Source organism: Canis aureus, chromosome 36 (genome assembly GCF_053574225.1).
Source record: "Canis aureus isolate CA01 chromosome 36, VMU_Caureus_v.1.0, whole genome shotgun sequence".
NCBI lineage: Eukaryota > Metazoa > Chordata > Mammalia > Carnivora > Canidae > Canis > Canis aureus.
In genome coordinates, this window is record NC_135646.1 from 28,590,659 (window position 1) to 28,648,822 (window position 58,164).

General features: G+C 45.5%; 1 protein-coding gene and 1 long non-coding RNA gene across 3 annotated transcripts; both read right to left on the bottom strand.

Annotated features, from left to right (window-relative positions):
* Positions 1-15,308: 15,308 nt before the first annotated feature.
* LOC144305985 (uncharacterized) lies at positions 15,309-19,874 on the bottom strand. Of its 2 annotated transcripts, none has more exons than XR_013373021.1 (3): positions 19,307-19,874; positions 18,019-18,268; positions 15,309-15,597 (listed from the first exon to the last, which is right to left on the bottom strand). It is a non-coding gene; the product is annotated as an uncharacterized LOC144305985 (long non-coding RNA). The 2 variants fall into 2 exon arrangements; XR_013373020.1 differs by lacking the exon at positions 15,309-15,597 and adding an exon at positions 16,079-17,441.
* Positions 19,875-22,074: 2,200 nt separating this feature from the next.
* LOC144305991 (uncharacterized) lies at positions 22,075-28,380 on the bottom strand. Its single transcript, XM_077885222.1, has 2 exons — positions 26,355-28,380; positions 22,075-23,008 (listed from the first exon to the last, which is right to left on the bottom strand). Exons 1-2 carry the CDS (start codon positions 26,681-26,683, stop codon positions 22,966-22,968), a joined length of 372 nt encoding a protein of 123 aa, XP_077741348.1. The 5' UTR covers positions 26,684-28,380; the 3' UTR covers positions 22,075-22,965.
* Positions 28,381-58,164: the final 29,784 nt, after the last annotated feature.

The window sequence follows — 58,164 nt, forward strand, 5'->3', positions numbered from 1 at the left end:
CCTAATATGAAGCTCCTCTTCGGCTGAAGCAATGAAAAATCCTCATACTGAATGGATTTTAGAAACTTCCAGCATCTCTGGTTTTGTGTCTTTCTACATCTTGGACAGCGGGGCCTCTGTGATGCCCCCAGAGAGAACCCGTTCACGGGAAGGCCCAGCGCTAAGGATTTGTGAAGTTTCGGATTCTTTTTATGTCCCGTAGGCTATAGCAGTACAATGTTTAGAACTGAGTCAAATTTGTATTTCCAATCCCTTCTTCCTTTTTTTTTTTTTTTTTTTTATAAAATGGTCATCAAAAATAAAATATGTTGTCTTGCTTGGATATCCCTTTATTGGGGCCGACGTATTAAATTTCATTCAGAATCAAGGGCTAAAACTATCTCTTTTGAAGAATTGATGCGCTCGCTCCTCCCTTCCTGATGACAAAAATCATGCAATTTCCCCGGCAGGTGTCCTTCTCTGATGTGGCTATAGGGACCCCCGTGGCGGCGTCAGAGCACCTGTGTTCACCCCTGTAGTTAGCATGCACCGACCTCCTTCCCGGTTCTTCTGGTCTGTTAGCCCCAGCTGATGTGTTCTTACTGGACACAAACTTTTGGGATGTGCCGTACAAATCAATTCATTAAAAAACCGGCTCGATCTCGTGGATAATTGAGAACAACTCCATTTCTCCATGAACAGTTCTCCAGGTGTTTACCTGGTCTTTGTGGCACGTGATAAGTCTGTTAAAAATCAAATACTCAGTTTTTGCTCTAAAATCCTGAGCCTACGCCAGAAAAAAAAAAAATCTTGAAAAATTGTAATAATCGAATGTGTCCAAATCGACTGAGTGGGTTTCCAACCTCGTGTTAAGCCACGGGACAAGGTACACAGAAAATAGGCAAAAGTATAATTCATCAGTGGTCAGAAACATGCTTTTGGATCCAGGATTTTACCAGATATCTCGTTGCCCATTCCACCTGGCTGTCTTCCAGAAAGGGGCATTCTAATTTTTTTTTTCTGAGGATAATTGTAGCTCTGCTTACTCGGTGGTTTTTATTCTTCTGAGTGATTTGTTTTACTCAGTTGATACCATCCGCACGCCTCGTGCTGTTTTCCAGGAGCCAGCCCATGATATCGAGAGATGATTCACATCTGGTACCTTTAAAACCAGCATCTGCATCGCCTGCAATAATTAGCATTTTGCTTTATGGTGTATCCTGCTTTGCATTTATACTGCACCCGGAATCAAATGACTTTAAGACCCTGAATCGGTTAATCTATACAACACTGCTATCTTGCCCAGTATCTCAGAAAGATCTGAAGAAATTTCATTCAAATTTAACCTAGAAAATGGGTGAAGAGGAAATTAGGCAAGCAAACCAATAAAGCAGGGAGCCTAAAATAAGAACACCTGGAGATGAAAAACCTAGAGCTGCATCTCTAAGCCAAGCTACTTCCCTAAGAATTCCTGAGCACTAACAAGAGCGATGAACACTGCGCACGGCTTGCCTCCCCCCGGCCCCACCTCACCCCACCCCCCTTGGGCTGCCTGCTGGTGACTCTCGGTGACTTGCAGGTCTTCTCCAAGAAAGCATTGCAGTAGAGCAAAAATCATTTGTGCAACAATTAAGGGCAGCTATCCTGTTGTCCTACAGGGTCTCCTCTACACGGCGCGAAACAGGTATTTGGAAATTGTTCCAGAACACCACCTTGTCTCCCCAGGAAGCGGTGGGCTGTTTAAAAGCAATTTTTACAAAAGATTCCTATGGCTGTATTGTAAGCACTCTGTGTTGCTTTTATAAGAAGTCTAATTCCCCTCCCCTTCCGTCTACCTATACATGGAGCATTGAGGGGAAAAAAAAAAAAAAAAAAAAAAAAAAACTCTTGCCCTGCTCTCTGTAGATGGAATTTGACAACACGCTTTATTTTGGCATAGAAACAAGTCATTTCTTTGCTGAACTTGTGAGTTTATTCGGAACCCAAAGTGCATCTTCCATCTCATTAGCTTTTCTAGGATGCAGGGCTGTTGTGATGCGTTTCGGAATTTTTACTGGTTTGTAGGATGATTCACAGCTTGCAGTTTAAGAAAAACGGGTTGTTCCAACATCACCTTTCCCCTACTAGGTTAAGACAGCACCCTTATCATGGACAAGACTCCCATGATTTGTTGGAGTCTATTTCTGCACTTCCTGTTCCTTCCTCCGGTCTGTCTATGCATTTAAGCGTGTTGCATTGAGTTCTGAGGCTCCACAGCAGATTTAACATCTGGTAATACTGGTCCCTGTCCGTGTTCTTTCTCAGAAATTCATTAGCTATTTCTATTTATTTTTCCACATATCCTTTTGCATCAACATGTATATTTTTAAAATGCTATTGATTATTTCATTGGCATTCCAATTCATAAGTTAGCTTAGTAAGAATGATATTTTTTATTAACTATTACTATCCAAAATAAGATATAGCTTTAAATTTATTCAGCAGTTTTTTGGTGTCTCTTAACAGTGTTCTAAACTTTATATAGGTCCCGCGTATACTTTATTAAACGTATTCCTAGGTATTTTATTTTTTGTGCCGCTAATATACATAGGATTTTTAAAAATTATGTTAGCTTTTAAAACTGTTATTTGTAAATTGAAATTCTTGGTGTATATGTGTAAAATGTTTACCACGTTCTTATTTTTTAGCACTTCCTTTTGAGTTTATTCTCGGGTTTTCCGGGTATGCAATCATTATCACCAAATAATAGTGATTTTTTTAGACATCCTTAAAATTTCTGTGAATGTATTATCTTTCTTTCGTTTAATTGCACAGAATATTACGTCCAGTACAAGGGTGAATAAAAGTGTGAGCGTGAGAATAGATACCTTATTCCTGTTTAGGGTGAGCAGCCAACTAGAAAAAACTATATCCGCAACTTACACTTTATACATTATACCAGAACAAATTCCAAGTCAACCAAAAGTGTACACGTGCACAATTAAATCATAAGGTAAAATATGGGAGAATTTCTTCATAAACCTTGTTTCAAGGATTTCTTTTAAAATATTCTTTGAAACCCAGAAGCCTTTAAAAGACTGATATTTTTTTTTTTTTTTTTTACATTAAAAGGATTCCTACCGGGCCAAATAAAATAAAAACAAAGCCAACAGACAAAAATAAACTGGCAACCAAAAAAGCATTTACAATTCGTATAACAGAGAAATAACAACCTACATTAGTGTATAAAGTGCTGCTTCCCAAAATTGATTTAAATAACTAAAAAACAATAACCCAAGAGGAAAAGGATATAAAAGAGCTCACAGAAAGTGAAATACCAATGGTGCATAGTCTAACGAAAAGATACTCAGACTCAATCTCACAGTAAGACAAATGCAGATTAAATCGACACTAATACGGTCTCACCTATCATGTGTCATGAATACAGTCTAAAAGCTTGATGGTACACTACTCTAGCAAGTCTGTGGGGAAACATTCTCAGACTTTATTGGTAGAAATATAAACTGCTGAAGCCTTATGGATGGTAATTTGGCAATATCCCTAAATATTATAAACTCAAATACCATTTGACTCAGCTCTTCTGCTTCTGGGTATTTATCTTACCAACATGTTTTCCCATGTGTAAAATGAATAATGTACAAGATGATTCATTATATAAAGAAGACGTGGCATGGATACACAATGGAATAGTACTCGGCCGTAAAAAATGATATCTTGCCATTTGCCACAACATGGGAGGATGTAGAAAGTGTAACCGTAAGTGAAAAAAACTAGTCAGAGAAAGACAAATACCATATAATTTCACTCCTATGTGGAATTTAAGAAACAAAAGAAACAAAGGGAAACCAAAGAAACAAACTAAAAGTCAGACTCTTAGTTACAGAAAACAGATGGTTGCGAGAGGGGAGGTGGGTGGGAGGATGGGCGAAATAGGTGACGATGAGCACTGAGTAATCACATATGGAACTGTGGAGTCACTACTTTGTGCACCTGAACTGAATATAACATTGTATGTTAACTGCACTGGAATTAAAAAAAAAAAGATTATTCATTATAGCATCATTCATAAGAACAGATGACAGCAACATCCCTGATGTTTACCTAGAAAAGACTGGTTAGATGATTCTCCATGCCATGGAATATTACGCAGCTAGATAAAAGAGTGAGGAACTTCAGTGTATGCATTTGAAAAGTTTTTGAAGATATTTGTTAGACAAAAACAAAAATTCTAATGTAGCCCTTATGGTATACCCTTTCTACTTAAAAGAGTAATGAGGAAATAAGAAAGAATTTGTATCTGCATTTGCTTGTGTAGACGTAACCAAATTATAGAGGGGAGCACAAAAAACTACTAACCATGGTTACCTATGGCAGTGGAGTGAGAACTAATTGGAGATAGAGATGGAAAAAAGGTATTCCACTATGCATTCTTTCTTTCCTCCTTTCCTTCCTCTTTTCTTTCTTTTTCTTTCTTTCTTCCTTCATTCACTTATTCATTCATTCATTCATTCATTCATTCAAGTTCTACAACCAATTAATTTTTTTTTACATAAAGCAGTGACTTGTCAGAGAATGAGAACAAAAAAGTAAGTCAAAATTCCCCTTCCATATCAGCTAAAAGCAAGCAAAGTATGTCAAGAGATGGCCTAGATAAAAGAAGACTGAATCCGAGTTCTTAAGAGCTAATTAGTAATCTTCTTTCCAAGAAAGCACAGCCCACAAATTCACCTCCTGTTGCAAGGGCCACTAATAGCCCAGGCTAAACTTTGGTGCAAACTAAAAATAAGCACCCCGCCCCCTTCCACAGAGACTGGGGTATCCCAGCCTGGGCAAGTAACAACATAATCATGATAATTTTTAGATAATGCCTTTTACTTTGAATGGAAGCAGTCTTGCTCAAGGTCACACAGTTCAGTCAGTGAGAATCTAGATTCCAGCCCTCACTTAGCCAAGTGCCCTCACCCAGCCTCTAAGAGTTGTAGGAAGGTGAGGCAAGAAGCAGAAAGGGACAACTTGACATGGACCCCCTTAGAGAGAAGTAGGGATTTTTGCTGGCCAGGGTTTCCTGTTAGGCATTCCCTAGTCCCATTGTGATGAAATAGCTTTCTAAATTAATGGAGAATTTTTCCCAAAAAGAGAGAAGGAAGGAAGCGGGGGATGGGGAGGAATTATAGAAAAAATAGGAACTCCTTGCTTTAGAGTCCGTTCAGTGTTTCATGAAAACACTCTAAGGCAGAAAGTACTGAGCTAAAGAAATGCATCAAGCCACCCAGAAGGGAGCACAGACAGGCCACTTCTCACCAACTGACAAATTCATCCTGACCCTGAGGCATTTCCCTAAAGCAAAAGGACATTTGCCCAGATTGGCAGGAAGATAACAGGATATGATATCATGTGCCTAAAAGCTATCACTGGGTTAAAGGGAAAATCAGATACGGAAGCCAGGACACTGGGTTCAGCAAGTAGAGAAACTGCTGTTCTGCTTTGGGGACTGCCCATGCCCTGATTTTCCCTCCCTGTCTTTCTGCCTAATAACGAGACTATTCATATGAATCTGTATTATCTCTTTTTTTTTTTTAATCTTAAGATAGGAAAGTAGGAGTGAACAGTGAGTTGACCCAAAGAGAATGTGCCTCTTAATTTTTGTTCAAATAACAGATCAAAATAGAGCTGCCTTCTATCAAAGATAAGCATACGAAAAATAAAGTGTTTAGTCCTTTGAAAAATTTTGGCAAGAAAATAAAGATAACACGATAATGCTGGAAGAGTGTATTTTTACAACATCTGTTCCAAGAAACAAATGTTTTAGAATATTGTTTTTATAATACTTAAAAGATAAGATATAGGAAGATATTTTTAAAAGGAAGACAACTGCATTTGGGAGAAAATGTAAAGAATATAAGGTAACCAATCATGTCATGGCAGTGTTTAAAATAAAACTTACTGCCATAAAGAACCAAAATGACCTTGCAGAACATTAAATCTTCTGGGTATGCATCCAAAGGAAACAGAGTCACTGTCACAGGCATTTCCGCACTCCCAAGTTCACTGCCATATTGTTTACAATAGCTGAGACGTGAAACAACCTAAATACCCGTCAACAGGTGAATGGATAAAAGAAAAAAATTGATGTGTATAAAATACATAATATATGATATATTATTATATAATACTATATATCATATTATATATTATATATTTGTATATTATATATTTATATATTATATTATTATATATTTATATATTATTATATATTTATATATAAATATAAATATAATATATAATATATAAATAATATAAAATATATATATTATATATTATATATCATATTTTATATATTATATATTTATATATGAATATAATATATAAATTATTTATATATATATAAAATTCAGCCATAAAAGGAAGGAAAGGAAGCCCTGCCACTTGCAACAACATAGATGGATCTTGAGGACATGCTCAGTGAGATGAGTCAGGCAAAGGAAAAAGAAAAGAAAGAAAACAAATACTATATGATCTCACTTATATGTGGAATCTAAAAAACACACAAACCAGCAACAGCTAGAAAAAGAGATCAAGTTTGTGGTTATAGGTGGGGCAGGAGGGGGAAGTGGAGGAAGGTGGTCAAAAGACACAAAATTCAAGTTGCTAGATACAAAGCCCTGGGGATGGAATGTACAACATGATGATGATAGCTAACACTGCCCTCTGGGATATTTGAAAGGTCCTTAGAGAGTAGATCCTAAAATTCTCATCATTAAAAGGTAAAAAGTAAAGTAAAAATTATTTTTTTTCTTTTGATAACTATATGAGGAGATGGATATTTACTAAACTTATTGTGGTAATTGCTTCAGAATACATGTAATTTATGTAAGTATGATGTATGCCATTAGCTTGCACAGTGCTGAATGTCAGTTAGATGTCAATTACACTAGAAGAAAAAATATCCGGGATTTGGAGAAAGATTTAACGTGTTCTCTCAGAAAGTAAAGGTAAAGGAAAAAGGAACAAAAAAGTCAGAGGAAAAGGATAAAATAAAAGAGCAAGCAGCAGAAATCTGACATCTAGATAATTGATCTTCCTGGAGGGGAAAATAGAATACCTCAGTCCAAAGTCATTTAAGAAATAGGGCTTTAAGCTTCCAGCATTCTCCTCCAGTTTATTCTTGCTAAAAAACGAATGCTGGCTCCAATGCCCAGTTCGTTGATCCTCTTGGCCAGATTGTGGGTTGTTTTCCTCAGGAGCCAAATAGGAGAGTAGAAATCCCCCCCCCCCTTTTTTTTATCTTCAAATAAGTGTGCTTATTAGATAAAAATAAGAAAGATGCAGTAGTAAAATATGTGATACTGATTAGGTATTGACTAGTGAAAAATCAAAATGGTGATAACAACTTTGGTATATTGAATATTTTCTATGTATCAGAGACCAAACAAACATTATTTGACTTAATAATCACCACAACCCTATGAGGAGAGTATTGTTACCGTCGTGCTTTTACCGATTAGGGACCTAAAGTTTGGCAGGAGTCATTGATTGGTCAAAGATCACCCAGTCAGGAGAAGGGAGAAGAGAGACCTGAGCCTCGTTCATCTCTTTTTTGGAGTCTACGGTCTTACCTACCATGTCGCTGCTCCGTGACAAGTGCAGGTTGTCCTGGATTGTGATGTTGGTTCCCAAGACGTGTCTTGTGGGGTGGCTCTCCGGCCTGGACTTCAGGGGCGGCCAGGGAAGAGTCGGGACCAACTGGGCCTTCGGTGCAGAAATCAACACCTTGGAGTCTTTGCCCCATCAAGTTTTGATTATTTTTCCAATATGTACAGATATTTATGGCTCATAATTGGCCACAGCCCAGAACCATGTTCATCACTGAATAATGCCTCATAGTGGGTGTAAGTGAAACCCTTGGCTGCTCCAAATGGAGACAGGACAGGAGAAGGCCGAGGACAGATGATCACCTGGGGGAGCAGAAGGAGCTTTCCAACCAACCGCACGGCCAGCAGCAGGATGACACGGTCCTGGTCGGCCATGTAGACACGGTCTACACAGGTAGGCCATTAACTATCCAGAGAACAATAAAACCACCTTCAGAGGTGGCCTTGCTGATGGGCTGTTCCATAATCATCAGCTTGGCCATACGGGCCACTGCTTTTCATGTCAAATGAACAGACTGAGTCAATTTATAAATTGAAAGGAGAATGTTGACTTCCCCTAGACCAATGTGACAGGATAGAACATTGTGTCAATGAAATAATAGGGGGAAAAAAACCCTACCAAAAGCAAAAAAATAAATAAATAAACCCGCAAAATGATAGGACGTAGCTGGATGTCAATCAAAACAGAAAGTGACCAGCATCTTGACGTATCCCCCCTACGTCATCAAATTTCTAGGATGAGAAAGAAGCCCACAAGAACTCCGGCGGAAACAGAAGGTAACCCAGAATAAGTAACAAAAAATCAGGCTGCCTTCAGACTTTTCCCCCTCAAACAGTAGATTCTGCTTGAAAATGAAGCAGCACCTAGCCTTATTTGCAGGATTCTTCTCCGGAGGGCTCAGAGAGCATGTCAGCCCAGGAAAGCTCCACCAAGTCCTGCTCTTTATGGGAGAAAATATATCAAACGTGAAGTCGTCTACACGTATTAACCTATTGACTTCTCATAGCTTCCACGAGGGCGATGTTTTTATTATTTTACGAAAGAGGACACTGAAGCACAGGGAACTCAGTAACATGCCTGAGGTCACCTCTCCAGGAAGTAGCAGATGCTGTGATTTGCACTCAAGCACTCAGCCTCCAAAATCTGTACTTAGCCCCTGTGCTGTTTGAAAACTAACAAATCACCTGAAATAAAAGATAATGTACAAGGACGGTGCCAACCGCCGCACTACAATCAGCCCATTTTGGACAGTTCCCTCTCGTCCCTTAGATTTTAGCTGAACTGTCACTCCCTTAGGGAAATCTCTGTGACCTCTTCAGGCTACGCCCGCCAGTCAGGGCATCACTAGGAAATAAGTCAGGGCTCCCTAGGTATTTCAAACAAAGCGGTTGTGATGCAAAGAACCAGTTGCAAAGGTGGGAAAAACCTGAGAGGCCAAATAGGGAAGAGTGAGGCAAGAGATGAGCAACAGAAGTCAGAGCAGTGGGAAGCTGCTGTGGTCTCCGTGGAGTAGCGGGACCGTGAGAACAAGCAGCATCCCAGGGACCGTGGCTGTTCGGAGGAAGCTGGGGCAAAAAAATAAAACCCGAGGCGCATTAAGCCTGTCGATTTACTTGCCTATTTACAAGAAATTCAAGTCAAAGGGAACGGTTGTGCTTAAAACTTGTTTTATGTAATTAATTTTGGAAACGTAACAGACACTGGAACAGTGAATGAATGCATATCCATTGTGCAAAGTAAGCCTAGACTTCTGCAGAAATTCCACACAGAAGCACAAAAATGTTCGCCTGGTTCAAAATTTTTTTTTTTTTTTTTTTTTATCTTAGGAAGGGGTTAATCTTAGTGGCAAAGGGAGACTTTTTAAAAAGTCTTTCTGAAAGGAGCAGATCACCCAGAGGAGAGACCAGGAGAGGCACATAGAGAAGGAGAGAAGCCCCTGTGCTCACCGGCCTCGCCGGTGCCTACCACCTGCTAAGCCAGTCGGAAAGGACCAGACGAGGAGGCTGGGTGACCTCTCCTCCCTGGGACACAGAGCGGGGGAAGGTTAGCGACTGCCGATAGATTTCCCCTTTACACCACCAAATGCCCCCCACGGTATCCCTGTAGCAATAGGCCTCATCCTCCTGCCCATGTGTCCAGGGATGGCCTTCACCGTGGCGACAGCACCCATTAGATCGGCCTTCAGGAAAGAACTTGCCCAGTCAGCTGGCAGCCTGTAGCCCCCATACCTATTGGATCCACACTGGCACTCACACCAAGGCCATACTTTGCCAGGGTTGCTCTAAGCCAACGCTCGAACACAGCAGCGGGATCACAGCTGGGCCACCCTTGGCCAATGTGACTCCTTTGACAAGTAAGCTTTGCTCAGTGCTCCCCATCAGCCTAGCTGAGATTTTTTAAGAGCCACGCTGTAGGTTGAGGTTCTTCCCACCTTGTCCCCTCTTCCTGCAACATTGTCAGACCCGCTCACGTCCTGAGGCTGCCCTCCTCGACTCCCACGCCTCCTCCATGACCCGTGACAAGTGCTTTCAACAATCCCTTCCCCTTCTACATCCATCTCGGCGTGTGCTTCCTTGGAAAACCCACTAAACTATAAGTTTCTAGAGAGAAGAAAATGTGTACGTCTTGTTCACTGCTAAAGTCCCATGACCTGGTGTAGTTCCTGGTACATCGTTGGCACTCAACACTTCTTTAATGGATAACTGTTAAATGTTTGAAAGACCGAAAGGACAGCACACGGTCCATCTTTAGCAATAAGTATTAATCACGAATAGATTTGAAACAGGCAGTAAATAACTCACCTTCAAATGAGGATTCATTATAAGTCATCATGCCTTTTGCAGCTTGCTCCCATACAAAAAAAAAAAAAGGATTCTGTATCAATCATTAAAGCCAATAATATCCAAATATTCCTGGACTTGACATAGGGGATAACTCTTACAATCCATTCTTGGTTTCTAAGTAAAGCAAATCACTTTTAAGTTGGCATTTCAAAATTCTCAGATTTTCACTGTTCCCTGAAAGATGTGTGTATTCAACAGATAGAGAACAAAGGATCCAGACTATATAAGGTCAGAAGACAAGATTATTAATAGGATTATTCCTGTAGTCAGGGAACTGAACACTATAGGATCCAATTTAACTGCCCCTCACACCATTGGCCCCTTATTTGAGTCTCAGACCTTTTTCACGGAGGAAAACATTTAAAATATCAGAATCAAAGCTGAGATTACTAAAACCAGGCACACAGTGCTGTAGAGCACTAGCAATTTTCTTTCATCTTATTCCACAAAACCAAGAGCAAGATAAGAAGATAGGATGTCAAGAGAAATAATAGGCATCATGTTAAGTGCCAGCGTTTTTTTTTTAAAAAGTCTCCTTTGCCACTAAGATTAACCCCTTCCTAAGATTAAAAAAAAAAAAATTGAACCAGGCGAACATTTTTGTGCTTCTGTGTGGAATTTCTGCAGAAGTCTAGGCTTACTTTGCACAATGGATATGCATTCGTTCACAGTTCCAGTGTCTGTTATGTTTCCAAAATTAATTACATAAAACAAGTTTTAAGCACAACTGTTCCCTTTGACTTGAATTTCTTGTAAATTGGCAAGTAAATCGACAGGCTTAATGAGCCTCGGGTTTTATTTTTTTTGGCAAGAATATTTCAAACGTGATGCCGTGAACTTCCACTGGGAGGCACGTAAATGTCTGGTCGCTGTCCACTTTATGATGGTAGCAGACGATGATGCCCAATGCCCCGCTCCATCAGGGCAGGAGGAGTTGCAAAATGTTCCTCTAGTCTTATTTTTTGTCTTTATTTATTAACTGGAATACTTTGTAAAGAGAAACCATCTCGTTAATAATTTAGTTACCTCAGTTAGTATAGGAAAATCAGAACAAAAGCTGGATTCTATTAATTTACTTACCAGCTTTCAAAATAATGATACCATCCTCAAAGAAGACTGATGGATTTTTCTTTCTTTTTTATTTTACTGTCATTATGAAATCATTTCTTTAAATATATTTGATATGTTTTAATTCATCACAACTGTTATCTTTATTCATGCACAAATTAGTCCAAATTTAGCCAGTGACAACCCACTCAAGTTGATTGAGTCAAGTTCCTGAGTCTTTTTAAAACAACCCTTCCATTATAAATCAGCAGTATAGGCATGCAGTTAAAAAAAAAAAAAAACCCTGGTTATGGAAATACTGTACCATCTTATTTCTTTAAAAAAAAATGAGAAGATGACAGCTAGAGACAGAGAGATGGAAAAGAAATGGGTTGATTAGAAGAGAATTAAAACAAACCCGTTAAGATGGCTATTACAACACACACACACATACACTTTGGTATAGACATCGATGCCGCCCAGCAGACCTGACCCCCTCTGTTCCCACGAGCTCTTGGAACCCAGTATTTCAAATGTCCTGATCTTGTGCGATTTTTCATTTCGGATTTTAAAAATAAAATTGTATTGATTATCTTAAAAAAAAAACAGGAAATAACATACATTGGTGAGGATATGAAGAAATTGGAACTCTTGTGCGTTGTTGATGGGAATATAAAATGGAATTACCATATTATCCAGTAATTCCATTTTCTGGTATGTAACTAAGGGAACTGAAGGCAAGATCTTTAATAAATACTTGTACACCGTATTCACAGCGGCATTATCCATTATAGCCAATCGAAGTGGCAATTCAAGTTTCCATCAATTAGTGGATGGATAAATAAAATGCAACATATACGCGCAATGGAATGGTATTCACCTTTTAAAAAGGAAGAAGGTCCTGACACATGTTATAAGGTGAATGAAACTTGAGGACATTATGCTAAGTGAAATAAGCCAATTACAAAAAAATAAAAGCAAACATGATCTACCTATGTGGGGTACCCAGGGTAGTCAAACTCATAGAGACATAGAGTAGAATGGGGTTGCCAGGACCAGCGAGGAGGGAGGAATGGGGAATTGGTGTTTAATGAGTATAGAGTCTCAGTTATGCAAGATGAGATGAGTTTTGGAGAAGGATGGTGGTGATGGTTGCATACTTTGAATGTCCTTAACACCACTAAACTGTACACTTAAAAATGGCTAAGGTGGGATCCCTGGGTGGCGCAGCGGTTTGGCGCCTGCCTTTGGCCCAGGGCCCAATCCTGGGGACCCGGGATCGAATCCCACGTCGGGCTCCGGTGCATGGAGCCTGCATCTCCCTCTGCCTGTGTCTCTGCCTCTCTCTCTCTCTCTCTGTGACTATCATAAATAAATAAAAATTTTTAAAAAATGGCTAAGGTGGGTCCTCTGGGTGGCTCAGTCAATCATAGGACTCTTGGTTTCACCTCCGGTTGTGATCTCATGGGTGGTGGGATGAAGCCCCGCATCTGTCTCTGTGCTCCTCCAGGAGTTTGGTTGAAGATTCTCGCTCTCTGCTCCTCCCCCCACTTGTGAGCCCTGGAGCACGAGTGCATGCTCTCTTTCTATAGTTAAGATGGTAAACTTTATGTTATGTATATCTTACCACAATTTTTAAAAAAGAGAATTATGAGACATAACCAAATGCAATGTTATTTGGATCTGGATTGAAGCTATGCTTAAAAAAAAAAAAAAAAGGATGGGATAACATAGTTTGCATTCCCCAAGGGCTTGAGATGTCACTCCAGAAAACAGAATCGTGGGAACAGGGAAGCATTACTGGGAAGGAAGAAAAGCTGATAGGAAGGTACATTAGGGGGGTGGCCTACACGTGGGGGCTGATTCCCGCCAGGGCCTCTGAGAAGCACATGGCAGGTCGCCGAGAATCGTTTTCTTGTAGGACGAGAGGTTGAATCCTAAGGCCACAGACTCCTGCTCCTGTACTGACTCTTGGTGTGTGTCATCCCGGGGTTGTTATGACCCGCACCCTGGGGCTGCATTATGCATCCTGTGGTGTGTTGGCCCCTTTGGTGGAGAAGGACATGGAACTCGGGCTTAGAGGAAGACTGCCAGGGGGCAGGAGTCTGAGCTCCGGTGCAACCCTGAGGCTGAAATCGGAGGAAGCTGAGACGGTGTGACTTAGATGGGAAGGCATTTCCCTTGGAAGACCAGGCAGGACGGAAGGATATAGAGGGCAGATCGATGATGCAGAGGGATGGTCATTGACCATTCTTAGATTTGATCATTACCTGTGGTGTGTTTAAGAGAGAGAAAGAAAATTCTTGTTTTATGGATACGTTTTGAAATATGTAGAGATGAATTAATAAAATATATTGGATTTGCTCCAAAATAAATGGAGAAGGGCACTTCCCTACTTCAATGGGGAAAACAGAACTAAAATTGGCCGTGAGTTAATACTTGTCAAAGCAAACTAGTAAGTACATAGGAGTTTACTGTACTATTCTTTCTATTTATCCGTGTATTTAGATGTTTCCATAGTAAAAAACTTTAATGTAATTGTTTGGCAACATTCATAAAGAGTGTTGTCCTAAATTCACTGAGATCAAAAAGTACATCTTCCGGGGTGGCCCGTTTTTGTTGTCTAGTCATGAAAATTAGCTTCCATTCTCAAATCCGTAAGCGCTTCTGAAAAAGATTATTTCCATCTACAAAGTTTGAAAATGTTTGAGATTGAATTCACGACTAGAGAGACTTCAAAACGTTGATTGTTCCTGCAGTGTAATTATTTACTCCCTATACTTCTTTTGTTTCCTGCTGCCACAAACCACTGTGAGATTTAAGGTTCCCCCTTACAACGCCCTACTGCGCCCTATGGATGGATATAACAAATCCCAAAATAAGAAAGGCAACAAGCAAGTCTTTGTTGCACCGTGGCCGCAAGTAACAAAAACTAAGTCTTCTGTGAGCGGAAACCCGAACCTACCCGAACAACAACTGCACGTGCTGTTTCTCCAGAAAACTGTCCTAAGAGTCAAAGAGATGTTTTGCATTTTCTAGACAACCGACCGGTCCGAATTATGGCATTTCACCAATTTTTACACTGTTGAATAGCTCTCTGGTGATACAGCAGCAAGGGCCAACCACTGCCCACCGAATCTAGAAGGGAAATGATTAGGAGGAGGCAGGGGAACTCGCAGTGTAAGGAGAGGCTGGCCATCCAGCTGACACAGGGCACAGCCCTGAGCCACACAGCTACTGTGGTACCGGGACCCAACGGAGGCTATCTCGGGGCACCAGAACCAGGAGGAACGGCCTACAACCATCTCCAAGTCTTTAGTCCCTCTGCTCAGGATTCCTTGCCTCCCGGAGTCTTAGGTCGGTTATAAGTTGGATGGAGGCCTCTCCCTTGGTCTTGACGGACAATCCTAGTTTGGCTGCATCTACAAGGAGGAGTTGTTCCCCAAAGCAAAACAGGGCCAAAAAAATAGATTTGAGGGTATGGGCTGGGCAGGCAAGAGCAACAGAGGCCTTCTCCTGTCTCCCTCGCTGACCTGCAAGAGGCTCCTTCATCTGGGCATCCCCAGGGCACAGCTCAGAGCCTGGTTGTGGAAGGGGCCCCAGCTGCCTGGACGCGGGAAGGTGGCGGCGCCCTCCAATACGCCTTGACGAAGCTGGACGTGTTGGAAGGACAGATAAGCCCAAGCAGCTTAGAGCCAAACCGAAATGGGGCGGACGAAAAGGGAGAAGCACATTTCCCGTAGGCCGCGTGACGCCTAAGCAATCGGGAGGCAGCACACATCCGTTTAAACAAAGTTTTGATGAAATGAGAAGCCAAGGTGCTGTATGTACACACACATCTCAAGTAGACAATTCCTCAGTCCGCCACTGGAGGCCAGATGCTTGAGCCCCCAACTCGGAGACGAAATTACAACGCGAGACTCTGCAGTAGGGACTTCAGTATCTCCCGTTCCGCGTGCAGCGAACTATTGATCACGTATCGATCTGGTGAGTACGATCCTACGCAGCCTCGCCAGTATTGTCATTTCCGACCGTGAAGGGCAGCCGTGTTTTGCCGTGAATGTGGAGGACTCCCCTATATTGCGGAAGCACAATTAGACAAGAGGCACTCTCTATTGAAACTGAGAATGTCATATGAACAATTACATAAAACATGTCAGGGCCTCGCCATGTCTAAATCAATATTGTAGTCCATTAATATTAATAGGCAATTTAGGAAAGGCTGTGAGTACAAAGGTCTTTTTAAATGCAGGTAACTGTAATAGCAACATGCATGCAGGAGTCAATATTGTCGCACACTCCATTCATGCAAATGTGATTATATGCAACGCACTAAAATGATTTTGTACCGGAATATACATGGAAAGCGAGTCGCTGAAATAATGTTCTGATTCTAAGGAAAGCCTCGATAAAAATGCTGGCTGGTTCTAAAACAACCAAAATGTGCTTTCCCTGTACAGACACAGAACCACCCGAACACGGAGGAGAAAGATTATATTTTAATATAAATAAATACTTTTAAATACTCCCACACTTTTCTAATTATTTTTTTTAAGATTTTATTTATTTATTCATGAGAGACCCAGAGAGAGAGGCAGAGACCCAGGCAGAGGGAGAAGCAGGCTCCATGCAGGGAGCCTGATGCGGGACTCGATCCCGGGACCCCGGGGTCATGCCCTGAGCCAAGGGCAGATGCTCAACCGCTGAGCCTCCCAGGCGTCCCTAATTATTTCTGTTTCTCTACAAAGATGCCGGATCAGCTGGTTAAATCAAAGTTGTTCGATAACCGCCTTCTTGTATATAAATATGCTGGCAGGACAAGCCCGTATTCCAAAAGCACATCCCTTCTCTACTAATTGTGTTTTATTTGAAAATGGCTTCATGGTCTCGGTTCAGAAGAGCCCTAAATGTCAATTCTTCCATTTGAGCCAATCTTCCAAAGGAAAAAAAAAATCTCTTTAGAGAAGAATAAAGGAGAACGAAGATCTTTCCCACGTAAAAATATGCTCCAAAAGTGTTTGTTGAAGGAGCAGTGTCAGGGATCCCAACGTAAGCCTACGTGGCTACGGCATTTCAGGAAAGTCTGCCGGCCATCCCAGGGACGCTGGTAAGGAGGACCTGGCAGAAATCTATTCACTCCAGGGGATGAAGAACTTTCCAGAGAAAGCCATCCTAAGAGAATCAAAGTTGCCCCCAAACAATGACTCAGTTGCTGACGAGAGGCCCCACGTGGTGGCCCCGGCCTCTTCCCATTGCCGCCCGACACCCTGGAGGAGGGAGGACTCCCGGGAAAACCCAATGTCCCATTTCATGGAACTCCATTTAAATAAAGATAGCAGCAGCCGCCCTTCATACAAAACTAAGCGACTGGGAGGGGGGTCCCATCCCCGCTTGCCTCCGACTGCCTTGCGGTTGGGCCACCAGCTGCTGGAGAGCCAGCACCCGGGGCCTGTCGCCCGGCAGGTGGAAAGCCCTGCGACTGCCATTCCAGAGCAGCGCAGCCTGCGGCGTGAGCAGGTGCTAGTGAGAGCCCACGAAATCCAGGATCTTAATGATTACGTGACTCCGTTGCACCTAGAGATCAGCAGGCCTGCGTCAACTCGGGGCGGAAACCATCGAATGAGCCCTAGTCGCTGTAGAGCGCTTTTCCCTTCATGAGATTCGACTCCAAATCAGGAGACTGTGATGTCACAGAAGACTGTGATGTATCAGCTTCAAAGACAACCATGGGCAGTATCTGGGTTTATCCTGGTCAACTGTCTGTGGCAATTACCTTTTTTTTTTGTTAAATCCCATGGTTGCAGTAAATCAATCTAAGCAACTCCTAAGCTCCTTAAAGATTGGCTTGATTTTTATTGCTAAATATGCAACCTGGATCGTTGCTTTCCATCGTGTTAATGTCATCTTGTCCCATCATATCTGATAAGCAAAAAAAAAAAAAAAAGAACTCAGGTTGACGGTTTGACGGTTGACATCCTCCCTACCGGGGGTGCCGAGCTGTTGAATTAGCTGAAGACGGTTCTAAACACGGCCTTTAAGGGAGAGCTGAGCGGCAGGAGGCGCGCTGTGTCCGCCGGGCCCGGCCCGGCTCCGGCTCCCCGCCGGCGTGGTGTTCCCCCTGCGACGTCCGCTGCCGCGAGGGCAGCCCAATCGAATGGAGCCAGTGTGGAGGCCGGGCCTCCATTCCGTGGCCTCCATCACAGCAATACAAGGGCACGGAATGAAAGGTCATTTCCAGAAGCCATCGTTTAAAATGAGCTCTGCTTCCGTGAACACTCACGGGGGCTGCATCTCCCTTCTCGGTGTCTTCACTCCGTCGTTTATTATCGCGAAAGCCAATGCAGAAGATAAATCCTACACCATTTCCCTAATCAGCTGGCACTTACCCACGCCGTCACCCCCGCCCCATACTAGAGTTTCTGGCTTGCAATCACGGGCCTTTTAAAATTCTGGAGTCGGAAACGACCGGGAAGATAAGGAGGGTCAACCCATTTACCGTGCTGATGAGGAGACGGAGCCAGGGTGCACGATCTGTCCACAGTCACATCGCTGACCAGTGGCCAAGCTCCTGCCGGACCCTGCGTCCCCTCAGGGCGCCGCGTGGGGCTCGAGCTGCTGGGACGACAGCGGCGTTGGCGGTTAGGCCTGAGGGTCCCTGGTGGGCGCTCCGTTTGCTTTCCTCTCTCGCCGCATCGCTGCTCTTTACGTCGAGTGGTCAAGAACCCCCGGGAATCCGCGAGGACGGGCTACGTAATCAGCCAGAGATGAGATGAAGGGAAAGCCCAAGGAAAGACCAAAGGAAACAAGGGAGAGGCCAGGACACCCGCAACGGAAGGGGCGCTGGTGGCCCCAGGCATTGTCCCCATTTCTGAGATGAGGAAAGCAAGGCCCCGGGGGACTGGGAAGCAAACCCTTCTCAGGTCTCCTCTCTGCCAGCAGCTGGACCTCTCACCACTTCTTCCCGCGGCCTTTCCAATCCCGGGAACCTCCCGCCAGAGTCGTCACTTCAGGTTAGGTGGTGAGGAATGACATTGGGGGGGGACAAAGGGCAGGGTCAGGGCCAGGTCAGTGCTCCCGGGGGCCGGCGGTCACCAGGGCTCGGATGGACCCCAGGGAGGGGTGGGAAGCACCCGAACCTCCTGCCCCTGCCGCCAAGGCTTGAAGCCAAGGCTCTGTGTCACACATTTGTGCCCCTTGGCAGATGGGCCAGCCGGCTTGGGCCTGACGCCTGGGCTTGGGCCTGACACCCGCGCTTGGGCCTGATACCTGGGCCTGGGCCTGATACCTGGGCCTGGGCCTGACACCCAAGCTTCGGCCTGATACCCGGGCTTGGGCCTGACGCCTGGGCTTGGGCCTGATACTGGGCTTGGGCCTGACACCCGGGCTTGGGCCTGATACCTGGGCCTGCGCCTGACACCCGAGCTTTGGCCTGATACCTGGGCTTGGGCCTGATACCTGGGCTTGGGCCTGACACCTGGGCTTGGGCCTGACACCTGAGCTTGGGCCTGATACCTGGGCTTGGGCCTGACACCTGGGCTTGGGCCTGATGCCTGGGTTTGGGCCTGATGCCTGGGCTTGGGCCTGATACTGGGCCTGGGCCTGACACCCGGGCTTGGGCCTGACTCCCGCGCTTGGGCCTGATACCAGGTCTGGGCCTGACGCCTGGGCTTGGGCCTGACACCCGGGCTTGGGCCTGACACCCGGGCTTGGGCCTGATACCTGGGCCTGGGCCTGACACCCGGGCTTGGGCCTGGGTGTATCCCTGTTTAGACCAGGACACTTACTCGTCCTCCCCTTCCTCAAGCACCTCTAAACCTGAGACACCCTGAGCAGTTGGCCCTCGGCCCGCCGTGCAGCCTCCCCGGCTGGCCACACCCCTCCCGAGGCCAGGGATCTTTCCTTCAGATGTCTACTTTCCGGAGTAACCTTCAGATGTCTCCTTCTTTTCCTGAGTTCCCTTTCCCAGCCCCCAACACCCCCCAGAGTCTGGGCAGTGCAGAGTCTGGAGGCAGAGGGACCCACGAGGTGAGACCCGAGCCGCTAGGGTATGGGCTCAGGATCCTGGCATCTTTAACTGTCAGCCTTCCGACATTAGCCCTAATAATGGCTCAAATGACATCATGTCCTCTCCCTTCCTCTGCGAACACCTAGGGGCCACTTCGCTGGAAGTGGAGGGAAGAAGAGAGAGGCCGCAGGGCCCTTGGGGACCCCTAGGGATCGTCCACCTGGTAAGAGCCGTGGCCAGGGAGACTGAAGGCTGAAGCGGGACTTGATGGGCTCTTCGGGGGCGAGAGTGTCTAGGGACCCCTCTGTCACCACCGGTGGACCTACCTGTCCCGAAGGCTGAGTTCTCACGTCCCAGGAAGGGAGTGCAGCTCCTGGGGTAAGGGGAGTGCACCTGGGTTTGCGCTCCTGCCACCCCGCCCGGCCCCGTGTGCAAGCCCAAGCCCCATCAGATGCCGAGACGTGGCAAGTGAGCGACAGCCACCGAGGACCCCCCTGCCCCACCGTGAGTCCTACCTGCTGGCACCGGGCGTCCCGCGGCCTCTGTTCAGCGGCCCCCACTGCCACGGCGGAGCTGCCAGCAGACACAGGTGTTCCTGCCACCTCTTTCGACGCCTCAATGCCCCCAGACGGCTGTCACCGAGGAAGGACCGCAGGCCTTGGGCCTCCACCGTCACCCCCCCGGAGCCCGCGTCCTTGCAGTACACGTGGAGGGCTCTGCAAACGCTCCGGAGGGTGCTCACACCTCAGTAGAGACCACTCCAGCGAAGCAGCCGGGCCCCTCGGGGGGGTGGGAGGGAGCAAACTGCAGTGGGTCCCGGGACCCAACACGGGAGAGCGACCCGGGCACATGGTCTCCAAGGTCGTCAGAATTTCCCATCACCTGCCAACGAGTGCTTTTGCCATATTCGTGATCCCAGTCGCTGGAGGGGGAGGCCCGTGCTGGTCTGCATGGCTGCTTTGTAGAGATGAGCCCCAAAAGGCGTACGCACGCTCCCACGTGGCTGCAAGTTGGGCCGCTCAGAGAAGGCAGCAAGACGAACGGCCGCGCCGGGAGGAATCGCAGCATCACGGACGGCCATGAACGTGACAAACGGCAGGCCACATGGTCACCGGTCGGAACGGCTGGCAGGCCTGACCCTCAGTGGCTCCAGAGCTCCGCCTCTGTCTGCGGCCACCCCTGACCTTTAAGGGCCGGGACGAGCCTGCAAAACCCCTGACTTGATCGGGGCTTAATCAAGAAATACGGGCACCGGGGATCCCTGGGTGGCGCAGCGGTTTGGCGCCTGCCTTTGGCCCAGGGCGTGATCCTGGAGACCCAGGATCGAGTCCCATGTCGGGCTCCCAGCATGGAACCTGCTTCTCTCTCTGCCTGTGTCTCTGCCTCTCTCTCTCTCTCTCTGTGACTATCATAAATAAATTTTAAAAAAATTTAAAAAAAAAAAAAAGAAAGAAATACGGGCACCGCCACAGGAGAGAGAACCTCTCCACGTGTGTGACAAAGCACGACCAGAGAGCTCACGTCCCCTTAGCGCGGAGAGGAACTTCCAAAGAACCTGAAGGCGGGAGAGGCAAGCCTAAGGGTAATTAAGAAAAACGATGGTGTTTGTTGCCGCAGAAGAAATAAATCCCGCGTGTCTCTCGTGTATTTATTGATCACACGGGGAACCGTACGGCGGATGGAAGCTCCTGCTTTTGTCACTGGAAAGGTAACCCTGAAGTCCGTCACTGCATCGTGTGAAAGGCTGATCTATATTTCTCATTTAGGATCCAGGTGCTCCGCTTGGTGGACATCTCCGCCTACACCACCGATAAGACAGAGCCTAATGAGCCCTAATGTCGCCGCAGCAAAACTTGCCCAATTAGACCAGCTGCTCCATTAAAAAAAAGAAGAAGGAAAAAAAGGACGCTGTGAACTTCTAATGCAGTCTTGAGGGAAAATCCAGAAGTGCAGAGTCGGAAAATCCGTGCTACGAGAAACCAGATTCTGAGACGGGTCTTTGCAGATGCGACCTCCCGCCCCGACCCTCCGTCCTTGGTCCTGCGGGAGGAGGGGTTCCCGCCGAGAGGCGGCCGGGAGGGCGTGGGCAGCTCTCCGGCCCAGGCCCGTCCTCCCCGGCTGCCCCCGCCCCGAGCCCTCGGCCCCGCAGGACCGCGGCCGTCCTGATCCACACGCATCTTGTCTTTGGTCAGATGGACGGTTCCCGTCCCGCACTGTCATTGAACCAAAGCGGAATGACGGCACCCAAGGGCAAAGCCCTTCCACCTTCCTTGCACACGACGCACCAAACCCGAGAGTCCTCAGGGGCGGATCTGGGGGGAAGCACCCTGCACGGGCTCGAGAGCCGTCTGCTCCCACTTCTCATCCAGGTAGCGCCCCGTCCAGTCGACCTGCCCCGGTCACGTCTATTTGGTGATCCTTATTGACCGAACCCTGAGCACCTTCTGGGCTCACGTAGGGCCGGGGGCCTACGGGGGCACGGGTGACACTGCAGCAGACACGGCCCACTCTTCAAGGCTGCCAGTCCAGGAAGACGTCACTTTTTTTTTTAAAGATTTTATTTATTTATTCATGAGACACAGAGAAGGAGGGACACAGGGAGAGGGAGAAGCAGGTTCCACGCAGGGAGCCCGACACGGGACTCGATCCCAGGACCCCAGGGTCACAACCTGAGCCGAAGACAGGTGCTCAACCACTGAGCCACCCGGGCATCTCATCATTCCTCTTTATTTCTCATCAGCATTCCACGTGTACAGTTACTTGGTTTTCATTTATTTATTTCCATTTACTTGGTTTTTATTCTATTTGTTTATTTTTAAAGATTTTATTTATGCATGAGAGGCAGAGACACAGGCAGAGGGAGAAGCAAGCTCCCTATGGGGAGCCCGATGCAGGACTCGATCCCGGGACCCCAAGGCAGAGGCTCAGCCCTGAGCCCCGGGCAGCCCCAAGGCAGCGCGCTGGCTGCAGGGCCCAGAGGCCCGTGTCCACTTGAGGGCCTCGGACAGCCCCGGGGGGGCAGAGGACAGACAGGGACAGACAGACGACAGGACAGGCACGTCAAGGAAGGGGCCACTCCGACACGGCGACGGGGGCATTGAAGGCCCCCAGACGGAGGAAGAAACACGGAAACATAAAGGCAGGAAGGTACCAAAGTGCTTCGGAGCCAAGTCGACGAGAAGACGAGCCGCGTGCCAGGCACGCAGGCAGGCGCTGGGAGCGGCTGGCGACGCGGACTCAGGGGCCGCCTCTCCGAGTGCACTGTGACCCGCCAGGAGGACAGCGCGGGAGCACCCCTGCTCGCACAGTTAGTTCCCAGCCGGGAGGAGCTGCACAAGCATCGGGCGCTTCCCTCAAGGTACCTGAGCTCCGAATGTTCTCACGTTCGGAGTGGTGGGAGCCAGAGGGTCAGACACGGCGTGCAGGACACGCTCTCCGCTAAGGCAGCCCTGGAGCATCAACCTCCAGCCAAGGGTCCGCCCTGGAAAACAGAAGCCCCGGCTCTAGGACCAGGCCGCCCACGCCCGGCGAGGAGTGGATTGCAACGGGCTTCCAGCTAAGGCCGCGGAGAGCACCGAGCCGGTCGCAGTGGACCTTCCTCGCTGCCGGGCGGCGGCTTTCCTTATTCGCAGCTAAAAAGCTTCAGGGTTAAAAAGCCAACTGTGCTCCCCTAATTCCCTGGCCAACGTGAGCGATAAACAGTAGTAATGTGGGGATCCCGGGGTGGCGCAGCGGTTTAGCACCTGCCTTTGGCCCAGGGCATGAGCCCGGAGACCCGGGATCGAGTCCCACGTCGGGCTCCCTGCGTGGAGCCTGCTTCTCCCTCTGCCTGTGTCTCTGCCTCTCTTTCTCTCTCTCTCTCTATCATGAATAAATAAATAAATCTTAAAAAAAAAAAGTAGTAGTGTGGTGTTTGGGTCTAAAAGCCCCATCTTCTTTGTCCTAGGAGACTCAGCATATAACTTCTCCAAGGTGGTGGGTCCAGGAAAGTGTGACAGCAGGTGTGTGGGCGCTGCCAGGCAGCCGAGGAGGAGCAGGGAGTGACCGGTGGCCATTCGCTCTGCATCATTCCTGAGACTTAGGGACGCGCCCCCCTGGGTTGGTCCCGGCATCCTCACCCTCCCCACTCCCTGCTCTCGACATCATTCTGACTTCCATTTTTCCTACAACTCTGAGCACAGCTTTCTCAAGTTATGAGTCATAGGGGAGGTGCTTGTCTTTTCTTTTTTAAAGATTTATTTATTTGAGAGAGAGGAATAGCAGTTGAGGCAGAGGGAGCAGGAGAAGTGGAAGCGGATCCCCACCTCCGCTGAGCGAGGAGCCCAACGCAGGGCTCGATCCCAGGACCCGAACCAAACGCAGACGCCTAACTGACTGAGCCACCTGGGAGCCCCGACAGGTGCTTTTCCTGATGGTGCAGGTACCTCAACAGGTCACAATTGTTAAGCTCTTAAAATCACCCTGGTATGCAGCACAGCCTCGGATCAAGCTGAACAGACAAGAAAGACTGTATTTCCAAATGCCTGCAGCAGCCTCCAGGTCAGTTGCCATCTCTGACCCAAAAATAAAAAAGGAAGGAAGAGCATCCACCAGCATAATGGGAAGAGAAATGCAAGGTGATGTGTCAGAAATAACAGCGCGGGTCAAGCCGGCATTTGTTGTTACTGAAAATGATGAGCCATATGCCTTCCCCCATAACTGCCTTTGCTCCTCCAGGAAAAATAATTCAGTGTCAGTCATTATCTTGGCAGAGCAGTAGAATATGAAGATTTTCTTTTCCTATTATGAAATGATGGCCCCATCGTGAAATAAGGCTGAGGAATTTCTCTTGCGATGTGGCATTGTTTTTTTTTTAAGAATTTTTAAATTTATTTTTATTTTTTATTTATTTTTATTTTAAAGATTTTATTTCTTTATTCATGAGAGACAGGGAGAGAGAGAGAGAGAGGCAGAGACACAGGCAGGGGGAGAAGCAGGCTCGATGCAGGGAGCCCGACGTGGGACTCGATCCCGGGTCTCCAGGATCACGCCCTCCTGGGCTGAAGGCGGCGCTAAACCGCTGAGCCACCAGGTCTGCCCTTAAGAATTAAAAAAAAAAAAAAATTCATATAACTCCATCCTCAAAAAACACTTCGTATAGTTTTCAAGCTTTGATGCATGCATCAATCGCCTGAATCTCGCCAAAAATGAGATTCCAATTCAGAGAGCCCGGGGTGTGGCCTGCCCTACTGAGTCACTCCTGGGCCGGCGTCTCCCGGTCGGCCAGCCACCTTCGTGCAGCGAGACATTACAGAGCGTCTTCGGAGCGATAGTTTTGAGTCCTTTGAGTATTTCCTTTTGTTTCATAGAACATGCCAGTTCCGGCTAGATTTGGATCTTGATCAGGACCCTCGCTCTCCCGGTGTTTGCAAGTCCCCCGATGACAGCATTTGAATATCTTCATTTTTTCACCATTACGGTTGGTCCCGTATTACTGTTCCAGCGTTAGCTGGATTCTTTACAGTTCACGCTCCGCATTTCATTAATGTGTAAGTCACTACGCTGACGGGTTGAAGCGCAGAAATTTTCTTTCTTAATTTTTTGAGCATTTAGTAACTAAAGCCTTTAGAAATCCAGTAACCGAGAGTCTATTTGTTTAAGAAATACTGTGTTTCTTTGGAAAACATTAAAGGCATATCCCCTTTCTAGAGGCAAAAAAAAAAAAAAAAGAAAAAAGAAAAAAAGCTATTTTACTTATTCCTTGGTAGAGGGAGAGCTAAGAAAAATCATGGAAGGGAACTTAGAATAAAAATAATTTTAGTTTACATTTCGATTCAGATCCTGTAATTTCAAAGAAAGCCGTTGAAGACAGATTGATTTTGATAATTTCCTGCATTCCACTTAACATCACCTGGAGCCAATCAAGAGAAATCAGAATATCTTGCTCTGACATTTGGGTGTGAAGGAAAAACAACACCTTTATATTTTAAACTTCACTGTTTCTGAAAGTGAGAGGTTGAGAGGCGGAGAGGTTGAAAGTTCTGGCTTCATCCGAGCACAGAAGAAGGGAACACAAGGCTGGGCCCACAGATAAATTCAAATCCGATTTGCAAAGCTGGTAGTTCTGTCTGAAACCCTCTTAAGTGGAATCTGTTGATCAAGCCAAAGTGTATCCCGTAGTTCGTTTTGCATACAAACATCCTCTAAAGTCTGTGGCTGAGAATATTTTATTTCCTTAAAACCGATGCCAATTTTAAGACTGTCAATTTATTTTCAAATTGCAGAGTTGGGATGGTATTCGAGTATGCAGGAGGATATATTGCTCAATTGTCATTTAACCATAGATTAAATGTCTGCATAAAAAAGGAATGCATTTTACAATTTTCAAATTGATGAAAGTTTTATGGGGAGATGTAATGAGAATAAGGATGTATTTTATGCAGGAGGAAATGCTGTCTGGCACTGAGAGCCGCAGACAAGGATTTAAGAGTCTAGGATTGAATCGGTGGCATCACAAAAGATGCCTTCAGGCCTGGATGCTCCAAGGTAGGTCAGAAGAGCACCCGCCAAATCAGAGAGGCTCGCTGCTTCCTCGGTCACCTCAAAGACTTTCGGGCTCCCGGGTGGGAGGGGAAGGCAGGATCGCCTCGGATCTGGCTGTGCGTGAGGTCGGGCCCAGAATCGAAAGGCGTGTCACAGCGAGCCCGAGACGGCGTGACACGGTGGCCGGAGGCACGGCTTCCCCGACCACACTGCCCGCACCTAAGTCTGCGTGACCCTGGGCAGGTTACTTACCTGCCCGTGCCTCAGTTTCCAAGCTCTCCCACGAAAATACAGACAGCACCTACCGACCGCATGTGGTGGTGACGGCGATCAGCGAGTTAACACGTGTATGACGCTCCGATGGGTCCCCGACGCTGGGTAGGCGCCTTGCACTCGTTACACGAATGAATGAATCATCAAGCGAAGTGATGGAGGCCTCTCCTCTCCGGACCCCTCGTGCCCGGTTGCGGGCAGCTGTGGCACGCTCCCGGCTGCGCCCCTGACTGCCGCCCCAGGTGAGGGATCCTGGCACGACGCCGGCCCATCGGGAGTTCGGTGCATTGGCCGGTGCTCGCCGCCTAAGCCTCATGCCTCCGGTTCTCTCCCCCAGACTCGCCTTGTCAGCAGGCTCCATCACTAAGGCTTTGACTCACTGAAAAATAGGAAAGCAAGGAAAGAACCCCAAACAAAAGGCCCTGCGGTGTCGGCCAGCGGTGCCCTTCCAGCAGCGACCGGCCCGGGGCAGGCCCGCTCATCAGCCAGGACGCCGCGCCCCGTGCTGTCACGCAGCCCGTAGTTGACTATTTAGTCTGCAAAAATAATCCCTTCTAACCGCGTGTTTTCTAACACACACTCCATGATGATAACACCTTACATCTATACAACGCGCTACTATCTCACAGAGCCTCTCACATCCAGGATTTTATGTAACTAGACATATTGTAAGAAAGTCATTTGTCTTTGAAGAAGCAGCTTTGAGGAAATTTCCAAATTCAATTTAAAAACGTACTTTTGCCGCATACCCGAAGTTATCCTTGAAACCAGCCTTTCCATCAGCGACTCCTTTTGGGCGAGGACTGTAGGCCGCGCGTCCCTGGATGTTTGCTGCTGAGGCCAGAGCCCCCCCCCAACGGTAAAGTAGCTCTTTGTGTTCCCCCCTCTCCTCCTCTCGCTGCTTCTAGCCCACTCCCACGTTGCCTGTTATTTTGAAAACCTCTCAATTTATTTTTTATTTTTTATTTTTTATTTTTTGAAAACCTCTCAATTTAAATTAAAAGCGAACAGCCGTACACGGAGTTTGTACGGCCCAGGCATTAGTGTCTCCCCAGCGCCCCTAAACCCAAGCCCTGGTTGGCCCCGGCCTGGCCCAACACTAATTAATTAATCATTCATGACTTGGACTTGTCTTTAATTTCCTTAAGTGAGTAAATCTATGGCTCGCCCGCTTTCCAAAGGCGTCTGAAGTGATCCAAAAGCACACAAGTGATTTTGGAGTTCAGAGGAACAACAGAACAACAGAAGTGGGTTCCAGGTCTCACCCTCGCTGTCCCCCGGCTTCCCTGCCCTGCTTCTCACTCACATGCCGCACATGGACATCTGTCACTTCGCTTGCGTTATTATGGTCTTAATCTCCCTCTGCGAAGGGGATGCAAACTTTCTGGGCCACAGAAGCTTCTCAACACCCATTTTCTCTCCTCTCCCCATCCTGGAACCCTCCATTCCGGACCAACGAGCCCCTGGAGAGCCCCTGTGCCTGTTGTCCTTCTCCTGCCTTCATGCCTGTTCCCTCGGGGGGAGGGGGGGAGGTATTTTATTTACTTGACCAACATTTACGTCAAGTTCTCGACCTGAACTGGTCCGAGTTCAAAGTGCCTTATGTAGATGAGCCCATTTAATGCCCATAACAGCACTCATGGGTAGAATTGTTCTCTATCTTACAAATGAGAACACTGAAAGGGAGAGAAGCGAAGTGGGTCACACAGAAATTTCAAGGCGAGGGGCAGGCCCAGGATGGGACTGGGGCAACTGGGTCTAGAGTCTGTGCTTGCCTGGACTCTGGCTCCACTGGTCTCCCTGTGTGATGAGGATTGATCCGCCTGAAGCCCCCAGGAGCCCCTACAAGGTCCAAGCATAGGCCACTCCGCTGTCCCCAACATCTCTGAACCAGTTTTGCTCCTCCGACATAGGCTCCTGTAGCTGCTGACCCGCTGGCTGGAAAAAATAATAATAATAACTCAAATTCATTGAGAGCGAGTTTCACGGACCCTCGTATTGCTGTGTTCTGTGAAAAATGTAATTTTTATGTTGATATGCATAAACAACGTCTGAATGTAGAGATGTGAATCCACTGTTTAGATTCGAAAGGACATAAAGATGGAACCAAAATAAAACTATGTGCTAGACTGATAACAAAAAAAAAATGTTTTCCAGAGTTGTTTTTTTTTTTTTTTTTTTCTTGTAGGGAAAAGGCACAACTCGTGTAGGAAAACACAGAGGAAGACAATTTTATAAGAAATGAGAATGCCCAGGTTCTACTTAGGTACCATGTTCTTCTCTTGCACTAACCTACAACGGTAAAATGCCAGAAAGCATCCAACAATTATGCAGACCTTCTGCTTTACCAGACCAAGTATTTTCAGCTCTAGATTTTTGTATTGTTTTTATTATTTCATACTGCCCAATAAATTACCAGCAGTGTATTGGCTTTAAATATTTATAATCTGGAGCATCACATGATCAGTGAAGGATGGAAAATTTCTTTTTTTTTTTGTATATTTCTTTTATTGGAGTTTGATTTGCCAACATATGATGACAAATTTCTGTCAAAATAACTCACCCTCCATTGATTTTGCAGGAAACCAGGCCCCACCTATTATTATCTGGCCCTGAAAGAAAAAAAAGGAAACCATTTTAATCTTTCCCTATTTCTCTCTTCCTCCCCACCAACTCCACTGCCTGTTTCCCAAGGAAATCCTCCCTATCTCCGCCACTATCACAAAAAAAAAAAAAAAAAGCAAAAAAAAAGCAGTGTGCCACTTGAGAAGCAAATTTTCCCCAAATGAATAGGGCCTGAATAGTAAAATGGGTTAGTTCACACTAGAAGAATATAGCGTAAGTTTTCACTTCTCAAGGACTCAAAAAATTAAAAATGGAAGATTTGTGGAAAAAAAAACATGATATATTTTACCCTTACCATTCAAATATTTTCTTAACCTTGGGAAAATATTTTTGGTTGAAATTTTGGAGCATATGTTGAAGTTACAGTAAGTATTATGTCATTTAATTTCGCCTTATCAATAGATGAAATAAAAGATTTCTCATATATTTTATGCCAATCCTAAAGAGATAAGGTCAATAACATGCAGCCTGTATCCAAGGCATGGTTGTCATTCAATAATGCATTTGTGAAGGGAGGGAAGGATACACCTCAAACATTTTTTTTTTTAAAGATTTTATTTATTTATTCATAGAGACACAGCTAGAGAGAGAGACAGAGACACAGGCAGAGGGAGAAGCAGGCTCCATGCAGGGAGCCCGATGTGGGACTCGATCCCAGGGTCTCCAGGATCACACCCTGGGCTGCAGGCGGCGCTAAACCGCTGCGCCACTGGGGCTGCCCAAACATTTAATTTTATATACACTCTAAAATGCATTAGTACATGATCAAGAAAACACCACAAATAATTGAGTGATGAATAGCTCATTCACTGTTGGGCAAACTGGCTCTTTAGGGAGGGAAATTTCTTTACCTCCTATCAAAATGTACATGTTTCCCAATTTACAATAGGGTTATATCCCAATAAACCCATCATAAGTCGAAAATGCATTTAATGCATCTAACCTACTGACTATGAGAGCTTAGCCTCACCCACCTTAAACGTGCTCCCAACATCTACATTTGCCTATAGTTGGGCAAGATAACACAAAGCCAATTTTTATAATCAAGTATTGAATATCTCATGCAACATATTGACTATCTCATGTAACTTACCGAACACTGTGCTGAAAGCAGAAAACAAAATTGTTGCGTGGATGCGGAATGACTACAGATGTATCCGTGGGTGACCCTCGTGATCACGTGGCTGACGGGAGCTGCAGCTCACCGCCCTGCCCAGCATCTCAAGACAGTGTCTTACCACATATCGCTAGCCTGGGGAAAGATCAAAATTCAAAATTTTAAGTGTGGTTTCTACTAAGATTCAAAATTTTAAGTGTAGTTTCTACTAAATGCATGACTTTTTTGACCAGAGTCAAAAAATCATAACTTGAACTATTGTTAAGTTGGAGACCATCTGTATTTAGAAATACACATTTAAAAAATTAAATGTAAAAATGTAAAACATATATAAAATGCCTGAAATACATATATAGTAAATATTTAACCCCTAAAAAGGCAAGACTTTCTAAGCAACAGAAACAAATCATATGGGTTTGATTTTAATAAATCACTTAATAAATCATTTTTAATGTTCAAATATCTAAATGATTTTAATAAATCATTTTTAATTTTCAAATATCTCAAACTAGCATTAGCATATGAAAAAAATAATATATTGGGGAAATGTCTGACAAAATGCTGGTATACAAAATGTTACATATAGAGTTTTGGGAAAGTTTTTCTTTAGTAAGGAAAATAATAAAACATTATTAGAATAATAAGTAAATAATATGGATAAATAATTCATAAAAGAATACAATTGACCAATTAACATAAAAGAAAATATTTCTTCCTTACTAATAATAAGTAAAAAACATATTTCAACTGTCTTACTAAAGGATTTTAAAAATTAAAAAAATCAATTGTAAGGACTATGTGGGAAGAAAAGTGATCTCAGACACTGTGCCATGTGTATAAATTGATGTAATCTTTTCTTGAAAGTAATTTGGTAGGAGAGATCAAGGACTTCAAAAAAAATTATGCATTTTAACCCAATAATCCTTCCTACAGGAATGTAGCTAAAGGCATTAAAAGGCATTTATATACCAGATTATTTGGTGTAATAGTACTTGGTAACAAATTTTCTGACAATAAAAGAATAGTTTTAGAAGTCGGTATATCCGCGATAAAATATTATGCAATTATTTTTAAATTCATAATTTAAAGGAACATTTCATGACTTGAAGTAATGCTTTCAACATGTAAATGAGCCAAACTAGCAAGATACTACATTGCACATAAAATGATCTCAGTTTTATATAAAAAAAAATACTATGTATTATGGCATTTAGAAGGCCTGTATATTAATAGAGATTGTCCCTTAGTGATTAGATTGTAATCACAAATACTACTCTCACTATCAGGAAAAAATAAGATCTTACTTATATATTTATTGACAGAAATATACTTAAAGCAAGAAGACTAGCTTTCTGGGATGATCTGGAAAACTGAAGACTGACCCTAGCGCCAGCAAAGTACGTGACGGCCTCTAGTAAAATTTGCCAGAAACGGGTTTCTCTCCCAGTCCTCCTACTGACCTGCAATTATTGTTGGGAGACAAGTCTCCTTGGGTCCCTCATGGCTTAGCCTGTCTTCATTCTTGACTTGTCTTCTTTAGTATGTTTGTCTGGCGAGCAGCTATGCGATATATAGTCTCTCCATCCAGAGCAAGAGCAGACAGGCTTACTACCCACTTTCAAAGATTTGGGTTTGCCGTGTTCTGGGCTCGCCCATCCTGTCACACAGCCCACCATGGGTGCAGGTGTCACCGGCCCTTTTCCCCCCACTCTGGGACAGTCCCAACCAATACCTGGCTACTAATGTCCATGTCCTGCCTCTGACCTAGTGGGCCCTGTCTTCGGCCAGCAGCTGAGGAACCGACAGGCTAACACGTTAGTCCGCAAGTCGCAGAACTTCACAATTATCTCGTTAGAAATGGATTTCTTCGGTTTTAAACGTGTTCCATTAAAAAGAGCATACTTAACACTGAACCCTGACTCATCATTTAGAACTTCATAATATGAAAGTATGTCTAAGATCCTTTGTTGCAAACAAGACTCAGGCGGAGGAGCATATGATAAGAATATATCACGAATCCTTCGTAGTTGAGCTCGGTAGATAACGATACCCACAAAACAGGAAAAGGAGAAGCAGACAACTAGGGAATAGGGTGACCATGTAAGGTATTGTCGCTTTGGTGTATGGAAGGGGCATTACTGAATAACAGGAGAGGGTATTAGATTCAGAGCGTACAATAAATCACAAAATCACTGTAAGGGGGCTGTTGAGGCTACTCTGTGCCCATGCCCGCTTTCCCACACCTGGAGGTATTGTACCCTGACCCAGCTGAGCCTTTCCAGCGGTGAGCCAGGACACTGCCAAGTTCAGGAACACTGATTGATCGACCAATGTGGGAATTTCTGGCGACATACCACAGAGACTAGAAAGATTGTTTTTTATAGTCTTTGACAGGATATTTTGGTACTGGTCACAGTTTGGATTTAAAAAAAAAAAAAAGAGGACACAATGTGATTTTTACTAAAAAGTTCCTCCCATTGAAGAAACCCACAAGAACAAGTAATAGGATCGACTCGAAAGCAAACTGAGTCCCAGTTTTGTTTCCCAGGAGCGAATGCTCGCTCTCTGCACCCGCCCCACCTCGAGAGAGAGACGCGCCCTCGTGGGCACCTGCCATGCCCACGATAATCTCCAGCTCGGCATTAACCAGGATTGATGGTAGACAGGATTCCCATGAAACGCTCTTGCAGTTTCCCTTCCTAACCTATGGATTGTTTTCAGTTAAATTGTTGTCTAAGAGTGAGAGAGAGAAAAAAAAAAAATCAATACATGGATTGAGCTTTTTTATTAAAAACTCTCCAAGAAGTAAGTTTCAAAGGATGAAAGAGTTAAAAAGAAATAAAGTCGCTGATTCAGATGCTTGTATCATAGAGCGGAGTCATGTCACTGTGAAGCGTAGATAAAAAGGGAGCAAGCAGGACACTTGAAGACTGAAAACTTCAGTTCTCGAAAATTCCACAGGCTTTTCCGCCTTCCTGTAATCTTCAAATAAGGGACGCGTGGGACTGCAGCTTCTAAGAGAATCCTGCACTTCAGAAAAACTAATAAGTAAAAAAATGACCCCTATTTGTATAGAAAAATCGTTAGCCTGTGGGACCGGAGGAGTGCATTAGAACGTGTGGAAAACATCCTTGTGTTTAGTTAGCGCTGTTTTCACTGCAGTGCTCTATCTGCATAACCTTGGACAAAGCCACTTAGGATGCTGGATTTCCCTAACCCACGCTGAAGCTGGCTAGCTCTATTTTCTCTCATTTCTATTTGAAGGAAAAAAAAAAAAAAAGAACAGAAAAGAAAATAGGAAGAGCTCCTGTACTCTTCCATGGTGTGTGAATCCACTTAACACAATTATGATGCCCAATTAATCTTAGCAACATGAGTGATGAATCATTTCTCCAGGTGTCTCTTCAAAAGAGGGTAAATTTAGTTCCAACATTTGACTATTGTTTTAAACCAACGATAATCATGCCGGATTAATCAGGAAACTAATAATTGAACTCAAATCCATATTCAAAAATGCTCTCTCTTCCCAGGTACCGACATAACAGCACACTCACTACCCTGGATACCAATTTTTCCAGGTAATACAAGGAACAATAACTGAATTCTATCATTTGCTTCCTCATTTTAATCATGATTTGATGGTATCTCCTGCCATCTACTGATAGATAAAAATAGATAAAGACAACTTTCCTGAATCATGTTGCCATCATACCATAGATGGTTCATTGCCATTTTTTTCTTCAATGTGAAAAATCGCCTAGAATATATATTTTTTAATTTTTAAAAAAGATTTTACTTATTTACTTGAGACAAAGAGAAAGGACAAGCATTGGGGGTGGGGGGCCGAGGGGGAGAGAGAGAGAGAGAGAAAGAGAAGCAGATTCCCGGCTGAGCAAGAAGCCTGACGTAGGGCTTGACCCCAGGACCCTGAGCTCATGACCTGAGCCAAAGGCAGCGCTTAACCAACTGAGCCCCCAAGGCCCCAGAAAAATCGTCTAATCCTAACATCAGGATTTTTACACCCAGAAACTAGAATAGATTTGTCTCTAATAATAATAATAATAATAATAATAATAATAATAATAATAAACCTTTTAATTGCATTTTACATTTAAAATAATTATCATATAAGAAAAAATCATCCCTGGCTTTGGAGTCCCAGCTCTGGGTTCCTGTACGAGCCCATCCTAGGGCACAGCTTAGGGCCCTTATCCTAAAATAAAATGGAGAGGGGGGGAGCAGGGGGCACTTCTTCCCAACATCAAGATGCTCTAAGGCTTCCAGGGCATTTGAGTTCATTATAAATGCAGCTCCACAGCGCAGGGCACCCCCAGTTTTGCAGAAACCCCAGATTCCCACCGCCTTGTCACGGTCACAGTCGCGCTGCCAAAGCCTCCCCCGCGTGTGGCCCGTGACACCCAGACCCTGTGCTTCCAGCCCCCACTCCCACTCCCCCGCCCCGGGCCTGACCGGCCTGCTCCCCACCCCCGGCTCCTCTGCAGTCACCCCCCCGAAGTCAGCCTGGCCATCGCCCCCAAGCTGCTGGATTGAATGACTCCAGCTCCCAGCTGGACAGCACATGGATTTGGGTCCTTTTCTGAGCTTTGGGGAACAGTCAGCCAAGGACTCCTTGCTTATCTGGGTTCACTCAGCGGGGAACCTGAAATGTCCAGGATGCAACTGCGAAACAAGGATGGACCAGAAGGGTCTCTGAGAAACACCTGGAAAGGTCCCCAAGAAGCTAAAACACCTGTCAACCAGGCTCAGGTCACTACAGCTAATGCACTTGCCTTCAGCGCGTGTATCCTCAAGATGCCTGAGCTTCTCCAGGGGGATTCTCTGACGAATCAGACACGGGGTGGGGGGGGTCTATACGGCCGGGCTGCGACAGGTGACGGACAAGCACCTGAGCGGCGACAGAAGAAGTGAAAATGTTAGATCATCTTAACTAAATCGGCTAAGAGAGCAAAGAGGGCGTACAATTCACTTTGGAAAGATCAGCATTGAAACTTGCTAAAGTAAAAATGATCAGAAGCCTTAAAGGTGTGAGTCTTAAATAAGAAAACTTCACTGTTGTAGGGTTTAGGATTTCTAAATGCTTCTCTGAAAGATGGAGCATCCCTGGAGAATGAAAACTGGGGCAAGGACACAGGTGGCTTCTTCCCTGGAAATTCAAGTCGGACTTGATTTTCCAGTGAATTTTTCCAGCTGCCTTCCTTACCCCCCCCCCCACTGGGTCCACAGACAGCGCTGCTCCCTCCACGCTCGAGCCACCCTAGGTGGACAGCGCCGTTGCCCGGTGGGGCCTCCTCCGAAGGATGCGACCCCGGCCTGCTCCCATCAGCTCCCTCGAATCCAGCCCAGCGGGGCCGAGCGAGTAGTTTTCCAAAATCCTCAGCGAGACCTTCCTCCCCTTCGGTGCCAGGCTAATCGTCGCAGGGCTCGGGGCGTGCCCCCACCTCACCTTGAGGGGTCACGCGAGGTGGACCAGGCCCGCGTCTCCTTGCTCTCGGCCTTAGTTTCCACCATCACCACTGCCGTGTGAAGCAAAGTGTGTCAAAAAACAATAGTGTGTAACAGATTGCAAGGAAAAGAAAATATGAATCTGCCTTTGCCTCCCTGGGATTTGCCCTTTTGCTGTCGTGCGCTGGGGTGTGAACAAGCACAGCCTGGGAGGAATCTGACCTACTCTGTAAAGGTCATAAAAGTTTCCAAAAGAAAGTGATGACTCACGCTCTAGACACCCTGATATTTCAGAGTGGCCAGGAAAAGGGCGATTCTGGTCCCACGCCCGCGCTCTTTCCATCGTCGTCTTGCCAACCCGCTGTACTTGTGAATTCCACTACAAAGGGAAGTCCGACAGCCAAGGTGAGGGAAGCTGCTCGATGTGAACAAAAGTTCAAAAGCCGGGCAGGAGGAGGGAGGCCTCTCTGTGCCTTGTGTTTATGAGAGAGACAGGTTTCATCCAAACACGCAGATCTTTCCCATACAAATATGTGGCTCAGTGTTTTGGCATCTTTCAAAGCAAAGTTTTAGGAGCTGCCTTTCCTCCCCAGTCTGTACACACACATATGCACGCACGCACAAACACCAGCTTTGAGATCGGCTGGTATTGTCTCAGAACTTGAAACCCATCCAGCATTTGACCTTAACTTTCCGGCACTTTGGGAAGCAGGAATTCTCACCCCCTAAGGCCTCTAGTTAAACGAGCCCTTGGAAACCTCTTCCCTAGAGATAGTCAATCGTGCGCACTGTGGATATGCCGTTTTCCCTTCTCATTGAAAACACGCAAGGTCACACTCCAAATCTTGACATAAATTTCTCATTTAACGATCAAGCAATATGGCTACATAACAAACACACGCAACTTGTGAGATCAATTTGCCATCTGCATGTGCATGCAGGAAACAGGAACTAAAAGGCTTCCCTTCGCAGCGCACTGTGGTGAAAACAATCGGCTCCAACTGCTCTTGGTCCTCGAACGTAGGAGCCAACATTCAAATTCCCAGGGCAGAGTCCGATTGGCCAACGCGGGTCAGTCGCCACCCCCTTGCCTGGAAAAAAGCAGAGGATCTTTGACGGAGGGAAACACCAAGACTCCGCACAGTGGAGAAGGTGGGAAATCAGAGGACGTGGGAGTGGATGCTGAGTGGGCAAAAGCCACAGGTTGGCTCCACCTGTAACAAGGCACAAAAGCTCGGGCTTGTGCAGGCGATAATGAGGATACTTAGCTGATATTGTGTTTTCCTTAATACAGGATTATGTACTCCAAAAAAGAAAATAACTTGAAAAGAAAAAAAAAAGAGGATGCAAAACCAACTTTATTAAAGCCACGGAATGGCTCTTAGTTGGCTTAATTATCGCCTCCTATTAAGGGATATAGGAAGAAGAAGAAGAAGAAAAAAAAGAGGTCTTTCAAGCCTTTTGTCAGTCGTCCGTCAAAATGAAAAATTGAACACGAAATTTCTGGCTCCAAACACTAAGGAGTGTTTGAACGGGAAGGAATCTTCACGGGTCTGACCCAAGCACTTATTCGGGGCAGAAATTCTCTTTACAAGCTCCTGCAGCGTTCGCTTGCACGGACGCGTTCCATCATTGCACCATCTAATAAGCGGAGCGGTCTTCCTTAGACAGAACAAAAATCTATTTACCCGTGAATCCCACAAATTGACTCTAGACCTGCCGGCTGGAACTACATGGGAAAAGAAAAAAAAATAATTTGCCTTTCAAACATCTGAATCACAGCCCCCCACACACAGGTAAGCAATTGCTCCCTCCAGGCTGAATGGTCCCACGCTTCCGGGAGCGCTCTTCTGTGCCGTCGCCAGTGATGCACATGTGGATGGGATTCCCCCCCACCAACTTGTTCCAAAATAAACACTATTTCTGGTGGCCGAGTTCCAGCGTCAATACCCCTTTAAAAAGAAAAAAATATGATGCCCCAAATGCAACACAGTACTCCGAGTCAGAAAGCAAATGCACTGGGCGCCGCACACTTCGCAGACAGGCGACCATATGTCACCGAGCGTTTCGGGACCTGCTGTCATCAAGGAGGAGGAAGCACAAGACTGCAGGGGAGTTAAGACCGAGTCCTGGGGTGTGTTCCAGTATCATTCAGCGTGAAGTATGCCCTATATAAGGAAAACAGCAGATGTAATGTGCTGCTTGTCACGCGGAGCCCTTCCAACACGGGAATATCTTCCCGCAGTGCCAGGCGTTGCCTCACACCCCCTCGGGGAAACTCCCCTGGGATGTGCTAGGAGAGGAAACTGCCTTGGAAGAGATGCTCCAGCAGCGCAGAGCAGACGGCAGTGGCTTCTGATGTCAGGAGCAGGGACGCCGGGCTCCAGGTGGGCACCGGGCCCAGGGCTCTGCAGGGGCCATCGCGGCCTCCACCCCCAGTGCCTCCCGGGTGCTCCTGGTGCATCGAACTCGGGGCTATGGAGGGGAGGGGAGGGGAAGGGAGGAGGTTGCAACCGAAGGCAGATTTTGCTCATGGGTGATCAAAAGCACATTTCACGAGCTCAACACATTCCCCGTGTCTGCCAGAACCAACAACACAGAGGAGCTTCCCGTGCTCTGCAGTCGATTGTAAAGCATCTCCACGTGATTTTACAACTGTTTCAGCTAATACAGAGATTTAAAGATCCAGTCCCAGGCACCTTCGTGCGTTCATGAAGCATCTGAGAAATCACTCGTGCTGGAGACAGGAGATACCTTACTTTTTCCCAACTGTCAACTCACATTTGCTCTATTTCCTAAGATACACACACACACACACACACACACACACACACACACTCCATGCTGATCCATTTTCTATGTGTGTTAATGATCTTCTTTTAATCCAGACATAAGGATTCACTTTCCAAATCTCCCAGTCTCCCAAGCCATGGCAATCCTCTGCGCTTTACCTAAAGCCTGCTCCTCAACTTGTTTTTACCATTGAAAATGGTGAAATAGCGGTTACAAGGTTTGGATGTAACAATGAACCATGTCTCTGTAGCATCAACGGAAAAAGAGATAAAAGCTCTGCATGGTGGCTCTGGCTGAGCTGCCAACATGTGGCTTGCACAAACCTGAGCCAGGATTGGAACATCTCGCAGGCAATGGCACAGCCTGGCTTGAGACAGAAGGGTGTCACACTGGTTTTCTGGAGAAGCAGGGAAAGGTCTCTTGCACACCTATTTCGAGAGAAGTCTGCCAAAGCCTGTCCTATTGGAAAAGTCAGCCTGTGACTTAACTGTCACTTTGCAGGGAGGCAACCCCATTTCCTGCCCAACACGAACTGCTGCATTCCAAGGCAAGATGCAGACATATCTGCAGGACACAAGCAACTATAGAAATCCACCTGTATTCTTTTTTTTTTTTTTAAAGATTTTTATTTATTCATGAGAGACACAGAGAGAGAGGCAGAGACACAGGCAGAGAAAGAAGCAGGCTCCATGCAGGGAGCCCGAGACGGGACTCGATCCTGGGACCCCCGGGTCACGATCTGAATGGAAGGCAGGTGCTCAACCGCTGAGACCCCCCAGGTACCCCATGTATTCTTAATTAAATAAGTTAACTGCAAAATAAGCCCCATGAGGGCAGGGATTTGATTGATTGATTGATTTTTACTCTGTCTTGTTGACTGATTTATCCTAAGCCCCTGGACCAGTGCCCAGCATATATTTATTAAATAAATGATATGAGTAAGAATGACTTCTACGTTCAAGTGTGAAAAGATACTGTTTCTGGACACTGTGCTCTGCTCATAAATATTAAGAAATAAGTCATCTCATGCTGGCAAATATCAGGATTTGGACTAACGTGGAGATTGGCATCAAATGAAGAATCTTGGCAGAAGGTGACATCTGGATCCATGTACATATTTTTAAAAATCATTTTCATCTTTTAGTGGCCAAGATATCATTCTTCATGTCTTTCTCTTTTTTTTAATTTTTTCAAAGATTTTATTTATTTATTCATGAGAGAGAGAGAGAGGCAGAGACCCAGGTAGAGGGAGAAGCAGGCTCCCTGCGGGGAGCCTGATGCAGGACTCGATCCCAGGACCCCAGGATTAGGCCCTGAGCTGAAGGCCGACGCCCAACCGCTGAACCACCCGGGCGTCCCTCTTCATGTCTTTCTATATTATACAAAAGAGTTTACAAAATAAAGACCGGCAGTCTTCATAATCAGGTGATCTCTTATGTCTGTAAGAATTTAACATCTTGGGCACCTGGGTGGCTCCAGCAGCTAAGCTGCTGACTCTTGGCTTCAGCTCAAGCCATGATCTGATCCTGGAGGTCCTGGGATCGAGCCCCGAGATAAGCTCTGTGCTCAGTGGGAGTCTGCTCGGTATTCTCTCTCTGCCCCTGCCTCTCCCCTGGCTCACGCACTCTCAATCGCTCTCAAATAAATAAATAATTTTTTTTTAAGGAAAAGAATTTAACATCTTAATAACTTTTAACTCAAGATATTACAAGGTGAAACGAAGAAGAGGGCAGATAAATTGAGCCCTGACATCGGCGAGAATCTCTGCTAAATGGAATGTGGCAAAAAAAAAAAAAAAAAAGAGAGAGAGAGAGAGAGTTTCTCGGGAGACAAGGACCCAGGATGCTGAGGACCAAGTACGGACAAGGACAGGAGATTGATACTGACGGATGAAGATGTGGCTCCAGACGGCAGCAGAGCAGAGGGCCTGCAGGTGGGCCGTGAGCAAGGTGCGGTGCCCAGAGGGAGAGGCCCGCAGCCTCTCAGTTGCCTGCCTTGAAGGATGGGGAAGGGGACAGGTCCCTTGGCAGATGTGCTTGGCCGTCACTACAGTTCTGCTAATTGTTCTCTTTTCCTACCCACTCTGGGCTGTTCAGGAAACAGCAGATCTGATAGATGGACTGAGTGTCCTCATGAAGCTCCTATAAGCACAAATTAGCATTGGTTTGCTAGTCACATAACATTAGCACCGTTATTTCTAATAGACACATTCATGATGATAATACTAAAAGCCGTAAGATATCTATAACCTCCTTGTAAATAAGTAACAAGTGACATTTTTCCTCTAGGAACTTCCAAAACCCTATTTGTTACTTGTACATAAATAAGAACTACAGGTTAAATAACACTCCTGCCTACTGCAGCCCGTACCACAGCCACAAAATCCAACCTAATCCATGTCCTACACATCGGTAGACTCTATTAAATTCCGGCGTAGTTTGTTTTGATGGTTTCACAAAAATTCTATAATTGTGTCACATTTGAAAATGAGAGAAATGAGAAAAATATTTGCCACAGGATTTTATTATTGTATTTTTTTCCCCCAGTCCAACACAGAGGGCAAAGATTTAGAGCCAGGAGTCAAATATTGCCTATCTTTTAATTGTACTAATTTTAAGGACCAGCATCTTTGGATTTAATAGCAAGTATTCTTAGACTGCCCAGCCCTGAGGAGCGAACCGAAACCTGTGTTGAGGGGGATAAAAAAAATCAGGTACGTTGGAGTCAACATTATCTGTATTTTAAATGTGTTAAAAACATAAGATAAAATAAAATAAGATAAAATGAAATAAAATAAAAAATAATAAAATAAAATAAGATAAAATGAAATAAAATAAGATGAAATAAAATGAAAAATAAGATAAAATAAAATAATAAAATAAAATAAGATAAGATAAAATGAAATAAAAAATAAGATAAGGGGATCCCTGGGTGGCTCAGCGGTTTAGCACCTGCCTTTGGCCCAGGGCATGATCCTGGAGTCCTGGGATTGAGTCCCACGTCGGACTCCCTGCATGGAGCCTGCTTCTCCCTCCTCCTGTGTCTCTGCCTCTCTCTCTCTATGTCTATCATAAATAAATAAATAAATCTTTAAAAAGAATAAGACAAGATAAAATAAAATAAAACAAAAAATAAAATAAAATAAAGCAAAATAAAACAAGATAAGATAAAATGAAATAAAATAAAATAAGATAAAATGAAAAATAAGGTAAGATAAAATAAAAATAAAAAAAGATAAAATGAAATAATATAAGATAAGATGAGCTAAGATAAGATAAGATAAAAATGAGATAAGGAGATCCCTGGGAGGCTCAGTGGTTTAGCACCTGCCTTTGGACCAGGGCATGATCCTGGAGTCCCGGAATCGAGTCCCACGTCAGGCTCCCAGCATGGAGCCTGCTTCTCCCTCCTCCTGTGCCTCTTCCTCTCTCTCTCTCTATGTCTATCATAAATAAATAAATAAATAAATAAATAAATAAATAAATAAATAAATCTTTAAAAAAATGATAAGATAAAATAAAAAATAAAATAAAATAAAACAAAATAAAATAGAAGCATTAAAACCAGCTCTGAGGCCCCGAGTCAGGATAACGTGGGAAGATTCTCACGTGTGTGGGGCTGGACGAGGGACAGAGCAGAGCCAAGTCCTGTCATCCAGTGCATGTTTCCAAAGGGCAGGTCACAGCCCTCGGGACTGACTTCTCGGCCCTTTCCCATGAAAATCTAAGGTCCCTGACAAATCCGCACGTGTGGGAACTTGGGAGTCACTCCCAAATGAGATTACATAGGAACAGCTTTGTTTCTCACTCTCATTCAGCCCCACGTAGCGACGGAAACTTAGCCTCCAATGGAAAGCGACAAAAATGTGGATTTAATGATTACAGCTTTCTACTTCCTAAACCCTTACCCCTCAGATGTACATAAACCTGAAAACACAGCTTCAGTCCAACCAAGCTAATACCTGCCGTTTAGAGGCGTTTTGTTCCGTCGCAGCCACGGAGTAGCCGGGGTTGGGGGGTGAGGGTGCCCAGGGTGCCCATGTCCTCTGCAGGGCTGAGCCCTGGAGCAGCGGAAGCAGGGGAGGCCGTCTGCGTGCAGCCCTGGCAGGGGAGGCACCAGGAGTGCGGAGCGTTCCCGGGCCGCCTTCCAGCTGCTGGGCCACCCGAGGGCGAGTCCCGAACAGGGTTTGCCGGTCTCCTCACCTGTCAGACAAGGGCCTGCATGCTGCTGCTGCTGCTGCTGCTGGCGACCCTAGTAATCGAGGTGACAGCAGTAACAGCTAACAAGGAAGGCTTCTGAGCCACACTTTAACTTAATCCTCTCAACATCCCTATGATTTAAATATAATACTCATTATCTACATTTCCATTTGAGGAAAGCGAGGCTCCGAGAGAGGTTTAATAATCTGCTTAGCTGTGTGGACGGTAGGAGTGAACTTGCTATGAGATTAATGACGTTTAGGCTTCAGGGCCCCCTGCCAAGACTGCTAAGACTCTGTACCTAATTTTTGTCTTTTGTCTTAAAGAGGGCCTCTAAAATTATATGTACGAGTCTCAGGCTCCACAAAAGTCTTGCCTGATGCGGGCAAGAGGTGGAGTCGGAGTTCAAAGGCAGGTGATCCACGTGTGCAACCTGAGCTCCCACCCGCTCTGCCGAGTGGGCTCCCTCCGTTCTCCAGAACCTCCCAGGCTGCCTATGACCAACCGAAGTCCATCACCCTGGACCGGTGCTCCCTCACCCCCCCTGGAAATTCCTATGTGGAAGCTGTAAGCACCGGCCTCTTCAACAGCGTTCGGAGAGGGGCCCTTAGGGAGGTAACTGGGTAAAGGAGGCCACAAGGGCGGGGCCTCGCCGGATCTGATGGGTGCCCTTGCAAGAGGATGGGGAGGCCGCCCCTGGCCCTCCCTCCCCAAGTGCACACCTGACGAAGGACGGCGGGAAGACAGAGCGAGAAGGCGGCAGTCTGCAAATCCAGAAGAGAGCCCTCACCAGAAAGCAGAATTTGCTGGCGCCTGGATCATGGCGCCAGCAAATTCTTCTGGCTTCCAGAACTGCAAGGAAGTAAATGTCTGTTGTTTGAGCCGCCCCGTCTGGCGTTCTGTTCTGGTGGCCTGAGCAGCCTAATATCCTATCCCAGGCCTGCCTCATCCTGGGCTTTATGTCTCATGCAACAGGACCGTCCGCATGTCCAGAGGATGGTCATTTCACAACATGGTATCTTGGATGCGCCCAGGACCACGTTTTTTCTGAGCGTGACTTTAAATCATTTCTCTTAGGAATGAAAACACTTCTCTTTCTCTGATTTTGGGGAAGCAGGGCAGTATGAAATGTGAGATGTCAGACAGCAGAAGGCCAAGTGCTAATCTCAATTATTCCTGATTTGCAGGTGATATGTGGGGCCTCAGGGTCCAAGCCCTCCTAGCTTTGTTAGGTTTGATGATTGCATCTACATGGGATTGCTGGCCAGAATAATTCATCAAAATTATATTACAGAAACTTGGCTAATATAATACAGTAAGTGTCAATTGATTTCCCTTTAAGGTGTGGAATGGTCCCAAGCCCCTCAGTGCGGAAAGTGAACTAAATGGAAAATCAAATCACGTGATTGTTTTGAATTCGATATAAGATACTAACCATATAGCCAATAGTGTATTTCCCCTTCTCATTGGCTTACTTGTCTTATTGGCATTTCTTTATTCGTTCATTCACAAAGATGCATGAAATACCCACTAAGTGGGGCACCCTGGGGGCTCAGTCAGTTAAGCGTCTGACTTTTGGCTTCAGCTCAGGTCGTGATCTCAAGGTCAGGAGATCCAGCCCCAGGCCAGGCTCGGTGCTGGGTGTGGAACCTGCTTAGGATTTTCTCTCCCCTGTACCCACTGCCCAACACCCCAATTCTCACCTACCCATGCACGCATAAGCTTGCTCATGAATTTTCTCTCTCAAAAACAAAACAAAACAAAACAAAACCTACTAAATATCAGATGCTCTTGAGACTACAACAGTATAGTAGGCGGAATTATAAACTGGCCTCCAGGATTCCCACCCCCTGGTGTACCTACTCAGTATAGTCCCCTCCCCTTGAGTGTGGGCAGCACATGGGAGTATGATGAGATCTTACTCCACTGATTAAGTTACATCGACAAAGGTGGGAGATTTGGAAGAGGTAACTCTGTGCCCTAGGTCAACTGACTCCAGTTAATAAAAAAATTATCCTGGGTGGGCCTGACCTAATCGGGTGAGCTCATAAAAGAAGGTCTAGGGTTCAGAGACTCTCCTGCTTACCTTGGAGAAATAAATTGGCATGTTGTGGGAAAGTCTCATGGCTAGAACCCAGGGAAACCTCTAGAAGCTGAGAACATCTCACCAGATGACAGTCATCAAAAAGAAAAAAAAAGGGAGCGAGGAGGATGTAGGTCCCACAGTCACAAGAAACTGAATTCTGCTACCAATGTGAATAAACTTGAAAGAGACTCTGAGTCTCAGAGGAGCTTACAGTTTGGCCAAGCTGGTGAAGCTCTGCACAGAGAATCCAGCCCGTCCACACACAAACTCCGGACCCACAGAAACTGAGATAATAATTAATAAACGTGTGTTAGTTCAAGCTACTAAATTTAAATAGGAAAATAACACAGTGAAAACTATAGACAAGGTCCTTGCTCTCATGGGGCTTTCGATCTGATGGGGGAGATGGGCATTAGGCAGCTCACAAATAAATGGGATTATCTCAACTAGTTTATGTACAATGGAATAAAGAAAAAAGGCAATGGGGTGGTAGGGGAGAGAGAGGCGGAGGATGAGACTCACATGAGGCAGAGCAGCCAGGGAAGACGGCTCTGAACGATGAGGGGGAGAAAGCCAGCTGTGAGAATGAACTGGAAGACACTGCCCGCAGATGCAGCAGCCGGGGAGAAGGTCCTCAGCTCTGCTGGCCACGTCATCACAGAATTAACTCCAAGAGCCACAGGGAGACACTACCACACAAGACCGTTGATTCAACGGGTGCTTAATATAATATAAATGTACATCTGCCTTAGAAACAAGCCTTGGCAGGATGGGTGCTATCAGACATCAATCAGTGTAAGTGCCGTTATCAAAAATTCTAATTACAGTAGCCTTTTAAATTTGGCTCTTCTTCAACCTTTGCCAGGCAGAAATTTGCTTTATAGGACTCAGTACTTAGCACATAACGGAAGTTCAAAAGGACACTTAGTGGAATGAATTCAACTTTATTTAAAGTTTCATGTTTGTTTGATTCTTTGGGGATAGAATGTTGTTCCTTTATAGGAGAGAAACGAAAAGCTATTAAACTGTGATTTATCCAAGACCTCTGATGATTAAGTCAAAATCTCAATATATTAGAACTGTATTAAAATGAATACATACAAAATGGGGACACTTTGGTAATTTTGGCTACCTGGCTGGTATTTATGGACGTTCTCTGTAATAAGGACGGTGAGATGTTATCAAATCAATGAAACACTGAACAACACTATAGTAATTATTACTGTTATTATCATCGCCATCATCATCATGATTTTTTTAATGAAGAAATAGAGAGCCTAGAAAGATCGAGTAATTTTCTCAATATTAGACAACTAGTAAGTGACTCGTTGGACTTGAATCCAAAGGACTAACTATAACACCAGGCCTGTAAGTCACTGGCTATATGATCATTGCGATGCTGACTCAAATGTATTAAGTGCTTATCACATGCCAGGCCAAGCACATTACATATATGAACTCACTGGATCATCATAGTAACCCTACAGAGTAGATATTCTCGGTGTTTCTCACTTAATAGCTGAATTCAGAGGGTTAAGAAATTTGTCCAAGGTCACTGAACCTCTCTGGGGCTCAGTCCCCTCATCCTAAAATGGGACATCACAGGGCCCACCTGTGACGGTAAACGGCAGAGGAAGGGTCTGATCCCAGCTGCTGTGACATCGCAGCCGTATCACACTGCGGCACCGGGACCAGCCTATGAGCCCAAAACTAACAAGGACAAGACGTATCTGGCAGACGTACACAGCCAGACTGATGATAGTGGGAAATTTTAACTTATTCATTTCTTTAATTAGTGTGACTTGCCTTTCCTCCTTTCCCCCGGGCTTGCTTACATCCCCCGGTCCCTGTTTGAGGACAGGAGTAAGGTAACCCCCGCTGTCCTCCCCAAAGCTTGAATCTGGGTAGTAACGAAAACGTCATGCTGTGCAGTTGAGGTGCATAGAATCCATTAAAAAGAGATGTGAATTGTCAGTCTGCAGCATAACCTACCCTAAGATGTATTTTGTGAGCGTGGGCTTTCACGTTGTGAAAAGAAGACCGAGGTGACCTCTAATTCCAAGAGAGATAGAGACGATTTCTCAGCCTCAGTAAGATGGCAAGAGAACGTCCTAAGGACATTCAAGGATTCGAGTAACATGAAGAAAGTTCTTATTTAGTCGATTGTATTGCAACCTTTCGTGGGCCACATGTGTGCAACAGGAGGGATGTGATCTGGGTGGGATCCAAGGGGGAGCCCGAAAGGAAACACCTGTCGGAGTTGGGTCAGTCAGGTCCTGGACCAGAGGGCTCTGAGTCTAGCGCAATGTTTCTCAGATTGTGGGTGGTAAAACATTGAATTGTTGAATAACAACTGGCTTTTTTTTTTTTTTTGCAACTGGCATTTTAATCAAGCTAGAATAGACAAAGGTGTATTGCATGAGGTAAAGTTAATTATTGTTTTGTGGAACTTTTCTTTCTATTGTAAATATTTATATATACACCTTTAAGCATGTGTGAGCTGCATGTAAAAAAAATATGTGTCTCTCTGCATCTTGATCAAAAGTTTAAAAAGCCACTGGTATACAGATCTCATTTTAGTTTTCTACACGAGTCATTCTCAGCCTTTGGGATTTCATGGACTATAAATCAGCCTCCAAAGAAGGAAAAATAGGGAACTGTCAGAGGGCTGCCAATATTTTCATTTTGCCAAATTAAAAAATAAATAAATAAAGAGAGCATTCTAATTCCTGAAAATCAACTTTTTTTTTTTTTAATGTGTATTTTATTTTTCAGAGAGGGGTGGAGAAGGAGGGGCGGAGGGAGAGGGAGAGAGAGAATCTTAAGCAGGCTCCACGCCCAGCGCAGAGCCCAACCTGGGGCTCCGTCTCACGACCCTGAGATCGTGACCTGAGCTGACATCTTCCTTTGCTATGTTTCAGCACTTCCCTGAGCTGCCGTCTGTTCCGTAATTTTGCACCTGAAGAGGTGCTACCTCCACGACAGTGAGCCAGGACTAGGGAAACCATATGCCACTGGCTCTCTTTCTCTCCATTAAGACACATGCCTTGTAAATCACTGTCTTGTGCGTTTGAACGACACGCATCACTTGCCTCCAGAACCTGCCATCGAAGAGTGAGTGGATAAAGTCACGCCTCTGGACCTGGGAACCGGAGAATTGGATATTTTAGACTGTGGCAGGCAGAAGGGAAGCTCGGTCCAGAACAGTTCCTACCATTTTAACCCCGCTGTGATGAGCTCTCAAAGCTGACCCCTCCCCCCCACGCTGGGTGCCAGTTTCCTACATTTTTAGATGCTCTTCGAGAAAACGGCCCAGTTGCTCTTTGCTCCTGGCCGATCCTGCATCCAGACAGCCTCCCCTTCCAGGACGCCCTCAAAACTGCATCTCCTTAGCCCTAGATGTGACCTCCTTCTTTCCTGACCAATAGCCAAGCTTGAGCAGTCTCCGTGGGGGACTCTCCTTACTATTTTGTTTTACTTCCATCTTTCCAATGTCTGTCAATGTTTTTGTGCCCAAGAAGAGCTTCCAGAAGCTCGTCAGCCACGCCCTTCGCTATGCCATGGCATATGACAGCCTGAAGCAGCCAGCTGGCCTCCCTCTGTGATATCTCTTTTAGCAACAACTTTTTAGAGATAACAGTTTCAGATCTGATTGTAATAAAATCGCACAGTTTCTAGTAAACAGAAACCAAAGTGAGACAGCATTTGCTCAGACCCTACTGACGCGTAAAGTTCTTAAAACCAAAAGTAGATTGGACTCAAGTTGACCTCTGAATGGTTTACATACCAGGGTTGGGCGGGCGGGGGTTGGAGTCCTTAAACAAATGAGCAGCGTGAACAAAATGTGAAGAGCTTGATTGGTCATTTTATTTCTAAACATGTTAGCACATAAATTATACGCATGTGCTCCTGATGAATCAGGACTTCTCTGTTCATTAAGAAGGGGACTCTAATGGCACTTAAACTTAGAAATGTTTTTCCAGCGTTAGTTCGACTTACATACTTGACAATAATATAATTGCATTTCTTTTTTTAAAAAATCGTATAATTCAGATTTTGTTTTTCTCTAATTTAGATTGGGCTTCCTTCCATTTTAAACTACATTAGTTCAATCTCATGTCAGGGAGATTTACACCAGTTCCCTCTACTGGCTTCATTACCCTCTCTCTGCCCTGATTCTTTTAAAGGTCAATCCCTGAAATGGAAAAACTCCATCTTCCCACGTTTTCATTTCTCTTACACCCCGCAGAGGAGTGCAATTAGCAGTGAGAGACGGACGTGCCTAATCACCATGGTAGATTGTGGTTCCGAGTAGCTGCTGCAGTGAACTCGATACACTAGTTACAGTGTCTACACTGCAGACCAAATACACCTTTCATTGAAAGGGTCTCAGCCCCAGGTGAACATCAGCTTTCATAACACTTGAAAACTCAAAAGCCCATCAGGACTCCTCTGTGCTCCTAAAGCCTTGTGGTGCTTTTTTCTATTACAATGCTTAACCCTGTCTTTCTTCCTGTTGAGAGCTTCTCCACACCTTTATCTTTGTACTTTGCCCAACTCCACCCTTGTGTCTCATTGAAAGGTCTTCAGTGTAGGAATCCATTAATAAATAGCTACTGAATTGAATTCCTTCGTGTTACACACGAGGAGGAAACCGAGTCCCTCAAGGTTGGGTGTTCAATGCCATCTAGTTAATGTCAGAGTCAAAAATCAAGTTCAGGTCTTTTGACTCAATCCACTCAAATGCTGCATTTGGTCAAGCCACCTTGGCTGCCAGCAGAGGTGAGATCCAGTGACCAAAGGATGCTTTGTTTGTTTCTGATTTCTATTCATATTTTATTTTTTTGTTTTCTTTGTTGTTGTTTAGTTTGGCTGGTTTTTATTACATGAAAGGAGCAGAGGGAGAAGAGGACCTATGGTCGCCTGGGCAATGAGGGACAGCCATGGCCCTCCCTTCCCTTGGCTCTCAGTGCATTGCACACTGGACTTGAGATATAAGCTGGGCAGGGAAGGCAGCTGGGAGTGCTAGGAGAGGTCAGAGGTCAGCACCTGGGACCCATGTACCCCACCCCGGAGGACTCATGAGCAAGGAGGGAGCCTTCTGGATGCCCAATGCTGCTCACCTCTGAGGGCAAAGGGGTGGGCATGGGGGAACCGGACCTGTGCTCCAAGCCACAAAGCGAGACCCCAGGCCTGACCCAGGCCCTTTCCCACCCCCAGGAGGAGGAAGGGGCAACAATGTCCCTCCATTGGAAGACACAGGGCTGTGGGACAGAGTAACCAGCCCCCTCACCGGGGATGTCCCAGACCCATGAGTTTGTTTGTTTGTGTGTATTGTTTTTGAAACTGAGAATCGAAGACAATGCTGGCAAAATTACTCTGCAAAAGGGTATTAAAGCATTCGATACATTGTAAAACTTTATCATTAGAAAAGGCTTTAGAAATCCAGCAGACAAGTTTTACAAATGAGGAAAGTGAGGCCTGAAGACACAAAGCCCCTTTTGCATTATAATACATTCCATCATGTTTGCCATTAACCAGGCCTGATATTATGACTGTGTCTGTGCAACAGCCTAAATTTTTTTAGAAAGAGAGGCTCAAAATATATTTTAATAAAGCTCATGAGGACACCAGCCAAACACTTCCTCCCTCTGCGCTTGTCACTTATCCTGCTTACCTGGATTTGGGGCTCACTCAGTATTTATTTTTCAACTGAAAACAGAGCCATGGCTTCAACTAAGACAACAGCTCTTTGAGGCCAACAAATGTGAGCCCGAAGGGATAGGAATTTGGAATCACACATTTTTAGCATTCAGAGATAATCAAGATAGTTCAAGCACTTTCTAATTATTAAGCCTCCCGGCAAGTATTTCTTGCCACCACCCTTCCCGACAAAAAATATTTTATTGCTAAGACATGTTGCATTGCCAAAATAGTTTTGATAAAGAGCGTTTCTCCCAATGGGTTCTATATAGACTCAGCCTCAGTTTTAGCAAGGATCCAAATTTTAACATGAATACGTAGAAGTTACGTGAATATAATTAATAGGTAATTTATAGAAATCCATTATGTGGTTGTTTATTAACTCAGAAAGCAGAACAGAATGAGAGGAAATGGCCTTATATTTCTGCAACAAGGATGTAAATCATCTATGAAGAAGAATTTCCTGACAAATACCAGACTTGGTTACCAAAAAGGTTTTGGAATTTCCTTCTTTACAGCTTTCAGTTTAATATAACTTCCTTTTAAGACAGAGTAAGAAGGTTTTGTTGTTACCCTTGATTTCTGCGTGTTTGCTGAAACAGGGAAGAACATCGTATGGCTTCCTCACGTTCGATTATTCGTCATAAGCCTTCAAGGAACAAATTCATAAAATAGACCTCAACGAACTAAAAACGAGTCCTATTGAACCTTGAATCAGGTGAGAAGGGAATTTAGAATTCACTTCCCAGGGGAAGATTGAAGACTCCATTAAGGGCAGCAGAAGCCCAGGAAGGAAGAAGGGGAACCGGGGGGAGATGGAGATGGCCTGTCTGGTTGAGGAAGGAGGAGAGCCCCAAGTTCATCTGCTCCCCTCGCAGCTCCGTCCCCAGCACTGTGTCCCCCCCCCACACAGCAGTTAGGGCAGAAACAACCGTGGAACCCCAGCCCACTTCCTTCAACTGTTGTTTTTCAAGGTCGTCTAGTACCTTGAGACAACATGCAGGAGAAGCTCATTCTAGAAGCATTAGTACTAAGTTACCCGATCTAATTTAAATCTCTTTGCCTCACTTCCTGTTTGCTTTGGGGCTCGGTAATGAGAAAAGCAAACACCTCACTGATTGTGAGGAGAAGGGGTTTCCTGAGACGGAGAAGGGACCCCTGTCATGGCTCCGTTAGGTATTTGCCTTCTATTGTCTTCTAATTGCTTCTTGTAAATTAATCTCGCTTTTCCCAAGACTCTGAACTTCTCCAGGGTCATAACCTTGATGTATATTTTGTGTGTCCGTTGTCTGGGAGCCTAAGTCTACGTGGAGCACTACATGGAGCAACTCACTTGAAGTCGTTGACTTATTTTTCTGTAGGAAGGCCGTGGCAGGGTTGGGCCACGAAGGGCCGAGTGAATGAGCAAGTCTGGGGCCAACAGAACAAGTATTACTTTTGTTTTTTTTTGTTTTTGTTTTTGTTTTTTTCTTCAAGTATTATTTTTGAACGTGGCATTTGCAACACAGAACCTGAACATATTTTTGGAAAAAAAAATCATATCACATCTTCAAAGCCATGAAGCTAAACTAGACAGTTGCGTTGAGAGTTTTTATTTATTCCGTGTATGTATTTAACACATAGGTTGTTTCGCATGTTACAGGCCAAACCCAAGCATTTCACAAATAGGAACTTATTTAATCCTTCTGACAACGTACCATTAAGATCAGAATTTTTATCATTATTTCTTAAAGATTTTATTTATTCATGAGAGACACAGAGAGAGAAGGGCAGAGACACAGGCAGAGGGAGAAGCAGGCTCCATGCAGGGAGCCCGACACGGGACTCGATCCCGGAACCCCAGGGTCATGCCCTGGGCCGAAGGCAGATGCTCAACCACTGAGTGACCAGGTGCCCCAAGATCAGAATTATTATTATCTACATTTTTATACTAAAACCTGGGGCCTAGAAATGAAACACAATTTGGCCAAAGTCACACAACGTTGGTGGAACTTGAGCTTGGGAAGTCCGGTTTGGGAGTCCATGCTCTTGACCGTTGTTCTGTTTTTGAGGAAATCACCTGGGTTGGGATGGAGAGAAACAGAGAAGGAAGGAGGGAGGCAGGGAGAGAGCTATCAGAGAGCAAAAAAGAGGAGAAAGAGCCTTCATGTTGGATCCTCTATCCATTGAAGGGGAGAGAAGGAGGAGAAGCGTAGGGGCCAGTGGAGCGCCCAGCCCATCCTTTGAAGGGCAGCGTTTGCAAAGGGCCCACAGCACTTCTGCTTCCGTCCACCCAACAGAGCTTGCCGACCCGTCGACGCCCTGCTGAGAACCTGCCGGGAAGCGTCCTCTGAGGCTGGGGGTGCGCATGCCCACCCAGACATCATCTCTGTATTAAGGACAGTCTGTCACTGCAGAGGAAGGCCCTGTCCTCTCACCTGGATTCCTGCAACGTGTCTCTGCTTGAATGACCCTGTAGCAAAGGCTGCCCCGACGACCCCAGGATGAGGCCCTTATGCTCTCCGCGGCCCTTATTCTGCTTTACTTGTCTTCACAGCACTTATCACTGTCTGACATTACATTGTATTTCTATTTATCATCCATCTCCATTCCCACACCTCAGAGCACAGGCTCCAGACAAACAGGGACTTTGTGTCTTGTTTGCTGTTTATATTCCTAGTACCTGCCTGTGGCTCGGGCATGTTTGTTGATTGAATCAATGATGAATAAACAATGTTCCAAGTCATCTCCCTGCCCTTGATCTTGACAACAAAACAAGATGGAAAAAAGATTTTAGTTAACCTTAGCTGGCACCAGAATTCTTCTTAGGAAAATAGGAAACTATTTTTTATGATAATAACAATGATCTATCTTTTTGAGGCAGAGGATAAAACCCAAGAGCCAGTATTTGAGTAAAATTCCCTTTCATGAAACAGAAAGTAGAGGTCGGGAGAAAACAGGAAGACCGGAAACTGGGAAGAGAAGAAACAGTAAGATGTCAGAAATCTTCCTGACTGTGACCCTGAAGTTTCATTAACATTCGCTACCCTGGCGAATGCTTTGGGTAAGTTCTGTGATGCTTAGCTCACAACCGGACGGGCATGGGGTCCTACCAAAATGGCACGCCGGGAAATGGGAGTCTGAGATGTGGGGTGGGGCTGGGGGGGGTCCTTGAGGATGCAAGCCCCTCTAGAATTTCCAAAAACTGTGGCATTCCCTCAATGGCAGCTCAGGGGAGAGAAGCGGAATCTACCTCTTCTGGGCACGGTACACATTATCCATGTGTCATGGCTCATTTGTACAGGATCTCCTTATGTGCTGCTGTACGTCGCTCTGACATCACTGATAGGTTATATGGGGACTTTGGTTGGGAGAGATGAGGGTCGTGTAATCATGTACTTTTCAATATCAATATTTCTGGTTAATTCATATTTCTATGAATATTTCTGGAGTCTGGACACTCAATTCCTCTCCGTTGCCTTGGCAAAGGGTAAAGGAAAGGTAAGACTGTCAGGCCTTCTGCAAACCATACCCTCGCTTTCATCTGAGCCCGCAACAGGATGCGGTGCAGAGCGGTCAAGTGATCACTCACCTCCACAAATAGAGAAGATAACCTGCCAGTTTCACGGCAGAAGGTACTCGACTCCCGGCTCAGGCACGACGACTATGACTCAGGGCACGGCAGGCAAATAAATTTCACGTTCCCATCAGTCCCCTTTCCCTCCCCTCCTCAAGTCACACGGGGGTGACACAGAGGTGGGTAGAGGTGCGTCCCACACAGGCTGTGGATTGGCATCACGGGGGAAGAACCCCAAGTTTAGGAAACTCCAATCTTTTATAAAAGGCTGCAGACAATCCGCCCAACCTTTGCCCAAGACGGAATCATGACCTTTATTATCCTGGACATCAAATAATCGTAGCCTCTGCTCCTTCTCCAGCCTCTGCCACTGCTCTGCTTTCCAAGGCCATTCGCTCTACATTCTTGAGAAGATAGTCCAGAACAAACAACTGTCAGTTGATCTGCTCAAAAGACTTTCATTGATAAAAAAGATCAATGGAGAGTTGCATCTTAGCCAGGAGACCACATAAGGAGCCCTCACCAGTATACGGTGGGTGGTGGAAAGAGTTTTCACTGAGAAGAATAAAAAGGTGAAAAGATTCCTCTTCCTCCTGGAAGACACCTTCCTTTTCCTTTGTTTTCTTTTTCTCCTCTTCTTTCCTTGGGGAAAAAAAAAAAAAAAAGTCATGTTCTTTCTTTCCATGTGGTTAATAGAACCACATGACCTCCCGCTCGAGAGGCAACTCAACCTCTGGAAGGCTTCTGAATACCCCTACGGGGCTCAAAGGGGAAGACACACGGAGTGGCCGGCTTAGCTTTTCTGATTCTTTAGCCATTGAGGAGAAGGGCTTTCTTTTCTAACGGGATCATCATTCCAGGACTCCAATCACTGCCACAATAGTGGGGCCAAGAATTCAGGATTCCTGTATGGGTTTAAATGCCAATCCACAACCAAGAAGCTCACTGAGCTGCCTCTGGCATAGAAATTATGCCGCAGGATTAACTAAACCTTACTAATGATCCAAAATGGGAAACAGAGTTTGAGACCAATGCCCTAGCCAGTAATAAAGTAGGATTTTCCTGGAATGACCTCTGCGCGTATGTAATTTAGAGAGCTTTGATCACAGCAGGCAGCTGGTGGGCAGCTGGAGCATTCAGAGCCCCGACCATACCCTGTTGTGACCAAAGCTCTCGTGGTGACCCATTCCAGCACCACACCCAGAGGTCCATACCCAATATTTATCCACCTGCCTAACTCATTGCCACACCAGTTCTTAAACCCGTCACTCTCACACGGTCAAAAATCTCTAGGAGACTCGTATCTTCCGTTGTCTCGAGTCTAACCCTTACTACCTAGATTCTAAGGAACACATAGTGTGTAATAAGTAGATTTAATTTTTCAATTAAAAACTGACTAGGGATCCCTGGGTGGCGCAGCGGTTTGGCGCCTGCCTTTGGCCCAGGGCGCGATCCTGGAGACCCGGGATCGAATCCCACGTCGGGCTCCCGGTGCATGGAGCCTGCTTCTCCCTCTGCCTGTGTCTCTGCGCCTCTCTCTCTCTCTCTCTATCATAAATAAATAAAAATTAAAAAAAAAAAAAAAACTGACTAATTTTTCTTCTAGGAGTTGATTGTCAAATTTCACTAATTTCTCCCAGACGGAAATAAGACTCCATTTTAGGTCAGCGAAATGGTGGTGCGTGTGGCTGCTCAGGATGACCTCAGATTCTAACCCATCAACAGGGCTTTCTCTTATGGCCTCTTTTGCCCGTACAAACTCGTGATGCCCTTAGAGTCTCCGTCGCAGTCTCTTATGAGATCCTCACTATACCGCTCCTCAGCGGGCCTGTGGATCATAACGTTGTGCAAGAAAGCAAATGACATCATACCACAAAACTGTTCACTTAGGATCACATATAGATATAATTTCCAAAAATTAAAAATTAAAAAATATATAATTTCCAAAGGATATACTCCAAATCCATAAATATCACTATTTCTGACAAGAGGTGAGAGGGAATGGGATGAAAATGGTGACTGAAAGGGCCTTCAGTTTTATTTGTAATAATATTTTGAAAGAAGAACATATTCGTGTCGAGGTAGATGGTTTCTGCAGACGGCTACAGCAATCCCCCCGTGACGCTTGCCCTTTTTCATGGGACTCTGCTGCTCCCCGCAGAAAGAGGGAGAGTGTGTTTCCCGCCTCCTTGGTTCTGAGCTTGGTCTGTGGCCTGCCTGGACCTAAAGAAGCTCGGTGGAAGTGACGAGGGGACAGCTCCACAGCCTCACCTCCGGGGATCCTGAAGCTTTTGCTTCCAATCCCTGGGAATCCTGGGGCAGCATGTTAAGAAGTTTGGCTTCCCTACTAGGAAGATCAGAGGGGCGTCCCTGGAGTGTGAAGACAGAGGAGAGAGAAATTCCAGCAGCCTACTCACTCCGGCTAAGGAGACAGACCCGTGATTGGGACAATCCCGGAGCGCGTCATAGGCCAGTGAGTACACCTAGCAGAGGTGACCCATTCTCAGCGAGCCCTGCCGAGCCGGTCACAGGATCATAAGTACCTAAAACTTGATTGCTGTTGTTTTCATTGACTGGGTTTCAGGCCGGTTTGTTACGCGGCAACAGACAACGGTTGTTATTTGAGTCATTCAAAATTACTTTTAAAAAATAAATAAGCCCACGTGCAAACCTTTCACCCTATCTGACGACGAGCTTGTCTCCCCCCGTCCCCACCCAACTTCAGGTCTCCAGTGTCTCCACTCATCTAACTGATGGTTCAGTACCTAACAACGCAATGCAAAATCAATGCAAATCAATGCAAAATCAGGGCAAAGTGATTATAATGTGAAATTGGAAATCTTTCAAAATACGTAAGAAATCATGAAGTTGATGAAGGTAATGTTAAAGAAACCCTTGAATCATGGACAAGTCCTCTGACAAATGAGAATCTGCAGCTGGAATAGTTAACATTCGAAGAAGAAGAAGAAGAAAAATCCATGTAGATGATGGCACAATAAGTGCTTGAAAAGGGAATGATTTGAATGTCAAAACTGAAGAGAGGCTCTTGGAAAACTGATGAAGCCCTCAAATATTTTTGCAATAATGACCCTTTTTATGATTTGCTCACAGAAGTCAAATGTAAAAGGACATTGTATCATGATACCGTGTAATTGTGTTTGAAAATTATGCTTCTCAAAATCAACACTCGATTCATCCTTTGTTCTGATATTTAACACATCACTGACCAACTAAATTTTGTTAAATGTAAGGTAAATTCACTTTACGATTTTCTTATGTTGTTTAAAGATCAAGTCCCGACCAAATGTCTTCACTTTTACTGTCCCTATTTGAAAAGATTCATTTTGAGTGGATTTGGGGGTACCAATGATCTGAGGAAATTAGGGGTCTCTGTAAATATCTTCAATTTGTCTCCCTAAGCAGCAGGTGCAGTCTCAGATCATGCTTCCCTAATATCCCCTGAATAGTTCGCCAAACCTGGAACTAAGCAGAGAGCGGGGACTCACAAATTCAATAAATGTGACAACGAATGACCTGCCCATTGATTGGCTTGCGTGGAGCTTTTTGCCCTTGAAGAACGGTGCTTCTCCGTTATCCCTCCCCGACCCCGCAGGAGCTGGCATTCGTCATCTCAGGACCGCTCAGAGAAGGCCTGCTACGAACTCCCCGAGAGCCTGGGTGCATTTAGAACCAATTCACGCGTGTGAAGTCATTTTAGGACGGAGCCCAGCGTCCCACGGGCTCCGCTGGGGAGGGCCGTGCTTCGGAACAGGTGTGCCACTTCACCGAGCAGGAATTTGGAAATGTCAAACACTAGGAGCCCTCCAGAAACCCCAGCTCCACCCGCAGCGGTCCACTTCGGGGCGCGTGTCAATAAATGACTCGCAGAGAGAGGTATGGGGGGCAGAGCCTGCTACACCCAACCAGCAGGGCAGGTTCTTCAAGGGACTACACTTTTTTTTTGGAGGGGGAGCGTGTTCCTTTTTTTTTTTCCCCTTTTCAATTTTACTTCTCAAAAGACACTCTATATCTAAAATAATAATAATAGTCAAAAATTCACCTTGTATTACACTATGACCCGTCCATGACAGCATTGCGTGCTCTCACGCTCCTGAAATCCAGGCTCTTTCAATTTGCTTTGCACTCCCAGTTGCAAGAGTGGTAAGACTTGGGCTGTTTCCCTCGTCCTTATCAGGGTCCCTTCCGTTCCTTTGGAAATTGGAAACTCACAAGCCCAGCTGGGCTGCGGGTGCCGGTGTAGACCTGGCCCCTCCGGGCGGGGACACCCCTCCTCCTGCAG

Excerpts from the sequence above, each read along its gene's own strand:
- LOC144305991 (XM_077885222.1), bottom strand. The coding sequence starts at position 26,683 with ATGGAGCCTGCTGACAAGGCGAGTCTGGGGGAGAGAACCGGAGGCATG. Across the intron at positions 23,009-26,354 it reads GTCACCACCACATGCGGTCG|GGCGGACCCTTGGCTGGAGG; the intron begins GTAGGTGCTGTC and ends TCTGTTTTCCAG.